This window comes from Nuphar pumila, chromosome 3, assembly GCF_984573655.1.
Source record: "Nuphar pumila chromosome 3, dmNupPumi1.hap1.1, whole genome shotgun sequence".
Taxonomy (NCBI): domain Eukaryota; kingdom Viridiplantae; phylum Streptophyta; class Magnoliopsida; order Nymphaeales; family Nymphaeaceae; genus Nuphar; species Nuphar pumila.
Window position 1 is genome coordinate 116,937,793 of NC_143251.1, and position 72,089 is coordinate 117,009,881.

General features: G+C 38.3%; 2 protein-coding genes across 2 annotated transcripts in view; both read left to right on the forward strand.

The window, feature by feature from the left end:
• The first annotated feature begins 7,397 nt into the window (after positions 1 to 7,397).
• LOC149843415 (3-oxoacyl-[acyl-carrier-protein] synthase I, chloroplastic-like) lies at positions 7,398 to 20,902 on the forward strand. Its single transcript, XM_090001821.1, has 8 exons — positions 7,398 to 7,705; positions 17,073 to 17,431; positions 18,033 to 18,464; positions 18,595 to 18,768; positions 19,031 to 19,144; positions 19,393 to 19,494; positions 19,587 to 19,653; positions 20,526 to 20,902. The coding sequence occupies exons 1-8, from the start codon at positions 7,558 to 7,560 to the stop codon at positions 20,591 to 20,593; spliced, it is 1,464 nt and encodes a 487-aa protein (XP_089857947.1). The 5' UTR covers positions 7,398 to 7,557; the 3' UTR covers positions 20,594 to 20,902.
• A 44,404-nt stretch (positions 20,903 to 65,306) lies between these two features.
• The window catches only part of LOC149843416 (auxin response factor 18-like), a 12,370-nt gene continuing 5,587 nt past the window's right edge, over positions 65,307 to 72,089 (forward strand). Inside the window, exons 1-9 of the mRNA XM_090000908.1 lie at positions 65,307 to 65,578; positions 67,089 to 67,207; positions 67,344 to 67,439; positions 67,530 to 67,586; positions 67,676 to 67,828; positions 68,315 to 68,399; positions 68,636 to 68,726; positions 68,861 to 69,025; positions 69,206 to 69,319. Coding sequence (XP_089857034.1) covers positions 65,422 to 65,578; positions 67,089 to 67,207; positions 67,344 to 67,439; positions 67,530 to 67,586; positions 67,676 to 67,828; positions 68,315 to 68,399; positions 68,636 to 68,726; positions 68,861 to 69,025; positions 69,206 to 69,319 — 1,037 coding nt within the window. The 5' untranslated portion in view covers positions 65,307 to 65,421. The remainder of the gene's footprint in view (positions 65,579 to 67,088; positions 67,208 to 67,343; positions 67,440 to 67,529; positions 67,587 to 67,675; positions 67,829 to 68,314; positions 68,400 to 68,635; positions 68,727 to 68,860; positions 69,026 to 69,205; positions 69,320 to 72,089) is intronic.

A 72,089-nucleotide genomic window follows, 5' to 3' on the forward strand; every position in this document is an offset into this window, starting at 1 on the left:
CTAATTCTGATAATCACTCACAAAACTCTTTCTGCATAGGTGATGTCTAACACCATGAGGTTCTACAAATCGATTATTCTTACACATCGTGTAGAGGCACTTAATCTGACTAGTAGGATCAACTGTACTAACACTTGTTGTTGCAAATTCAATAAAACTATCAACACTATCCATATATTCAAGTGATACCTCATTGTCAACTATCCTATGGTACATCCATTCACGGTTTGCAACCATTTTGTCATATGATGTTACGGATATTATCCTAACTAGTTAAAAGAGAATCATGAAGAAAATACCTAATTTATCATGCATTGATGGTGGATGTAATGATCTGATATATATATCACACACATAATCATATATATATGATGTCATTTATTAACAAGCATTATAATGCAAATATTGATAACTTAATATTTTCATGTGCAAAACCATCACATCATATTTATAGTCATCACAAGGATATTTAGAATGATGAAATCATATTTATCAACACGATACATTCATTTGAAGCATGTTTTCATGATACAATTTTACATGGAAGGCATAATCAAATTGAAAATAATTTCATATAAGCATGGATACACTCACATCAAATATTGCAACACATTCAAATCATTCATATCAAAATAATATCAAACATGTACCTGCAGCAAACACACTTCAATGTCCCGCTAACTACTACCATGACTAGCATAAAATCTGAACTCCAAAAATAAGAGCACTTCTATTTTTATACATTCAAATCATGCTCAGCATGATCTTCGAACTCCATCAAAGCAGTCTTAGATATCTACAACTAAGTGAGTGTGTGAATAGAAAATTATTGCATCCAAGAAATTAAATAACTTGTGATACGCATGCATCACTTACCACATGTATTTACCTGATTTGCATGTTTTTGCCTTTGCATTTTTCTTATTTCTTTTTGCATGGCATTTTTAGCCGTATGCGATGTTTAGCACTAAGCATCGCGCAATTAGCTCAGCTACGCACCTGTAAAGTACAAATATACAAACGGAGGATTGGCCTGCGGTGCCTTTTTTATCGGTGTGTCGTCGACTGAAATGTTGTCTCATGACACGATGTGATGATGCAAGTGGGGGATTACCATAGCCATACACTCTATGTGCGGTGGATTGCCACAGCTCGCATGAAGCGTCAGAAGTTTGCTGAAACTCTAAAGGCGATTACTGAGTTTAAGCATATCAATAAGCGAGGGAAAAGAAACTTACAAGGATTCCCCTAGTAACGGCGAGTGAACCAGGAATAGCTCAACTTGAGAATCAGTAGGCTTCACTTACCGAATTGTAGTCTGTAGAAGCGTCTTCACCGACGGACTGGACCTAAGTCCCCTTGAAGGGGGTGTCATAGAGGGTGAGAGCCCAGTCATGTTCGGACCCTATCACCCCACGAGGTGCTGTCAATGAATCAGGTTGTTTGGGGGTCGTCGGGTCATTGACACATGGCACATGGCAGCGTCAGTGCTTGGGGGTCATCGATGGCGGCACATGACACACGGCGGCGTCGATGCTCAGGGGTCGGCGACGGCGGCACACAACGCTAGAAAGGGTGAGAGCCAAGTCGTGTCCGGACCCTGTTGCACCACGAGGCACTGTCAACGAATCAGGTTGTTTGGGGGTTGTCAGCACACGGCACATGGTGGCATCAATGCTTGGGGGTCGGCGGTGGCGGCACATGGCACATGGCGGCGTCGGTGCTCGGGGGTCATCTACGGTGGCACACAACGGTGAGAGATGAAGTGAGGGAAGAAGGAGAAGGTGAAGGAGAGGGCGGCGGGCAACGGACGACCGACGGACGAGCGGTAGGCAACGGGGACAAAATAAAATAGAAAGAGAAAAGAAAGGGGCTCACATTAGGGTTTTACGGGTTATTTAGCGATAGAAAAAGTTTGTCGCAAACGCCGTCGCAAATTTGTGATAGAGTAGCGACGAAAAAATGGTGCCCCTCATCCGTCACGAAGTTGCGACAGAGTGTGAGATGGAATTTGACTGTCGCCAATCTGTCGCAAATTAGTGACAACATTGGCGATAGAATTTTTCTGTCGTAAATTCCACAACTAATTTAAATTTTAGGGACGGATAGTTTTCTCTCGCTAATTCATCGCAACGTTGCGACAAATTATTTTCGTAGCAAATTTCCATTGCTAAATAACGTTTTTTCTTGTAGTGTTAGCAAATTTATCCTCTCAATTTGTAGGTGCACATGCAAAATAGTGAAAGCCCAAACTAATACCTCAACTCACTAAATGCTCACGCAACACCTTTCAGAGTACAACCACATATGAGGGAGTTTGATCAACTTTATCCCAAACCCTCAAATCCTACCCCAATTCTAGCTCTCAATCAGAATTAAATTCCTTTTGTGTGTGTAGTGCAGGGAAGCTAGAGGTCTAAAAGATTGAAACCATATGTATACTAGAAGAGGATACGAAAGAGAGACCCAACCATTGATGTCATGCTAGCAGACTTGCAATTTGAGTGCCTTCATTTTTTTAGTCTATTCAAAAGTGCATCAAAACTTATGAATGGCTGGCAAATGTCATATTCTTTGCACATAAAAGAGTTGTGTTGGCTGGAATGGTGTTATTACTTTTTTTTCCATCTAAATATTTGTGCCTTTAGAAATGTAATGCACTAGAGGGAGGAAAGAATGAGAGAGAAAGAGGTAGTTCATCCATATATTTTTATGTGATTAAAGAAAAATTAAGGACTTTGGCTCCTCTCTCTTTACTCCATAATTTTATTATTTTACATATTTTTATTATAAATATGGATTTAAATTATGCAAAAGATAGAATTTTTTTAATTCGAGTGAATCAACTATAGTTTGCTTAAGAAAAAAATTAATTAGATGTGAATGATAATGTCTTCAATGATATAAATCCAAACTTTTACTTTTCTTTTTATGCCAGAGAAAAACCACTGATTTTCAGGTCACTAAGAGATGCAACATTGGTTGCACTATATTTTGATATCTTTGATATAAAATTCTACATGCCCTCTTTTTAATCACTAGAAAAGCTTTTCTTGTGCTTTGACTTGCTAACTAGAGGTGGCTTATCAACTCATACCAAAGTGAGCTAGCTGCCCCTAGTCAAGTACAAGGCTTTTAAAGTTAAAGGCACGAGGCATAATAAGCCATTATTGAAGTATAAACAAGGCACGAACCTCAATGTCTTTTGAGATCTAAAGTTTTAAATCATCACAACAAATATTAAATAATATATTTATAAGATAAATAAATAACAATAGATATATGTAATAAATGCTTTGTTCTTTAAGGTTTTACAAAATGAAATATTGGTAAAAACTAAATTACTTGAATTTTAAGTATAAAAAAAGTCTACATTATAATTTAGTTTGGAAAAATGTTTACATGAAAATCTAAACATTATTGGCATTTCTATAAGTTTTATACAAACAACCATGCAAAAAAGAGAATAGTAGTGCAAGCACATGGGGGAAACTTTTTTTTATTGTTTATCAAGTATGCACTTTTGGCATACTAATTCTCTTTTTTTTTATATTTTATATTTTATATTTTTAATTATTTAAGGTCATGAAGCTTTTAATTCATTCTTTGTGAAATGCTAAGAAATAATATCCCTTGCCATTAAATACTACTTAGTATAAAATAACATTGTCCTTTGCTTAATTACTTTTTTGTGCTCTAGTTAATTCGTTGTAGGAGTGTAGCCTAATTTCTTATATAGTGGAGGATATTAATCATTTGAAGAGTTATTTACTAAAATAGATCCAAGATCTAGGTTATTTATACATTTTTATATTTATACAGAAAAATTGCCCATATGATCAAAGACCTAGTCGTGTTGGCTTCGCCTATCGAACTTACGATCATTGTCTCGACAACGTAAAACTCTCTTGGCTTGCCTCTAGGGAGTCGTCGCACTTTGGCTTGCAAAAGGGGTGATGCTTGTGTGATTGGAACCTAGACAGTCTGCCTAGCAGCCTAGGCCCCATCCCACTATGCAAAACCCCTTTGGGGCATATTTACATTTAATTTAATGTATATTTTTTATCAACACAAAAAAATTTGTGATTTTTTTTTAAACAAACACATGTTTTTAAATCATTGCAGAAAGGCAACCCATGGATCTGGGGCACATTACAGATTTCATATCCACCAAACCAACATTCATTCCAAAACATGAATTTATTCAATTCATAAATTTAAACTGAATGTATTCAATATAATAACCCAATTTAAAATGCAATAAGTTCCAAAAACAGCCAACTCCTAGCTGTTATAATCTTGGCCACCAAATCATAAATTGTCATCTTCTTCAGCAAGTTGGTCCTACCATCACGTTGCTCAACTAAGACTTAGCCTTAGTACCTAAAAAAGTTTTTTAAAAATAGGGTAAAAATCGAAGTTCTCGTGCAAGATCTGCTCAAAATCCAACAATAAGAAGAAAAACATACACCAAATCAAATATAAGTTTAAGAAAGCTTTAAAGCACAAATTTCAATTAAAACAGACTGGCAATATACACAAATTAATTTCACCCAACCAAAAATCACATGTTACATAAACCAATGTTGATGCACGAAGCAATGCAACTTTTATGAGTGGCTTTTTAATTTAATTATCAATCATAGTTTTTTAATGCATGTCCATACTTAATGCAATACATTTAAGTTTCATCTTTCATAACACCTACAAATACTAAAAGCTGGTTAAAATCTTGATGTCCAAGGCAGTCCCCAATTATATTTTAAATACATAATTTATATTTTATTATCTGGGTCCCACACATATCCCTCAACCAACATTAGAAATCATCACTCTAAGTCAGAACATGATAAATCATCACATAATGTAGGGATGACAAGGGCATCATCACCCTTCAATGCTACTTTTCTTGGTACCAATAACTGCACTTGAGTCAGACAACCCCACCCTCAAGCAAAGTGGTGAAAGTTTTCTACAATCATGGTTAGGAACACAAAACACGAACCACCTATCGGGTTCTTGGGATAAACAATGTATATGTCGTTCAGTATCCTCACGGCCCTCTATGACCATCATCTAAGGATCCCACCATTTCAAAGGGTAAGTAATGAAGAAAAAAATAATTACATTCTTTAGTTTTTTATACTTTTCCTAAATTATTAGGGTTTCTTCACACAACAACAACATGCATTATTCGATTAAGCATTTACCTCCATTAGTTATATAAGTGAAATATTTGTGCCACATGTGAATTTAAATCGTAAGCATCGTAAACCAACATGCCAATGTGTTTCATAATTTTTATAACTAATAGGGCACAACCCATCGCCTCAAAAGACCCTCAAATGGCTCAATCATAGTTATTACACAATATGCGCCTCTTTACAATTTCACACTAACATTTGATTATCACAAATAAAATATACAAATGTATATTCGCAGCAGATATCCCCAAATGAAGTACATATTCACATCCCTAGACAAACCAAGGTTTTGACAGTTTGGTCATAAATTCAGATTTTAAATAATATATTCCAGATTTAAACCATTAACTTAAAATTTCATATTAAAGTAATAAATCTCAGATTTAAGCCCACTTATTTTTTTAGACCAACCAAGGAGTTAGTTTCATAATGGTGAAGAAAGAACCAGATTTTATCTACCACAAAAATAAAATCAGATTTGACCAGTTACATAAGACTCAAATTTTATTTAATCTAAAGCCAGATTTAGCAATCAATCAAAACTCAGATTTTGTTTAATAAGATCCCAGATTTACATGTTTAATAAAAACTCAGATTGTTTTAATTAAATTCAGACTCAAATCACGTTTAAAGGAAAACTCAAGTTCATTTACTTGGGTCATGAATTAAATTATAATTGAATAAAACTAAGGTTTATATAGTTAAATCCTAACCCAGATTTAACATACAAAGATCCAGATTTATCGAAGCTTAAATAAGGCTTGGTTTTAGAAAACTAAATCCAAATTTAAATAAACTAAAACTAACATACATAAGTCCAGATTTAATAAACTGAAATTAACATGCTCAAATCAAATTCAACCTAAATAATCTAACATAGTGAAACAAGGAAAATCAGCATACATAAAACGTACTTACATAATGAAACAAAAATCCAGATTAAATCACAAATATGTGTGAATCCCAGTTTCAACATATGTCAAATTTACAGCAATAGTACATATGCTGATATACACAACATAAACCAAATTATGCACAACAAAATAATAAAGGGAACCAACCACATACTGTGCGCAGTTTTATAAAAAAATAGACAAACATCATCTAATATAAACCACATGTAAACAAATTCGTATTGAACTCATATCTCAATGTGAACACATGTCCCAAAACTATTTTTTTTTATCAGTCCAAACCCTACGAAAATTTGGGTTTCGATAGATACGTGGGTAACCTTGATGGGTCGGATACCCGTTGACAACCCCACCTAGAGCATGGTGTTGGATACACCTCAGACAAAAACTCAAAAAAAAAGAAAAAAGAAGTGCAAAACACTTGGGACAAAAGCTTGACTTGTCCAAACGACCTAGGATCAACCTATTTTGCTTGGTTTTTCATTCTCCAGTTACTTGTGTGATTACCAACATTGAGTCACCTTTGACATGCACCTTTTTTGACCATCAAAGTATTTAATCTATAGATCAACACTTCATATTCTGCTGTATTAATGGTATATTCAAAGTCCAATTTGAGAGCATATACAATCTTATCTTTTTATGGAGTAATGATCATGAATTTGATCTCGGACCCATTGATGTTTGGAGATCTATTAAAATATAACCCTCAGGTATTCTTTTGTCCTTCTTCCTCCATTGCTAAGATATTTTCATCAGGTCGGCTAGATGGTCTGCTATGACTTGCTCCTTGGTTGACTTATGAGAGACATGCTTGATATCAAACTCCATGAGTTGCCCTTGTCATCTAACAATCCTTTCAGTTAAGGCAGGTTTTTCAAAGATGTCAAGCCTAAATATGACCACCTCACATGCATTTGAGTCTTCCACACCAAAGCTAAGCAACAGTGTCTAAATAAGTCAATTCTATACAATTTCGACTGAGAAATCAAACGCCTCCTAAAAGTAATTAAGTTGTACAATGACTTGTGAATGAACAAGTCGTTCTTGAAGCATAGCCTCTAAAATCCCCTGGTCAAGTGTGCGCAGCCCGCATGGGCTATTTCTAAACATGTTTTTGATGTTTAAAGTTTAATGAGAAAAATGTTAGGAAAGTGGTAGTCGAGAAAGTGGTTATGAACGCGATCAGTGACTGCAAAGTCAGATTTTCTGAACAAAACCTCTCTCTCTCTCTCCGAGTGTTCTTCGGAACTATCGCCACATTTTCCCCTTCATTAGCAACCCATCTCTCAACTCTCAACACTTGTGTGCCGTGGAAGAGAGCTCATTTTCGTGCCGTGGAAAAGAGAGAGAGAGAGAGAGGCCACATTTTCGTCTTCATTAGCAACCCCTCTCTCAACACTTATACGTCCTCTTCTGTGTGTGTGTGTGAGAGAGGGATGGTGGCTTTGATGGGAGTAATCACAGATTTTTTGGGAGTGAAGGGATCTCCATTCTCTTTCTATGAGGGACTCGGGCGAGGAGATTGCTCGAGTAGGAGACCGGCATTTACCGCGAGGAACCAAACGGGGTTCATTGGGTTCAGAGGTCGGTCTGCGTTGAGCGCTTGCTTTCTTTCATTTATACTCTTTGATACATCTCCTGAATGCTTTGTTTTATCATCTTGCGATGTTTTCTTTGTAAACTCACGATATGGACTCTTCTAGTGTCTGATCTATTCTCAAGGAAAGGCTGGTCTCTTTTGAGCATGTAAGAAACAGTGATGTGCTTCTGTGAGGTGATGGAATGGAAATCCGAGACACCATCTTTGAGAAAGCGAATCATTTCTGTTTTTTCTTTGATTTTGGATATGTGGTCCCTAGCGTGATCCCAAAATTGAAGCACCATCTTTCAAAAAGCGAATCATTTCGGTTTTTTCTTTGATTTTGGATCCCAAAATTGAAGCACCATCTTTCAGAAGCACGTCATTTTTTAGTCCGAGATCTGCATTTGGATATATGTCACTAGATCAATATGAAAATTTAGATCTTTAGGATCAATCTGACTCGGGATCTGTCTTTTGATTCGGATCACCCAGCATGCTAGCAAGTGAAAGTACTACCTTTGCTTTCTTGGAAAGTAATTAACAGTACTGCTTTGGAGAGTAAATCCTTCTCTTTCATTTGGATATGTTGGTTGTTGACGTTGTAGAGAGAAGATTTGCTCGTTTTTGTTTGAAGAGCGTCCTGGTTTGGGTGGTTTAGATGAGTTTATGCTTATATATTTATAATTGTTATCTCCGAGGCCATCTGCATTCGACTTTAGTTTTAGAAGATCCCGGGAGAACGTGAATCTCTGACTTCTCACGTAATTCCAATTTATTGGATTTATTTTTTGAACGAGACAATTTATTGTTTTATAAATTCAACAAAGTTCCACATGATTTATTTTGTCTATCTTTTTTAACCTCTTCGCACTTCCATTTGTTACTTTTGAATATGTATGACTAATGTTGCATGCTCTGCATTTCCTCTTTTTTCACATCAGATTGTATGCTTTTCGCATGGAACAAGTATTTGGTGAAAGAAAACTGTTTTTAAGCTGATAATATGCTATACTTTGGGGAGAGATAAAATTTGCTTGTCTACTAAATCATGCACAGGAGCCTGCCAACGCCAAATTTTAATGAAATAGTTTAGGAAAAAAAAAGTAAACATTCTTTTCTTGAAGATGAAAGAATGAAATAGTCTACTTTTTCACAGAAAAAGAGAAATAAAAACTGAAGGAAAATCTCATTTAAATGAAAAGCAAAAGGCTAATCTTTTATTCTGTTTATCTTTGAAAAGCTTTCATTAAAATGGGTGACAAAAAGTCACCCCAAAAGAAAACTATAGATTACAAAGGGAACAAAATAGACGACAAAAGGAAACAGCACAAAATATTGAGAGGACCATGGGGAATAAAAAACTTGTTCACAAACATTCCTAAACTCATTTCATCCATAGTCACAAATATTGGTAAAATTTTTAGAAGTATCTGAATTTTATCACAGTATTTTTTAAAAGTTGATAAAATACCAAACAGAACACAATTTTTAAAATTCAGCTAATTTTAAAATATCACAATCTATCATGATAGTAAATGTTTTAAATTTATCATATATATATATTTGTATTTTATATGTTTTCCTATATTTTTAAGTTTGTATTGCCAATATTTCACAAAGATTTTCTCAAGAAAAATAAATAAATTATGTTTATTTTCCCCTCATCGAAGGAACCCAAATAACATGTTTTGTGATTTCGATTTCATCAGCAGAAAGTAATAAAGTAAAACAGAGAGTCCTGCCACTACATGTAAAAATCAAAGTTGGAAGTCCTGACCAATGAATCCCAGTACCCAATTTAAGCTGATCATGAGTGGTATAGCAAATCGTTCAATGGGGAAGCGCAATTCGTGAATACAAAACTATTGGCATTCTTTTGAAGTGTCGTCAAGGATGGAAATTCACAAATTACAGATTGAATCTGAAGCACTTCATCTCACAAGGAATGTTTCAAGGGATTAGCTGATACTAGGTAACAGCTTGGAAAATATAGGACAAAAACTTGCTGGGCAGGGCAATCAAAGAACAGACCTTGGTGAGATATTACAACAGATGTTATATAGAATGCATTGGCTTCCTGGAAGCAGATTTGAGTATTATGTGGTTCCTCAGAAAGTGTAGAATCAATTATTAGTTCTATCTCCATCAGAGGCTCTAATGCTCCAAATAGAATCACATGCGAAGGGCACCAATTTCGGTCCAAGAAGGTACTTATTTCAAGAGTTGGATGAGTAGGTGCTGGCAGGGGACAAATGCCATATTATAACAGTTACAAAGAGGACAAGGGGTTGGATGAGAGGGGCTCAATTTAGAGGTTCTAGGTACTTTGGGCCCAACTGGACTGGAGGTTCTAATATAAAATGAAACCATGGTAAAGCCTGGGCAAGGAAGGTATTTTATTGTGGAGGACAATCACACTGAATTGGTGAGGCAAGTGATTTGCAAGAATGAAGGCAGAGGGATAAGGTAGTGATATTGTTCTTCAAATGAAGTACAGCTTTTTTCTCTCATTAAACATCCAAGAATGAACAATTTTGATGTTGAGTACATCCAATAGTGGTGACAGGGTATCACCTTCCCAAGTTAGAATTCACTACAATTCTCCCCCCCCCTGCTTTCATATTGATACTGCAATTGTCCCATCGCGATCATCCTTGTTTAGCCTTCTTTATGGGCCTTCCTTGACTAATGAAGGTCACATAATCTCCACATGGTAGAGAGTAGTTTCCTTGGAACCCCATTGATGAGGCCATGAATGTGTTGTTTGCAACATGCCATGATCCTTTTTCATACACATATTTGTCAAATTTGCTCCACAACAAGATCCTGTCTTACCATCTCCAATAGGCTGTTTCTTGGTTCCTTCTCGTGATGCCTTATAGGTGGATGTTTTGTGTTTGAGCTGTGGGTTGTTCTTGATGTTCCTTCCATCAGAACTGCTGAAGCCTGAATCAGGTATTATTTGGTGCATGTGGATAAAGTTGCATGTTGAAATTGTTGCAACATTATTGATTATTGCATCATTTTGTAATTAGGGAAACATGGATGCAACGTATTCAACTTACAACATAGTAGCTATTGTCAGGGAAGTTTCTGGCTGCATTATATGGCATCATGCACCAACATGTCCCATTTTTTACTGGTAAGAAAAATTTGAGACCCTTCGAGACCAGACAATTGTTTTCAGATTATTCCAAGAACTTTGAGGTTCTAAGCCTATAATGATATAGATTAACCTACCGCATTTATCCGAGTGGTCCACAAATGTTGTAAATCTCACTATGGACACGTGCATAACTCTATATGGATATGAATATATGCAATTTTTTTTGGAAACAAGGACAGGAAGACACATTTTTTAATTGATAAAAATATATTTTTGCTGTTTTAACATAGAATAATGTATTTACTATTCACACTATTATTACAAATTAAAATAACATAACATAATGTGGAACTTGTTATGACATATCAAGTGGCATGTCCATGTGTCATATCATGTCACCTTGACACAGGGGCTTAAATAACTTGTCCTTGTGACGTAATGGAAACCAAAGTCCTTATTTTCTGTTGAGCATCAGTTTGACTTTGAACAACTCTTGAATGAACTCCTCGAAAGTTAATAATAATAAACGAATTTGTCTTCAACACAATCATGCAAAGTATTGTAAAGAAATAGCGAAAAATGCAAAAACAATGCCACTAAGGGCTTACAACATCACAATCACAAAAGTGCACAAGCACAAACCAATGCCACTAAAGGCTTACAAGATCACAATCACAATGTGCACAAGCACAAGTCCACTATGCGACAATACAATAACCAACAAAGGGCAACAATAAAAGTACTAAGTGCATATAAAACATTAAAGAACTAAATAAAAAAACACAAAACATAAAACTATTTATCTTTATTGAGCATAAATGTTTAAGAGAAGCATTGGAAAGTGAAAGGGGATAAAAGCCCCTATTTATACACATACAAGAGAGAGGGAGACCTCAATAGAGCTGTTGGACTGTTCTAACAGCTCTATTGACTATTCAACTTTATGTTGATTAGTAAAAAAAAACCTAACAACTATATTTGGTATTTGACCAAATAGTCCCTATAAAATTAGAAAAAGATAAAAAGAAAAGAATAAAATAAAGTACTAGTTTGCCCCTAATGGGCACAGCCTATTACAAGAAGTGAAATGACCAAAATACCCCTAATGGGTATTTACCTATTACATCATTTATAAATAAAATATATACATATGTATGAATATATATATATATATATATATATATATGTATATATGTACAATATGAACCAAAAATATATATATATATATATGTATGAAAATACATTATATATATATATAGCTATATATACATGTACAACTTAACAAGTATCCACGTCTAACTCTTGTCACAGTTTACAATGAAACTTTGTGAGGGTTGATGTAAAGTCACAGAAGAAAATATGATAATAATGGTGTTAAGAAATGCTGTTATAATTTATGGAAGGAAAAACAAAAACTAACAAAACTTACTGTGGGAATCACCTGACTTTGCCATCCTGTGCAAACTGCTCATCAACACTAATCAACGATTGCACTCAACAACCGGTCCTCCTTTTTCAAGTTGCACTAGTTCAGAATAGTTGTTGTTGCTGTTTCAACTGCTAAATTTCTATTGTCTTTGGTTGCACATATTGTAGATTTTTCAGGATTGCTGCTTTTTATTTCTCTCTCTATCTCTCTCAAGGTAGGAAGTTGTTCACTGCCCATATGTTCCTTTTATCTAGTTCAGTGTTGCATATTTATGCTGTTTATGCATATATAATTCTCCACTGTTGATGTATGTTTATGGTGTTAGCTTTTGATTATACCTTCTCAGCTTTTTCGCTAAGATCAAGTGTTAGCTTTTGATTATCATGGTGCATCATCCCATTTTAGTTACGATGCTCCATATTTATCTTGGAACTCCACTACATTACTGTAATAATTGGCAGCTCAAGGAAGTAATCAAATCTTACCTAGATTGAGAAAGGAAATTGATGATATCGCTAATGGATTACTGTGGACTATATTATCACATATACAGTGATAATGGCATGGGTTTGTGAGAAAGGTATATAGATTTGTAGATATTCTTCCAAAAGAAAAAGAAAGAAAAAGATATACAATTTTGTCTGTAAATGCTACTGGAAAAATGAAGTTCAAGCTGAATGCACTGTTGAAGATTAAAGCCTGGCGTATTTTACCTTCTGTAGTACATATATGTGGAGTTGTTGAGGGCATAGTGCATGGTTAGTCTTCATCTCTGTGGGGATACCAACATCGGAAGTTAAAATGTTTGGGTTCCCTCATGGACAGTGAGTTGTACCCTAAATCTTTAAAGTTATATGCAGTTGAGTTATGCAAGAATGACTTGGTCTATTTATCTCATCAGACTGCTTACTGTTTGGATGTCAGTGGCTGCCCCTTTTCAGTTACCAAGTAACTATCACGATGGGTACTTTTCAGTTCTAGTTAGTGACCAAAATTACTGCAATTTGAGTTTGGTTTGCAGGTCCAGATCCAATCCCTTTGTTAGAGTAGATTCTTTGAGGATAGTGTGTCCCTGAGTCTACATATTTGCTGTAAAATGTTAAGTATCTGAGATCATATTTGCTTGTTGCTTCCAATTGTTTCATTGTGAAAAGCATGCATCTAAATTCAGATATGTTGGTTATTCGACATACAATTATATAAATATCAAAGTCTGTTTTATCTAAGAAATACTAAAGTTGATGCAGGGGCAGTTTGCTGCAAAATTCACTTGTATAATAAAGTTATATAAGTGACATCAATTGTGATTTTAGGATGTAGCACACACGATAGAGAGGGAGATTTTAAGGGGAAATAAGAAATAATCGGATTCTTCCATTTATTCTTTTGAGCTTTTCACCATAAAAGCCCTTTTTATGGAAACTCAAACAATTACATCAATTTTGACTTAGCTAAATACAAGTTTAGACAGTAAAGTTTTTTTTTTTCTACATTTTAAGAACACTTATTAACTTCCTATTTTATTTGTACCCCTCCATTTTGAGAGGCATTCTTCCTAATAGTATATGATAAAATCAGGTGTTATAAAATCTCATTTTGCAACATCTGATAATCTGGGAAGCAATTTAAATCCTAGAGAGCTTTTACTAGTGGGATGGATAATAAAACGTTTGCAAGGCTTTTTGTTTATCTGACAAGCTTTTGCAACATCTGAGAGGCATTCTTCCTATAGGAGGATTTCTGTTTATACAGCAGATCAAGCTTGAATGAGAACTATTCAAGCTCACTTTGATGCGGCTACATCAGAATCATTCTTGGCCTGAGCTTTAGCAAAGCCAGAGATCAACCTGGTTGCTCTGGGAAACCTTGTTTTTGTTTTTATGTTCTTTCTTCTTGTTATAGAGTGGAGTTGGATCAGAATACCATGACCTCTGAGATATAAAAACAAGTGGTATTACCATATGGACAAAATTTCCTGTTTCTGTTATCCTAAGGTTGTACAAAAGAGTACAATATACGTGCTCACATGCATGCATATGCACACACACACACACAAGCTGATCCAAGCCTGTATGAACTCATTACTAAGCAAGCTTGAGAGTTGAGACTGACTTTGAGCTCCGTGGACAAGGTTAAAGGAACCATTGCACAAGCCAAGCCCTTGAGTTGTTTGTGAGAGTCTCGGCTAATTGTCTAACTCTCCTTGAATCCATGGTTAAGAAATGAATATATGGCTTAGGTTGTGCTCCCAACTGGCTGGACACAAATCCCAAAGATTAGACTGTTCTTATAATTCCCAAGGTTCTTGCTCTATCAGACTGTGTATTCTAACATAGTATGAGCCATAGCTAATCATTGATTTCATTCTTTAATTAAATGACATTCTTTTGCTATTTTTTAAGCTAAGAAATAGTGTGTGGAAGTAGTTGTTCAAGCCTGTATCCAACCATCAATGTGCACTCTTTTGTGAATGCAATGGCATTCACATTTAACAATTTTGCAAGTTTGTTTATCAGGAAAAACAGTTGCATTTGGCAACAGGTCCAATCTCGCAGTCTTTTATGATTATTTTCCAACACTAAACATTTCCTAGGCTACTCATTGTTTTTTATACCAAAAAGATATGCACTTCCATCTTCAAAAATATCTATGGGATGCTCCATTCTGTTCATAGCAACAGCTCAATGAAGTTAGACAACTGGGACTACTTAATCTCCAATGAGGTCTCCATCCCAAAGGTGGATAAGGGTGGCACTATTACTTCCCCCTCTTTCTTCTTCTAGATTTTTTCATCCCATTGGAAAATAATTCTACATCTTTAAAGTTGTTTAATGACTGTTTTTTTCAACAAAGTTACATTACTTTGTCTGGGAGCATAGTTTATGTATGTCAAAAGATCATAATAGATTATGTTGAATAAATTGTTTCTTCCATGTCAAGAAATTCGTGAAGCCTTACATATGTAAGTCTTTATGGGTGGGGCTTTCTTCCTTTATGTATTCACTTACTTTTTTATGTCAAGAAGCTTGACATGAAAGAAGATGGGTGTCAGGGGTGACATTAAGCAAGGTGGTCCATCAAGGGAGAGCTCGTGAACTTTTCTGTTACATGATGTAACTTATAATATCAAGAGAGTTGATGAATTCAGCTAAGCAGCAAGCAGTCAAGGAAGTCTGATTGGAAGTCTTTGTGATCAGAATATAGCTGCACGTGGAGAGCAAAGCTGTATTCTTACAATGCAATTGAATGAAAAAATTCAGGATGCAAGCAATGAAAAAAAATATTGGAGAAAAATTATAGGAGGAAAATTGGGTGGGTTTGATTCAGGAATGGTCGATTTGATAGATAAAAAAATTGATTAGGATTAGACAAAATCCAAGTAAGGGATGCGTCAAGTTTAAAATTTGACATATGCAAATTTTAAAACTGTACCTAAATAAAAGAACATTAATGGGATTCAATAGTTAGAAAAATGAAAAAGTTTATTGATCAGTTTCTTATTCAGAGATTTAGTTTTTTTTTTTATCTCAACAACAAGGAAATCTTATGAAGATATCACAATTTAAGATTGTAGTATTGAAATTAAAAAATTTCATCAACTTAGGATACAATGGCAAATGGAGGAAAATGGATCAAATGAAAAACTGCAAGATCAATGCTGCTCATATGCGGAAGAGAGGCATATATGCAAAGTTAATGAGGTTTACACCAGAGTTACCGGAAGCTTCTTAGGTAGGTGGGAAGCTCGCTTCCCGGAAACTCGCTTCGGAAGCGCGATACTCCTCGCTTCCGAAACTTCATGGGAAGCTTGATTCCCCCACGCTTCTTCTATGCTTCTCATACACATGGTCTATGCATACTATATACTTTTCTCACGTTTCTTTTCCTCTTTTTCATGTATTTTTTCTCACGCTTTCACTCACTTTCCATGTACTTTCTTTAAATTGGTAACCATCATTGTTAGATTTTAACAAAAATTTAACTCTTTTACAGAAAAATCATGAAATATAAGAATGATCAATTTTATTTTAGTTTTTATTTGTTTCTTGTTTGATTCTATATTGCTTCATTTTTTATTCATATTTCACTTTTAAATTAAAACTTCGTTTCCCGCTTCGTATAAATTTTAAAATGCCTCGCTTCCGCTTCCCGTATCGTTTCCCGCTTTCGCTTCCTAGTTTGGCAACCTTGGTTTACACATGTGGAGGGGGATCAATGTTTGTCAATAACTAAGATAAAGATTAAAGGCACACGAAACAATAAATGTTTATCTATAATTATTTGAATATATAACGCTTAAAAAGATCAGGTTTAATAAACATATGTATGTTTATGATCATTACCATCATGTTTCTTATCACCATTGTTTCCACAATTCCTATCGATTCAAAGTTTATTGAATGCATAGCACTTAAAAGGATCAGGTTCAATAAACATATGTATGGTTATGATCACTGCCACCATGTTTCTTACTGTTACTGTTCCCATAATTACTACCTCTCTGAAGTTTATTCATTCTTGGTGCTTTCACCAGTCAGCATGGTTTCATTTTCGATAGTTACCAAGATTAGGTTTTATAAACATATAAATGCTTATGAATTATGATTATTGCCATCATGTTTCTTGTTAGTGTTTACTTTCATAATTCCCATCACTTTGAATTTGTTCATTTCTTGGTGCTCTCACCACTATCTTGTTTAAGCCATGCTATTGCTGAGGATTTTTACCGTTGTGTATCCCCCTGATCATTTCAATTATTCTGTTAATTGTAGTTTATTTTGGCAACCATTTCCTCTGTTTCCAACACTTGATTGTTGTTTTGGTTTGTCATCAGCTCCAAAATCCAGGGCTGTTAAAGCCATGGCTTCCCCAACTGTTACAGCTCCCAAACGTGAGAAAGACCCCAAGGATCGGATAGTCATAACAGGGATGGGCCTTGTTTCTGTCTTTGGAAATGATGTTGATGTATTTTATGATAAACTCCTAGAAGGAGAAAGTGGAATTAGCCTGATTGATAGATTTGATGCATCCTCATACACTGTTCGGTTTGCGGGCCAGATCCGTGGCTTCTCCTCTGAAGGATATATTGATGGAAAGAATGATCGGCGACTTGATGACTGTTGGAGGTACTGTTTTGTTGCTGGTAAAAGTGCTCTTGAAAATGCAGACCTTGGACCGGAAAACCTAAAAAATGTAAGTTGACTGTGAATCTTGACCTGGTAAATAAGGAGAAACTAAAACACATCCTCACGATGGCGATCTTCAGTTATGTTTAGATGCTATTACTGCAGACACGTGAATAGTCATCATTGGAAGTTAATCAATTGCAGCTGGTTGGTTTACTCTTTTAGCAGTCTTGTAGTTTAGAATGGGGAACTGGGGAAGCCTAGTAACGGTTCCTATTCCACCAAAACATGAACTGACCTTTTATCTAATGTAAAAAAAGAAGCTGAAAGTGAAAGAGATTGCCTTAAAATAATTACTATATACCTGTAAAAAAGAAGCTGAAAATGAAAGTGATTGCCTTAAAATTACTTTATGCATAAACTGCTCAGAATCTTTATACTGGTGTTAACTTCAGTCCTTTCTGTGGAGCTGTTTATGTATTTTTCTCTAAGATTCTCATCAAGTGTTTTACTGTGGCGTTTGCTTAAATCTACCTGTCTGGAAGTGTCTAAACATCATATCAGCTAAATGAAATATGGGGAGCATGAATGTTTCACCTGTGTCATGTACAGGAAAAAATCATACTTTTTTGCAACATATGTAAAACACAGATTGTCTGTTTTTGCAGTTTGACAAAACTAGAATTGGAGTATTGGTGGGATCAGGTATGGGCGGATTGACTGTCTTCAGCAGTGGAGTTGAAAACCTTGTTTTGAAGGGCTACAAGAAAATTACTCCATTCTTCATTCCCTACACAATCACCAACATGGGCTCTGCACTTTTAGCAATAGATCAAGGGTTAATGGGACCAAATTACTCAATTTCTACAGCATGTGCAACTGCAAACTACTGCTTTTATGCTGCTGCTAACCATATTAGGAGAGGTGAAGCAGATATCATGGTTGCTGGTGGGACAGAGGCTGCAATTATGGCCACTGGTGTTGGTGGTTTTATTGCATGCAGGGCACTTTCTCAGAGAAATGATGAGCCGAAGAAAGCCTCGAGACCATGGGATAAAGACCGAGATGGTTTTGTCATGGGGGAAGGTTCTGGTGTGCTGGTAAGCCATTTCTTTGCATAGTTGGCGCTTTCTAGGTAGTTTGGCCATTATCAGAACATCCTCGATTCTTACTTTTTAATTTCTTCAAAATTCCTTATCTTTCTTTTTGGATCATCTTAATTCTTAAAAGATAATGGAAAGCTTGGAGCATGCAACAAAAAGAGGAGCAAACATTATCGCAGAGTACCTTGGTGGTGCCATTACTTGTGATGCACATCACATGACAGATCCTCGTTCTGATGGACTTGGCGTTTCATCCTGTATAATAAAGAGTTTAGAAGATGCAGGAGTTTCACCAGAAGAGGTGAGAAATGTTAGTCATCCATATGAGGCTTATTAGGTTGCACTTGCATGTTTGAGATGAACTTCAGTTACCTGTACCGTTTTACCTGAAATACTAGCAATATATATATGTCTGTGTATGTATATATAGATGTGTGTGTGTGAGAGAGAGAGAGAGAGCACTTTCTCTATCATTTGCTACTGATGGTTAATTTTACATTTTTGTTTCTCATGAAAATCTTTAGATTGTGAAGCAAGGCTTTTCTTCATCATGAAATATGCAGGTGAACTACATAAATGCTCATGCAACCTCAACACTTGCAGGAGATCTGGCAGAGGTTAATGCCATCAAGAAGGTTTTCAAGGATACCTCTGAACTAAAGATGAATGGAACAAAAGTATGATCTTGACCCGAGTCTGTTTTCCACAAATAGAAACAGGATTCAGGACTTCCCAAAATATTATCTGCAGTTCTACAAAGCCTCGTAGAGGGTGGCACCACTTCTGAACATAGCATTTAATGGTGCCTTAAACGTATTAATAATAGAAAATAATGATTTGACTATACCCACAAGAGAGAATGAGAATGAAGAGTTTTGCTTGGTCATATTTTGAAGTTCAATGCCACTAACGTATTTTATTTCAGTCTGTGATTGGCCATGGTCTTGGGGCTGCGGGTGGATTAGAAGCCATAGCAACCATCAAGGCTATCACTACTGGATGGTTGCACCCCACTCTTAATCAAGATGTATTGCTTCTTGACTTTCTTTTTCTTGGTTAGTGCTAGATCTCTTTCTGACCTTTATTTGCTTCTAATATTCCTTGACTTGAATTTTGCAGAACTTGGAACCTGATGTTACAATTGATACAGTACCCAACACTAAGAAGAAGCATGACGTCCATGTTGGTATGCATTAATTAATGCTTTCTTTATTTCCTAATTGTTTGCTTGTTAAACTTGTCAGCTTCTGGCTCTGAGTCCTACATCTGCATATCATGGGCATGTCTTTGCTACAACAATATGCCCATGCAACATTTTCTCGATTGACTAGGAAAGCCCTGCATTTGAAAGCAGTTTTCCTCTAGAGTATGAAACATGATTTTTCCAGGCGACCTTGAATTTCTAAAAGAAAAAGGGAAAAAGATACAGGGAGCTAAGAATGGCCCTTTGGCATCAGTATACCACTCTTTCTTCACATCAAAGATTCCATTGGTTTTGTTTTTCAAATACTCCATTGTGCATTAACTTTGAGAGCTGGCTTCTTCCTGGGCCTTTATGAAAGGCAACATATGCCTAAAAAGGCTAAACAGTAAAAAAGCTACATTTGATTCATAGCATGTTATCCATGCAAGACAAGCTTGTTGAACTTATGAATATTGTTACACGCCATAATGGCTCTCCAGTTGTTGGTGCAACTATCTATTATGCCCATTTTTTTCCTTGTGTAAGTCCATTGTGTGAAACAAATTCAGGTCCACATTATACTTGAATATTTCAAATTATGAGTGCTGTAGGAGAAATTAAAAAATTAGCAGGCAACATGTGCACTGAGGAGGCAACAACAAGAGAACTTTGTTTTTCTTACTAAAAAGAGTTTTGTGATGTGAGAAAATGAAGTCAGTTCTTTGTCTGTCTGGTTATCTATATGTGGATTGGAAAACATGGGAGTCCTGTTTCTTACAGTAAAGATACATGAGTGCATGGCTGTGCTGCTGTGAGTGCACATGCTGTGTATAGCATCATTGACTTATCTTTGTACAAAATGGTCTTAATGGCAGCTATCTCAAACTCATTTGGCTTCGGCGGACACAATGCAGTGGTGGTTTTTGCTCCATTCACACCATAGGTGCTCTGTAGCCCACACAATTTTTCCGGGAAGTTGCTTCGAGCTGGTTGAGTTAGAGAAAGGTGATGAAGCAAAGAAGACCTTTTTAAAGCATTCTTGATCAGCTTTCCTTCTATGTTATTTTATTATTAAAGAGTTCTCAATTAGTTTTTCACATCTATTTAGAACAAGGTTTTTCCCTACATTTTTCTTGTAATGATTCAATTTTCTTTGTTTGATTTTGTTAGCTAACCTTATCAACCTTGTATAACATTGTTAAGATGTTCTTTCGTGTGCAAACATATTTCCACTTTGATGGCATCTATTGCAAAATTGGGGCCTACCAAATGTTGTCTTCAACATAAATGTTCAAACGATATAGCTAAGCAGGTTGAAGCAACATTTTCCATTCGCTCTAGTCATTGAATGTTCTGATCTGCAGTTTCCAGTACTTTTGTTATGCATGTGGACCTTTATGAGGGGCTTGTTCAGCTCCCTTTCATACGAAATGGGCCCCTTTCGTATGAAAATACTCTTTCCTGCAGGTGCTGAAATGAACCACCCCCGCAGGAAAGCAACAGCAGGGCCCACAGGCTTTCACATGTTTCAATAACTTTCCTATGAACGCACTGTCGCTCCCTGCCCCACCCTTCCCACTCCCCCACTCAGTGTCTTTCGCTGGAGAGAGACGTTTTCCACCCATGCGGGTGTGTTTGAATCGTGGGACACACGCGAGTGGGGACAGACCGGGTGCTGTCGCATCCCAGACAGGACAGAGGCCCAACAGTTTGTTTTCAACCGGGCATGGTGGAACCTGAGTCACACCACTAAGGGTGTGACTTACTGGTCCTGGACAAACACTGCCTGGCATGTCCATGCGGCCCCTAAAAGAAACAAAGAAGGCGTTAGTGAGAGACTTCTCCTAATCTTGTTGCAATGTGTTTTTTTCTTTGGTTGATGCTAAGGGAAAAGCCAGTTCTCATCGGCCATGATTAGGATGGGTGTGAACCCAGCTGACCCTAGTGCAAACCTCCACTGATAAAAAACTTCATAAGCCTGTCACTCCCATCAACAGTACTCTCAGTTTCCACAACTCAAGTCCTATCGAATCGGGTCAGTTATAGCCGGTATCTTACCACCATGTTTATTACTCCATATCATCATTCTCCATCAACTTTAAGTGCATCATCATCATCAATAACATATCATCGACCATCATGCTCATAATCATCATCATGGTTCATCACTCTGGGCATTGTTGTTATCACCAGCAACCCCATGTAGCAATATAATAGTGAAAATTATCATAAGCAGCAAATAGTCCCTAAGAACAGTGCCATTACAGCATTGCACTAGAAATAACCAACAGTGCCTAAATTTTGAACGGGGGTATATTCAGAGTTTGGGGCCAAACACTTATAAAGTGTACGGCCCAACCGACTGGTGCCATGTAATTGTAACAATGCCAACTCATGCCCGTTAAAAGTGGCGATTTTTTTTTTTAAAACGCTGCAGAATATTTCCAGAAACACGAGGTCCTTTACCGTCGTAACTACACCAAAACCACAAAGGATCGTGCACTACCATCTCTAAAAACAAAGCATTTTTATTCAAACAATTTCATAAGGTCTAAAGGCTAAGAACATGAATAACAATAATAAAAAAACAATGTGTCCCAAAAAGTAAAGCCCTTTGTCCAAACAAAACATTGTCCAACAGTCGTGTAGTCCCCGTAATCTCTCCGAAGTAGCAAGTCTCATCACTAGGTCTCCGAGACTGTGAAACAACACTAGAAATAGGGTGTCAAAATATGAAATCCTGCATATGAATTCTTTTATCAATTCAAATAAGTAGAAAGAACCTAAATTAGATTCAAGCAATATTTTTAAAGAAAACATACAACTATTTCATGCTTCAGTACATCATTTATGTATTCTAAAAATTAGCAGTTATAAAACAAGACATACCATATTCCAAAAAGCAACATATATGCATAATCTAATGTGAAACAGTAAATTGCATGGATTCAATGCACATGCATGGATAACTTATTAAGTTATTATCATGATTCTCTTCTTACATGTATGTCCCTATTAATGCACATCTTTTTGTGTTTCTTTTTTTTATTAGCATAACCCGTAGATACTCAAAACGGGTACAAAATTCTTGAGTTCAAGTTGAATCTTCAGTTGTCATTTATCACACAGTTGTATTTTCATATTGGCTTTCCCACTTGACCCTCGACCGACTTCAGGATTCAACACCCTTTATCGGAACATTAGAATTCAACATCTAATATCGATACATTAGAAAAATCAGCATCCACTAATGCCACTTTCTTGGTATACCAATAACAACAACTATGTTCTACACACCACCCCCAGGCAAAGTAGTAGAATCTCCTTAAAACTGTGGCTGGGATGTGAACCACCTAGTTGGGTTTAGGGACACAAACGCACATAGAGTTGTTGTATCCTCATGGTTCTCCAAAATCGTAGTTCAGGACTCTCACACAAAAGAAGAAACATCCAAGAAAGCATTAATTACACAATTTTCATGTTTATCTTTCCATTTAAGGTTATGAATTATTTCATTTCTTTGTTTTGCAATTCAGCATGAAAAACTAAACATTTGTTTTGCAAGCCAACATGCGAGAGCTCATCGCGGTACCATGGTCTACTTCCCTATACAACAATGTAATTTATCATAAGCCATTAAGTCAATGGATATTTTTTTTTTATGCATATAGACAATTAGTAAGAAGCAGCTCTACTCAAGGCTCTTATAACCTTTGATGATCCACGTTTGATCATTGTACGTATTCAAGCACAAAAATCATAACCAGGATGTCACATATGCAACCACTAAGAGTTATCTCAACTCACTATGCAAACACGCATACCAATATGCACATGAGAAAGTATACCACTGTCAAGTTCTACATGTCTTTGCTATATGATAAAGGCTTCGAATGGTCAATCATACATTAAAATTTCAACATAAGCATAACACGAGCAACTATGTAAATAATTTTTCCTTCCTATGTAATTCCACGCTTATGTGAAATTCTGCATGTCATGTACCATTCTACATTCATATGTAAACATTTTATTCATAAGAACTATGCAGTCAAGTGAACTTCTGCATTCACAAGTAAACTTTGTATTCAGACGAAAACATACGGTTAAGTGAAATTCTGCATTCATATGTAAACTTGTATTCATATGAAAACATACAATTAAGTGAAATTTTGCATTCATATGTAAACTTGGCATTCACATGAAAACATGCAGTTAGGTGAAAATGCTGCATTCATATGTAAACTTATACTCAGATGAAAACATGCAGTTAGATAAAAACGTTGCATTCATATGTAAACTTATACTCAGATGAAAACATGCAGTTAGGTAAAAATGCTGCATTCATATGTAAACTTATACTCAGATGAAAACATGCAGTTAGATGAAAATGCTGCAATGTAACTATGGGTGAAGTAAAATTCTGCATTTATGAATAGAACAGTTAGGTAGGTGGCCACCTGTCCAACAGAATCGGTTGGACTTGGTAGCCAACCTTGACGGGTGGCTACCTGTCTAGCCGACTGTCCATATTACACATTCTCCTTTTTTTTTTCTGGTAGCAAGCTGGCCCCGACCGACAATCTACTGGAGTGCCACATGCTATCACATCTATATATATGTATATATATATACTAATATATGTATGTATATATGTAAATCCATATGCATGTAAACCTATATATATACCCAAAATCTTCTTCTTTCTTAAGAATAGTTGTCCAGCCCTATACTGGACCGTTGTCTAGGACTGGACAAAGGACTATCCTATCCTACAAATTTATATGTATAAACAAGAGATTTGGGATTAGAGTCGAAATTTTTTCTCATGACAGACCTATACAGATCTGTCCACCCCTGCAGGGGACAAATCCGTCCAGACCTATCGACAGGTGTACTGGGATAGATCTGTCATGTCCATCCTGTCTGTCCGAGAAAGACAACTCAACCACCCAAGTATGTCCAGATTTGTCCACTCCGACAGTGGACAAATCTATTCGGACTTGACGATAGGTACACTGGGACAGGTTTGTCTCATCTGTCCTGACTGTTCGATTTGTCCCGAACCACAGAGCACACAAATAAAATCAGAGTTTTTTTTTCCAGCATATAATATTTCTTTAGATCTTACCAGATCCAGTCCACCTTCGCGGTGGACAGATCTATCCAAAATGGACAGCATGTATTGGGGTTTTGATCAGTCCCCAATTGTTTCGATCTATCTAGGATTGGAATGGATCGAATCGGTCCATATAGGGTCGACAATTCGCTGAACAGATTTGTCCAGGTACAAGTACCTTTGTGTATGTGTTCACATACGTGTACTCTCCTGTTTATGACTCAAATGCATGTCTTTCGTGTATCTATATGCACATGGGTCAAAAATCCAAAATCACACATAATAGTTTACAAAAATTAGAGCATAAATCTAGAATAAACAAGATCAATATACATATGCATTTTTTTTCTTATTTGAGCAATGAGAAACAGATCAGATTTGTTATCCTCTCAAAAAATATCACCTAAATAGAATTTAGGGCTTTTTTTTCCTAGATGAAATGAAAGAGAAACCTCATACATTTTTCGAGATTTGGAGAGAACCAAAAAATGCTTTGCTTTCATGGAGAGGAAGAGGTCTTCTTCCTCTTCTCTCTCTCTCTCTCTCTCTCTCTCTCTCTCTCTCTCTCTCTCTCTCTCTCTCTCTCTCTCTCTCTATTTTCTTTAAAATATGAGAGGCCCTCAAGGGTTTCTCTCTTTAGGGTCTGGAGATAGAGTTTACACTCTATCTCTACCTTTTTCTACTTTCCCCATTTTCACTCTAACCTTCCTTCTTTTTTGGTAAATTTTCAAACTTCAAATCTTTTCCCTACTCTTTTACCATGACTTACCTTTTTCTCTCCTTACTTTAAGGTCAAGGTAGATTCTAGCCAAAAGGTAAGTTTTGAAATCTAGAATTGATATTTATTTAATGATAATTTAATGTTTTATTAATTATTTATTAATAAATAATTATCCAGAAGCTTTCAGAGGTTGCCTTATCCCTCTAAAAGTCTTTCTACTTTACATTTACTTTATTTTTAACCTAAAATTTTGAATTTAAAGCTATATCAACATTGGATCTAGATTTGAATCCAGATCTGAATTCGAGATCCAAGTCTTTATTAAAAAATCCAGTTGGATCCTGGACTGGGGTCAATTTCTAATTAACATGGATCTTGGACTAAGTCTAGATCCATATTAATTTGGATCACATGGATTCAGATCCAATCCAATCCATATCCGAACCCTGGCACGTCGAGGTGATCCTTTTCTTTGAAAATTGATTTTTGGGCCAATCGTAGCTCGGATTGGGACAAATAAAATATTGTTAGACTCAAGATTCTGAGGCACATCCAACGACATCTATTTTAAATCCCATTTTTGAAATTTACCTGATTTTAACTTGAATTTTGCTTGAATTTAAAGGTCAAAAAATAAACTCCTTAGTACCTTTTTGTTGGCTCATATCGACTTTGTCGATTGGATCTAGGCCAAGCCCAAACTCCATTATCCCTTTCCTAATATGGGATATCCATCAATTTTCCCTATACTTAACCAAATTTTCCAAAAAAATTAAATTGACTAAGTATGAAAATGCATGACTTTATATCCCTAACCCTTAAAAGAATTTTGTCCTCAAAATTTGAACACACCGAATAAGTGTGGGTAGTGTTGACACATGTCTGCCTTGAGCTCCTAGGTGCACTCGTCCAGCCCGTAATGCTACCAATGCACTTTCACGAATGGGATCGTCCTACTGCACAATGCCCTCTTCTGGTGGTCCACAATCTCCACCGGTCTCTCCTCTGTTGTCAGGTCAGGACGTACCTCAATCGCCTCATAGTGAATCACATGCGAGGGGTTAGGCACGTACTTTCTTAACATCAAGATATGGAAGACGTTGTGGATCTGCGAGAACTGAGGAGGAAGTGCCACTCGGTATGTGGTCTCCCCAACACGCTCTAGAATCTCAAAGGGTCCCACATACTGAGGACTCAACTTTCCCTTCTTTCCGAATATGATGATCCTCTTCATAGGAGAGATCCGTATGAATACATGATCACCAACATTAAAGCTAAGCTTCCTACGTTGTTGATCAACATAGCTCTTCTGTCTGTTTTGTGTTGCGACCAACTTCTACTGGATCAAACACACTTGATCAACGTAGTGTTTGATGACTTCTGAAGACTCCATCGCTCTTGCTCCAACCTCATCCCAGCACACGGGGGATTTGTACGGTCTGCCATACAAAGTTTCATGTGGGGCCATGCCGATAGTGGCATGATAACTATTGTTATACGAGAACTCTGCATGCTTCACATGTTTGTCCCAATCTCCATCCCAATCCAACGCACACGCTCTTAACATATCTTTGAGTGTCTGTATTGTATGCTCTAACTGTCCGTCAGTCTATGGATGGAACACTCTACTGAACTTCAACGTTGAACCCATGGCCTTCTACAATTGGTGCCAGAATCGAGATGTAAAATGGGGGTCTTGATCTGACACTATCGATCGAGATACCCCGTGAAGTCTAACTGTCTCCTCCACATAAAGGTCAGCTAAGCTCTCTAGGCTCTGACTGATCCTGATCAGCATAAAGTGGGCACTCTTGGTCAATCTGTTCACTATCACCCAGATGGCATCGTGCTATTGTTGGGTCCTCAGCAATCCCACGACAAAGTCCATCAAAATATCATCCCATTTTCATTCTAGAATGTCTAGTGGCTATAGAAGTTCACCCGGTCTCTGGTGCTTGAGCTCCACCTGCTGACAGGTGAGACACCAGGATACAAATTTGACGATGTCTCGCTTCATCCCATTCTACCAATATATCCTCTAAAGATCTTTGAACATCTTAGTGGAGCTAGGGTGAACCAAATATCGAGACTAATGGGCTTCTGTCATCAAATTCTCCTGCAGTACCTTCAGGACCCACCATCTGTCTTTAAACATGATTATACCATTCTCCACATGACGAAATTGTGCATCTGGCTTCTGGGCACTCACACATAGTTTCTCAAAATCTGGATCAGCAAGCTAAAGCTCCTCAATGCGATCTATGATTTCTGGCTATGCCTGTATCTCAGCGCAAAGGATGTGACCAAAATCATCTATAAACAGCTGCCATCTGACAAATTCTTCGACTAAGTTCCAATTGTGTCCTATCAGGCTGGCCACCGTACCTGATGCCCTCTAGTGGGACCATAGTTTTAGGATCCATTTTTTAAGGAGGAAGACCTTGATCGAGGTCTCTAAAATCCTTTAGCGCAGAAGTTTGGACTTATTATTGAGCTATTTTTCTAAGCGCTTCTCTCTTCTTTGATCGTGTATGTGGAGCCACTTGTGAAGTGTGTGCTTGTGATTGTGCTTCACTATGTCACTACACTATTACAAGTTTGGAAGGGGTTTCGTCTAGCCTATAGCTAGGATACAAGCTCTCAAAATAAAGTAGAGTTGAACACTACTCACATGCTCTTTATAAGGGAGGTTGCTGCCTATTAGGCCACACTCAGCCTTAACATAATCCTCTACCTCACACAGGCAGGTCATAAAGAATGCAGACTAAGGGAGGTTCACAAACTCAATACACTGTGATATGACTGCAGGAGTGCTTGCTGCGACAGTGGCAGAATACAGTCAAGTCCTGGTAATGCGCACACTGGATGCAGTGCGGTGAATGGCGCATAGCAAGAGGCTGCACAAAAGTAGGCACGTGCTGCAGGATTTGGCGTAGAGTCTGGCGCAGTATGCGGCATGAGTGCACATCGCAGGAGGTGGTGCACGTGGTTGAGGTCGCGTGCATTATGTTGCATTGATGTGCATCGCAGGAGGAGGTGCACGCGTGATCAAGCATAGTGCAACGCATATGGCACATTATTGTGCAACGACGTGCGCATCACAAAGAATGAGGCATGCATTGAGTGACGTTGCGTAGAATTGCACGAGCGTGTGGAGGTAGACGTGCGTGATCACTGTGCTGCACTGCACAAAAGAGTTGCACACTAGCAGTATGCGCAAGGTCTTAGATGTCGATCCTGGGCCTGTGTTGGCCCTGACTGTGCGTTTCTCAAAAGAAATAATGAGTTCGGTAGAAGACGTCTCTGCGAGGCGTTCTGAACCAGAAAACCTTCCTTCACCTTAGCAAAACTAGGAAGGCCTCTACGGTGAGCAGAGTGAGTTCTTCCGAGCGGCAGTCATCAACGATTGCCCTCCTTAAGAGACAACACATGCAAGTATGTTGCATTAGTGTATGTGCTGAACTTGAAGATCTCTAAAAAAGCTAGAGGCGTCAAGTACTCACATTTGCATGAAGGTTAGCACTGCAATCTTGACGTCTTCGCTGCAATGTAAGCTCTAAATGAATCCACAATTCGCCGGATGTGCGATAGACCTGATCTAGGCACGAAGTGCTTGATCAAGGCTGAATCCAACTCAGTTAGCTTGAAACTAACTGTAATTGGCCCAAGGATGATTGCTGAGCATCAATCCTAAATTTTCCTGATTGAGGGAACCAAATACACAAGGCACCAAAGAGACTTCGCTCTTCCAAAAGACTGAAGTTCAATTCTATTAAAATGATTTCAATAAGATACAATTCGATGGACATGAGGCCTTATTTATAGGTTGAACAAAACCACAAACCAGACTGTCTAAACCATAACTGTTTTTTAACTGTCACAAGTGGTCCCAGCTAACCAAGGTGCACATTCATTGAATCTGATATGCTGAAGTGGTGCCCAAGGCTCCCAACAATGAATCTGGTCTGCTGAAGTGGTGCCCAAGGCTCCCATTCGATGAACCTAGACACTCTGATGTGGTGCACAAACAACTGACTAGCCATTGACTACTATCTGATGTGGCATCCGGTGTTGGTTGCATGCTATGTACAAGCCAAAAAACCCATGCTGGCAAGTATGGCCTTCAGCTGCATTGCTGCGCTGACCGATACAATCAATCATCCCAAACCTGCACGGTTTCACTGTGGGTCACATCACCTCCTACTGAGCGCATCTGCCACCACATTCGCCTTACCGAGATGGTAGGTGATAGAGAAGTCACAGTCCTTCAAGAACTCTAACCATCTACGCTACCTCAAATTCAGATCACGTTGGGTGAATATATACTTGATACTGTTGTGATCTGAGAGAACTTCAAATTGCTCTCCATAGAGGTAATAACGTCAGATCTTCAGTGCGAAGACCACTGCAGCTAACTCTAAGTCATGTGGGACAATTCTTTCTGTGCACCTTCAGTTGCCGATACATGTACGTGATGACCTTTTTGTGCTGCACAAGAACACAACCCAGTCTGGTACCTGAAGCATCGTTGTATACCACGAATCCGCCCATCCTAGAAGGCAATGTCAATACTGGGGCCGTGGTCAACCTCATCTTTAGCTCCTGAAAGTTTTCTTCACACCGGGTTGACCAATCAAACTTTATCCCCTTCTACAAGAGTCGAGTTATCGGGGTAGGAATATGTGAGAAGTCCTGGATAAAGCAACGGTAGTAACCCACCAATCCCAAGAAACTTCTGATGTTTGTCATAGTCTTCAACTGCTCTTATGATAATACAACCTCTACCATGGCTGGATCGACCTCAACGCCCTTCACAGAGATCGCGTGGTCAAGAAACATCACCCTGTCGAGTCAAAACTCGCACTTCGAGAACTTAGCAAAAAGTTGATATTCTCTCAGTGTCTGCAATATGATTCACAGATGCTCTCAATGCTCCTCCATGCTTTTCGAGTATATGAGGATATCATCAATGAATACAATGACAAAGGAGTCCAGCCATAAACTAAAGACCCGATCCATAAGGTCCATAAATACTGCCGAGACATTCGTGAGTCTAAAAGACATCACCATAAATTCATAATGCCCATATATGAACCTGAATGTAGTCTTCGAAATATCCTTCACCATGATCTGCAACTGATGGTACCCTGAGCGAAGGTCTATCTTTGAGAATACCTTTGCCTTCCTCAGCTGATCGAACAAGTCATCGATCCTAGGCAGAGGATACTTGTTTTTCACCGTTACTTGGTTCAACATGTGATAATCAATACAAAGCTGCATTGAACCATCATTTTTCTTGACAAAGAGGATCGGTGCACCCCAAGGAGATACACTTGGTCTGATAAAGTCTTTGTAAATAAGCTTCTGCAGCTGCTTCTTCAGCTCTACTAGTTCTGCAGGTGCCATGTGGTACGATGCTCGAGAAACTGGTGTTGTGCCAGGCACTAACTCGATCGAGAACTCGACCTCTCTGTGAGGTGGTAGACCTGACAGGTTCTCTAGAAACACCTCTCGAAACTCACGAACCACATCAATCTGTTCCCAAGGGTGTCTCCTGACTGTCCTTTGCAGATACATTGGCCAAGAACACCATACATCCTGCTTGTGGTATTTGGAGATCTTGAGTGCCGAAATGATCTTCACCTTTCATATTGGTCAAGTTGTTGGGAATACCAACGCGGATAGATTGGGGCGCTTCAACCAAACTCTCTTTCTCCGGCATTAGAGGTTAGCATTGTGTTTAGACAACCAGTCTATACCGAGAATGACATCATAAAAAGTCATATATAGGATGATCAGGTCGGCCGACAACTCATGCCCCTCGATCACCACACAAACTGCAAGAAAGTATTTTCTGCAAGATGTACCCATTGGTGACATCACATCAAGGGCCTTCTCGAGGCTAGATGGCACAATATCAAGCAAACTTGCAAACGAAGCAAAAATAAAATTGTGGGTTGCCCCCGAATCAAACATCACATGTTCCAAATGATCAACAACTAGAAATATACTTTCAATCAGATCAGTCTGATCACCCTCTGTGACAGCTGTAGCGACATAAACTCTCTCATTGGTCCTCCATTGTCCCTACTGCTATTGAGGTCTCTGTTGCTGTTATGGTTGCTGCTGTCCTCCTTGAGCCATCGGCTCGTTCGGACAGTGGGCAGCGATATGGTCAGGCTGCTGACACTGGTAGCATACTTTCTTGAACAACAGACAAGAGCTTTGAGGGTGGCTCTTGTTGCACCTCCGACATACAAATAGAACCTTCTCCTCCTACTGTCTCTGTTGGAGTTGACCCTGCTGGCGCCCTTGGTGAGTCCTCTGCCTCTTGCTGCCCATGGGTGGGTTCTTCCTTGCTCCGACAGTAAAGCCACCTCTGTTACCTCCCTCATTCTGTGGTCCACCCTTGTACCTTTCACATTCTTCGTTCAAGACTGATGCCGACTCTATAGCATCAATAAGGGTAGTGGGGTGACTCATCATCATGCAAACTCGAAGTCCGTCTTTGAGTCCACAAACATACTTTGTCGCCCTAGCCTTGTCATCGGCAAAGAGATTTGGGCAATAATGTTCCCAGCTCCTGAATCTGGTGGTATAGTCCACCAAACTCATGTTCTCCTGTGTCAACTCAAGGAATTGTTGTTGTATATGTTCTCATGCATAGGCAAAAAAGTACGCATCCAAAAACTCTTCTCTTAATACCTCCTAGGGAATAACAGCCACACCGCCATACTTCATCCGTCGCAGGGTGTCCCACTACTTCTTGGCATCGCCCTTAAGCCGGTACGTGCCAAAGTCTGTCTTCTTGTCATCGGGCACATGTAAGACATGGAAAACCTGCTCTGTCTCCTCGACCCAGCTCTCTGCGTCCTCTGGGTTGGCCTTCCCAGTAAAAGTTGGTAGGTCCAACTTCAGAAATTTCTCATATGTGACATGACCGTCGTTTGGAACGACCTCGGTAGGGTGGACACACGTAGGTGTCTGTGCCGCCTGCGCGATCATGGTCGCGATCAATGTATGGAGAGCATCCATCATGAAGTCCCTCTGCTCCTGCCAGTCCGCAAGAGTAGTAACGGCCAAAGTTGAGGCTCCTTTACGACGATACATCTAAAATCACAAAAGATTTTGAAGGTCATACTCTGATCAATCCTACCCTCTTAAGATTGATCTTAAATACAATATATTGATGTAACTATATTACCATTCAGAATATACATCAAAAGGAGTTTACATTCAATTACACTAACATGTCACCACAAGACTTTAACTATTCTTAACAATACCAAATAGCCTTACCAGTGATGGAGACTCCTCCAGAGCACAAGGCTTGACTTGCTACAATTTGGACATAGCTCACTTACCAAAAGAAATTTGGTACAAAAAAATGGTAAAATGTACAATTTTGTGGTGCGCTTTGATGCCAAAGTTGTAACGACCCCAACTCATGTCATAAGAATGAGATTCTTATCACGAGAATTCACGATTCTCACATTGGTACTGATGCTGTTTCTTAAGAATTGTGATTCCATTGTAGTGTAAGCGAGATTTCAACAACTATGGTTCAAAACTAAAGCACACCTCTACGTGGAAGAGAGTTTTTTTACTTCACCTCATGGCTTTAGCTGCAACTTTCCATAACAGCGTATGGTGATCATGAATTATTGGGTAATTCATTCCACATAGTAGTCTTATCTAACTTGACCTCATGGAGTAATGTCACTGCTGATCATTGTTTTGGGCTATTGCTTGGATGTGTCCTTTTTTGATGACTAGGAACCCTCGCTGAGAGCTGGGTTATTTAATGGGCCTGCCTCCGTGCAAGGTAAACCCCGGGTCGGGTCACAGACCAGTTAAAGGCATCTGCGCACCTACTGAGAGTCGAACTTTGGGACAAAAGAGTCAACACCTTCTCCCCAAGACCGCTGCCAGTTGGGCGACCCTGGTGGGTGCATTTGCTTTGACCTTTCATGCTTGTATCATATGAGCATGACCAACTGCAGTGTGACAGCGACTGATTGTTTCTGTTGGTCCTTCTAGGCCTTTTTTTTTCTAAACTTGTATGAATGCTATGGACACTTCTTTTTAGTGTTTGGACCTTCTAAGCTTTCTGCTTGCAGTGGTTCTGATGCTCAATTTTGCTTTCTGGCTGCACTACATGTGCCTCTGTTCTCAACTGCCCATCATGAATCCTTTGCAGAAAGGTTTTCTCATGAGTCTAGTTGTGCCAGAGGGCAGAGAGATTCAGGTGGGTCTGCAGGCTTTCAGTATGTAGGAATCAACTAGGTTCAGTGCTTGTTTCAAGCCTTCTTGCTGCCCTGGTTGTGCCTTATGGAGCATCTGGAAATTTGATCTTCTCAAAATTTGATCTTTGTAATAAAGGTGTTTTGTGATAAGAAACTTGGTTTATTTGTATGGAATTATTCAGTCAAATTTAAATCTGGTCCACTCAAAAACACACTGCTCATGGGAACCTACCAACTGGGCACGGTGCTAAATGAAATATGCTATTGGATTTTGTGATCGTTGAAAAAATTTGGGGTGTTTATAGATTTCTAGTGTTTTTTTTTTTTTTAATTTGGACAGTACAAATGTAATATATATTCTTGTTTTTATGGAAATCACTTCTTGGAGCATTTGATTTTCATGCATGGATAGATTTTATTAGGTTTCAAAAATTAACAGCCTACAGTTTTCATAAATCTTTTAGGCTCCAAATATCACTTTTTTCATCCAAAATGCATGATCCAAATGTTGATTTCTAGTAAATCAATCATGTTGAACAATGAACATATTTATGGCATCAGAATTAAAAAAAAACACCAAAGTTCTAATAGCATGTTTCATTTGACACCATGCCCATTTAGCATGTTTCCATCTCTCTCTCTCTGTCATATGTGTCCAGATTGATTTGGATGGTCTGGGCAGTCCCCCTGCTCTATATACAATAAACAGAACATCTCTGCACTTACCAATTGTTAATAGCCCTAGTTGGTCAACAAGTCTCTTTCTAAAAGATGTGCATGAAGCAACACGGCTCGCTCTAGAAGAAGTTTCTGTGTTCAGCTGTTTCAACTCTATTTTCTCCATCATTTTGTTGTCCTCTTGCCACTTTTATGCTTGTTTTTTCAGGAGCAAATTTTGCTATTGAGAAGCCCATGAGGGCTATGTTCATTTGGTAGGGGTGACTTGTGGACATCACTAAATGGCTGGGATATAGCGGGTTCAAAAAAAATATATAGGTGTGCATCCTTTGCCATGAAGCTGAAGCTGGTGTGTACTCCCAGTGGGATAAGCTAAATCTGGTGTTTTATGCTAATAAACTCGATAACCAAGCCTGTTTTTCCTAGGCATCCCAAATAACAAAATGTTAGTGAAAAACCTCCCAAATCTTGTTATTCCAATTGAAAAATAGATTTCAGAAAAGAGATTTCAAACCTAGAGGCACGTTCTTAAGATCGCTATCTTTAGAACTTCAATCGCCCCACTCCGGGAATTCCGAAGATGCGAAAAAGGGTTTTGTTACGACTGAGTTTCCAGGATACAACTAGGCTTGAACCTCAAGAGAGTCACTGCTTCGCAAGGACAGATGATCTCTACCACACTTTTACTCAGCAAGCCAAATCGAGAAGAAGGAAGAAGAAGATTGGAGAGTCAGAAAATTCTTGTATTCTCAAAAGACGAAAATAGAAGATATTTATAGACTTTAAGAGAGGCCAAAACATTTTGCGATAAATGAGATTAATGGCCATAAATCCGACGGTTTGAAAATAAGACGAAAAGGTACCTGAACGGTCACCCACCTTTGGCTGTCAATCAAAGGCCTTTAAAACCGTCCAACAGTCACAAAGCGCCATGAACTCAATATAAATGCTATTAAAACCTTTCAACCGGCAAAATTTCTCAAAACCAAAAATCCAAAACAGACATTTGCGCCTCATAAGCACCTCGCACCGCTGCGAAGTGCAAAGTGCGCCATCAAAACGCCACATTGCGCCTCAAGCGCCCTTGTGCACACACGCGTGCGTGCGCATGAACGGCGCATCCGTTGTTGCACGATGTGCAACAACGTCCGCAAGCCACCCCAAGACACAAGGCTTACCAAAGTAAAAAATAGAGAACAAAACCTGTATTTAAACCACTCGAAAAACTGATTTCTCTTAGATATGGGACTAAACCTTTTAAAGCACTTTTGGTGGAAAGAAATCACCAATTTTAAAACTTTCCTAACAAATCTAACAGTTGGTTTTGGGTTTACATCCGTCTTCATTGTGAGATCACATATGTTCAACCAACCTGACCATATGTGATTCAATGTAATGACTATCCAAGAAATTCAATGTATTTTTTTTCGATAGAGAAAGTTGGGGTTAGGCAGACCCCTACCAGTTATACAACTATACCATTGGGATTCGAACTTGCAACGTCCCACCACAAGGTGACGTGCACTAACCGCTCCTGCCAGACAAGGGGAGCCCCCCGTTGGTTGTGTGCCACATGTATTTGATAATGAATCCTTTTGCTAATCAAACCGTAAGGATGCACTAAATCTAATAATTTTAGTATCCACTTTATGTAAAGGTGAGGATAAACCCTGCATTTCATGGATTGATTAAGGTACATAAGTGTTGTTATGTTGACTACTATTGCTGCATGCATGTTCACCACATATGCTTTTATCTTGTGATTAAACAGCTAAAGAAAAGGACTTACAAAACGATGTGAAATCTCTCTCTCATGCATGCTGAAATAATCAAATTTCTTTTTTTTTTATGAAGAAGAACCCTTGCCAAAGCCAAGAAAAACACCGAGTAAGGCTCCCCCATGACCACCAGACTTACTTGGCCCACCTCAGAAAGCTAAACACACCCGTGTGTCAACCGAGTTTGATCTGGGGGTCTTCAACTAAACATTCACAATCACCCCTGTTGGCGGCGCAGGCGACCTCGCGGGTCTTCACAACCACCCAGCAGCAATAGTCAAAAATCAAGTACGTCAAAGTATTGCTTCCTTTTTACTTGTGCCTGATTCCATAGGTTGCTTGCCAACTAGCCAAAAAGAGCGAATCTTAAATGAGGCACATTCAATGCACACACACACACACACTCTCCCTCTCTCAACGGATGTAAACAGTGGATATACTTTTGGATATAAATCAAATGTTACAGTGCCACGATTGAAGCACCCACACACACGATTGGGCGTAATCATGGTTGCCAGTTGAGAAAGCGGGAGCGAGAAGCGATACAGGAAGCATGAGCGGGAAGCGAGGCATTTTTAAAATTTTAAAAAGCGGGAAGCATGTGACCACTTAGGAGCAAACCAGGAATCGTCTTGAAAGCGACCTATGAAGCGAGGGGGAAGAAAAAAAATAAAAATAAAAAATACAAAAAAAATTATAAAATGAGAAAAGCGAGGGGAAAGCGTGTGGGGGAAGCGCAGGAGAAGCGAGGGGGAAGCGTGATGAGAAACGTGCTTCCCATTAAAGGGAAGCATGTTTCCCATTAAAGGGAAGTGTACATGTTTCTCATAAAAGGGAAGCACGCTTTCCCATGCATTTTGAAAGTGCGACGTTTCACGCTTTCGAAGCGTGCTTCAATAAAGCACGTTTCTCCACTTACTTAGGTACTTTCAGTGACTCTGGGCGTAATAATGGATGACCAATCATCGGACGGTAGCTGAGCGTTCAATTTTTTAGCATAAAAACAATAAAAAAGAAAAAATGAAAACAAGTGTTTTTAGCGGCAGTATTGACCACCGCTAAAATCATTGAACGAAAATCTGCTTTTAGTGGCAGTTGAGAACTACGGCTATATAAAATGTTTTTTTTGTTTAAATCAGCACCTGCCACTCATTATGCATGCGTACACTAACAGTGGACAATACACCCTATTCTCTCTAGAAGTGGACATCAAGGCGGGCTGGCCCAGGCCCATTTAGAGCTCGATCTGTCGGGCTTTAAGTGCAACCTAGTTCTTAAAGGACTCGGGTTTGAAGATCAGCACATGACGCGGCCCATTGGCCCAATGGGCCAATGTGAAGTGACCCAGGCTGCACCCGGCCTGGTCCAAACCCAACTAATTAATGTAACTAATAAATAATTAACAAGTTCTCATGTACTCAACTAAATATTTTTCTAGTTTTCATAAAATTAATGAAACTAATTAGGTAAATAATAATAGTTATCAAGTTACTATGAAATTAATTATTTTTTAATTTTTTTAATATTAATAATTAATTAATAGTTCAGGTCCATCGGGCCGACCCGGTAGCCCGCGAGCTTACTCAAACCCGGCCAACATATATAATGGGCTGGGTTTAAGCTCGGTAGATAACGAGCTCATGCCTAAAACCTTGACCCAAACCGGGCCCATGGCAGACCAGGTTGGCTTGGCCCATCAGGCCACCCGACTCATTGCCCACCTCTCTCTCTCTCTCTCTCTCTCTCTCTCTCTATATATATATATATATATATATATATATATATATATATATATATGTATATATATATATGGGTAGGTGCCTAACACTCTTTTATACCTACTGCATGCCTACTGAGCTTTGGAAAGATTGTTTTTATATTTTCTAAAATCTGACCATACATATGTGATCTACATGCTTGATATTGTGGGAACCCACTTTGTGATCGTCTTGTTCTAACACCAAGTTAGGTTTTTATAAGATTAAAAAATCAATGGTTTATAATTTTAAAAAATCATTTTTCTCAAAAAATATGATCAAAGTGTGATTTTCTAGCAAATCGATCATGCTGTAGGGTCAGATTTTTGAAAAACAACCTAGAGACCCTTATCTAACCTGGTAGGCACAAAAAGCAGGTTAGAGATTTTCATATATAAGTGAAATATGTAAACCAACCAAATATGTAAACTGGTATACTTTTGAGATTTTCATAGGATTTTAATTTTTTCTAAAATTTTACCATAAGAATGCAATCTAGATGCTTGGTTTTATAGAAACAAACTCTTAGATAATCCGATTATGATGTATAAAATTCGATTATGATGTATAAGAAAGACTTTTTAAGGCTTGAAAATCAATGGGTAAATTTTTTTGTAAATATTCAACCATTTCACATTTCTTAATCCGATTATGATCATCCAATAATCGATTTCAAGCAAATGGACCAAGTGGAATGCATCAGTAGGGTTAGATTTGCAAAAAACCGTATGAAAGTCTTAGTCCACACTAGTTTACATGTTCTAGTTTCCCATCTCTCTCTCTCTCTATATATATATATATATGTATATATATATATATATATATATATATAGAGAGAGAGAGAGAGAGAGTAATGGGTAAGTGCTAAATGATACAAGCTAAATAGTTTTTTTTTGCTCGTCTGTTATTTTTGTAGTAATTTTAAGCCCATAAATGTGTTGGACATGGTCAATTTATGAAGAATCCACATTGGATCATGTATTTCGATGAAAAAAATGATATTTAGTGCTTCAAAATTTTAAAGATTTTGGACAGTTGATTTTTTTAACCTTATAAAAACCCACCCATGTGTTGGAGTTGAACACTTCAAGAGTTGATCCCTATAAAATCAAATACGTGGATCACTTTAGTACGATCATAATTTAAAAATAAAATAAAAAAACCTGAAAAATCCGTTTAGCACGTATCATATAGCATTTTTCATTTAGCACCTATCCATTACTCTCTCTTTAGATAGATATATATATATATATATATATAGAGAGAGAGAGAGAGTAACGCTTTCCTGCTTGTTTTTTCATTCTGCCCTGTTAGGCTCCTTAAAAAATCATCATTTTGGTGGTTTTTCTCACATCTAACACCATAATTGTGATCTATAGGTTTTGTTTAGTGAGAACCACTGTAATATGACCTGTATATAGGTTTTGTTGGTGATCCAAAATCAATAGCTATGAAGGCTTTAATTTTTCTCGGCTCATAAAAATATATTTTTTCATCGAGAAAACATGATCCAAGAGTCAATTCCCTCTAAACGGTTCAGATCTATCATAAAATACTTCAAACTATGGGCCCTATCAGGGTAGAACGAGAAAATAAAGCCTATTATGTTCAGCTCTCTCTCTCTCTCTCTCTCTCTCTATATATATATATATATATATATATATAAACTAGAATATGTAAAGTAACAAATACGTAAACTAGTATGAATCAAGATTTTTGTAGGGTTTTTTTGCAAATCTAACCCTTCAAATGCATTCGGCTTGGTCCATTTGCTTGAAATCGACTATTGGATCATCGTAATTGGATCAAGAAATGTGATTTTTATGCTTGCATATTTACAAAAATTCTAAACTATTGATTTTAAGACTTAAAAGCCGGTGCATATATATATATATATGCCATTGAATCCATTAAGAATAGAAGAATGCATCGTAAGGTAACGATATTCAAGAGGTTGTTTGGATGAGTGCACCCAAAGTCTTAAACACCCACTTTAAACAGCATATCCAAACTCATGCAAATGAGTGCATCCATTGAATCAATGATCATTACCATGCTCTGCGAGTGCTAGTGCTAGTGCGAGTGCGTGCGCATTTATGCTACGGCCTTATGAGACAACATACGGTCCATTAGATTTTTAAGCCATCATTATTTTCGACCCACTTGCTCAGCATGCGTATCTGTATTTTATAAGAAAATATGTGTCTAGAGATGAGGTAGTCAATCATTTTCGTTGCCTTTATGGAGAACTTGAAATGATTAAGACTTCATCGTTCATTTGGAGGGGTTTTTAAGCTATGTGATAAATATCGGCGATATTTTGAAAATTATCGCAAAAGGATGTGGCATTTTAGGTCATCATTTTTAGATGCAAGATACTGCGATATTTTCAAAAATATCACAAAACTTTTGTTGAAATTAATGCAAATATTGAGATTTTATCATAATATTTATGTTTTTATCGGATATTTGTTGCAGAAAAGGTATTTTATTTGTTATATTTTTATTTTAAATTTATTTGTATTGCTGATGTTTTGCCGATAATAGTGTGTGAAACTTCAATTTCTCGCGAGAATTTGACAGCTTGTCACAGTGTCTCTAGGTCAAGAGTAGGCGAAAGGTTTTTTTTTTTTTCTTGATGCTTAATGTGAGGTTGGAGCTTATTGGTGAACCTTTTATCAATCCACAATCCACAAAAATCTTATTATCTAACAAAAAAAAAGTTGAGGACTCCATGATCCTCAAAAATTTTGAGTGCCCATGAGTGTCTGCCCATGTAATAACTTGGATGCCCTATCCAATAATGCACTCTTAAACATATCCTCATCATATATTTTACAAGTTAGGCAGCTAAAAGCAATAGAAAAATTAGTTTGTCAAATTATTTGCTTGCATAGTGCTATCTAAAAATGAATGTTTGTGTATTTGGTATCACTAACACAAACACTAATTGGTCACCAACCAATCATTTTGCTCCCCTCCAAAAATGTTTAATAAGTCAATCACCTTGCATGCATGGAGGTCAGTTTTCTCAACACCCATTGGGTTGCCTGGCTTGACATGCCTCTTGTGGGATAAAAGAAAGCCTTTAACTATTCAAAAGCAATTGGGAGAGTTCTTCTATTCATGTGGTTGCAATGTGAGTCCACTTGAGTGATTTTTACGAGAGGGAGAGAGTAAAATGTAATTTTTTTTAATGCTATTAGCACATTCTTAGTAAGATATAAAGTAATAGTTTTTTTTTCGCCTGGGCTTAGGCAAACCCCTACCAGTTATACAACTATATCATAGGGATTCGAATTGACAACGTCCCAACACAAGGTGGCATGCACTAACTGCTGCCACACAAGCCGAGCCCCTATTGGTCTGAACTCTCTTTAGTTGATCTTCAAGAAACCAAAAACTTAGTTAAGCCCAAGGTTTTATTAAAACAAACAACATCGCATCACTTAATGATTTGCTTGCAACCAAGATGCTGGAGGAGTATGAAGCCTGATTTCTACCTTAATATAAATCTCTAATTTAGGGTAATTTGTCTTTTGTAAGATGTGTGTATCTCAATCTTACCGTGACCGCATCTTTGAAAGATTCCAAAGCTAAGTTGTTTAATGTGCAAGGAGCAAAACCATCCAATAGACCTAGAAAAGCATGGATTGTTTTATGGATTATTCCACGCCTTAAGGATTAAACAAACAGTTTCTCTAAAAGAAAAAGGCTCCAATCCAGACAAGATGTACCAAGCATGAATTTTCTCACTAACTTCTTCTTGGTCTTCCAACCATCTAATGTTTAATTGTGTTTAATTATCAATTAATGTGGCAAACAAGGTCCATTGCTTTCTTCAAAAAGACAAACTTTGCAATATCTAACAATATCACATCTTACCAAGAAAAAAACGAAGACTAATTTGCCCCTTTTTAAACTTCATTAACATATCTAAACATTATTAAGAAAATTTATACGACATTGGTCGACCACCTAATTCTACACCACATCTTGTTAAAAAAACCACAAGCAAGAAACAACCGAAAGAAACAATAAACAAGAATGATCAAACCAAACATAGGGATGACACTAGACCAGGGCGGGGGACAAGGTCTCCACCCCCGCCCCGTCTCAAAAACTTAACCTTCATCCTCAGTCCATCCCCGTGGCGGGGGGGGGGACTTTGGACCCCCACCCCCGCCCCGTCTCAACATAATTATCCCCATCCCCATCCCCGCCCCGCCCCACTCCCGCCAAAATACCATCCCATACAAAAATCAAAACCCTAAAACCCCCTCAAAATAACCCGATTCATCTCAAAACCTCAATCCATACACCAAATCAGAAATTCACAAAACAAATAACCAAAAAATACACAAAATATATATAATAACAATCACAAGAAGAAGAAAAAGAAAAACCGTACCTATAAAAGAAGTCCAAAACCTAGCTCGATCGGTCATCGTCGACGATGAAAACTTCACAAAGAAAAAAGGAGAAAACTCCTTTTCCTCGGCAGGAAGAGGGGCGATCCATCACGAGAAGCGAACACCTCTCTTTCTTCTTTTTCGCAGAGAGGAGAAGGCGAATGCGGCAAAGGGAGACTCTCTCTCTCTCTCTCTGGGCGGCGAGTCGGCGACTGACTCCATTTTTTTATTAATACGATTTAGGGTTAGTTAGTATATATAAGTGTATTTTTTTTTGTAATTTTATTACTTATGTTAGGGTATTTTAGTAATAATATTAATGGGGATGGGGCGGGGGGGAGAGGGGCTGAGGCGGGGTGGGGGAAAGTGTAAGTTCATCCCCGCCTTCAACCCCACGCGAGGATGAATTTTAACCTTCATCCCCGCCTCCATCCCCGTTTCATGCCCTTCATCCTCGGTCCAAATGGGGCGAAGCGGGGCCCCGTTTTCCCCCGGTCCACTGCCATCCCTAACCAAACACAGCAAAGACACAAAGATTTACGTGAAAAAACCTTTCCTCAAATTCGAGAGAGTAAAAAACCATGGCCGCCCAGAGAAAAACTTTATTGCTCTTCTTCGACTGTTACAAGAGAGAAAGAAAAGAATGAATTTATACAAGGCAAGGGCGACAACCCTAACCCTAAACGAATCAGGTCTGATCCATACGAAACCAGGTCTCAAACATAAGCCCAAATTTTTTTTCCTTCCAAGGGGCGCTGCCCCTCTACGACCCCCTGCCAGGAGCGCCCCCTCCTCGAACCCCTGCCCGCACAGCAGGACCCGTGCCAGGGGAGGAGCCCCCAGACCCCCCTTACAACAAGGGCAAAACTCTGAATCAGGCTCCACAACTCATCACATATGACTCAAACATGAAAATGATCGGCATGCAATCTCAAAAATCGACATTACGGTGAAATTCACTCTCAAGGACATCATACTAACATGATCCAGTGCTAACCCTCCGCTCAAAATTTCAAAATGAACCAAATCTAGTTCACTAAAATTGATTACAACATTTTACTTTTCTTTGGATTTATAACCTGAAGAAACCGCACTCTGCACAAAGACTTGGTCGTGCTGGCTCAGCCTGCCATACCTACGGTCATCGTGCTGACAACATAAAACTCTGAGGCTATGACCCTTGCCCCCCCAAGCCTATTGCTACGCATTGGATTGCACAGAGGGGGACACCCATGAGCTGCACGTCTAGCAGCCAAGGCCCTACCCCCACTACGTTAACCCCCCCTTGGGGCAATTATTGCATTTTACATGCATAAAGAAAGCTGCAATCAAGTAAAGGTTCAATGTACATGAATCTAATAGTACACTATGCTAGCATAAAGTCTGAACAAAGAGAAAGAGACATGAGACACTAAATTTTCCCAAACATGGTGCAAAATCTTTATTCCCATAAAAAATATTTTAGGTGTAGTGATAAAGTGTATGTTTCTTACCCAATTCAAGTGAAAACAATGGGCAGAATGGCATCATACTCTTGACACAATAGTGAGCTTAATTACAGGGTCATTATTACAGTATGTGGATAATGAAAGTCAGTATCCTTTACACATGCTCCCTCTAATATGGCAATTTATAAAATCCATCATCATCATCAAGTCTTATCTCTTAACTGCATGGGATCCACCTTGAGGTTTTCTCGCTTGGGCAAGGGTTCCTCATCATCAAAAACAAAAATGGGGGCTCGCGTGTTTGGTATTAGCTGTCAGTGCACGAATCTCCTTGTGGTGGGATGTTGCAAGTTCAAAACCCAGTGGTACATTGAATAACTGGTTGGGGTCTGCCCAATCCCAGCTTGCCTTAAAAAAAAACAAAAATAAATGAATTAGTTTTATGAATTTTAATTCTGTATTAAAGCTCTAAAGCCCCTTGACAATGGGTCTGCATCAGGTTAAATATTTTATATAACACATGTAACACAAAAATGATACGTCCTATGTTGTGGCACCTACTTTTCAATAAAAAAATGTCACGATTTGTATTGGCGTTTTAAGCTAATCACAACCCACCATTTTACGTAATCTAATCTCTCCACAAGGCATTACCAAGAGTAAGAGTTTGAAGCCCACAAGGGCTCTACTCATTTGTAGGGATGGCAGTGGACCGGGGTGGAGGCGAGGGACAAGGTCTTCACCCCTGTCCCGTTTCAAAGTTTTGCTCTCCATACCCGCACGGGTTTTGACTTTAACTTCTGGGTTCATTCCTTGTTTCATATTCATCATCCCTGGTCTAAATGGGGTGACGCGGGGCAGGGTCCCATTTTTTCGATCATTCTGTCGTTGCCACCTTCCATCGTTAAAATGAGGGGAAGGAGATGAGAAAAATGAGAACTCACACGGTTCCTTAGAGAAAGGAGAGAAGAGAGAACGGATTTGAGAAATAGTTTTATGTTAGGGTTAGGAATGTATATATATATATATAAAAGATTTTATAATATATATGTAATACCCATAAATTTTTTTGTAATTATTTAAATAAATAAAGATGATTTATGCCTTGAATATGAATTTTTATATGCATATGAGCTGCAATTAATTGTGTACATTAATTCAAAATTTAATTTGAAGTGAATTGGAATTTTAACCAAAGTTAAAATGAAATTCGAATTTAACTTAGGGTTAATTTCATGTAAAATAGAATTTAAATAGATATTATCATGAATTTGGGTTTAGATTTAATTTCAATATGATTTGGATTTTGATACGTGGGTTTGGATCCAAATTAAGTTTGGATTAAGTATGAAATTCAATACCTAAAATGGATCTAAGATCCAAATTAAATTTTTTAGAATTTATCAAAAATTAATAAAACTTATTAATTTAATTAATATGAAAGGTTGATCCAAGAGGGTGGGACGTCCCCTAGGTGGGCCCACACCGCTTGGTTAGAACGAGGTTTCCTAAAACCAAATCCACTTGGAAAAGAAAAAGAAAAAAAGGCAAGAAAGTCAAAACTTATCAATTTGGAATCAAGGCTTAGGAAAGGAAGCCTTGAGTCCAAATTTGATGCCAAGTGGCAACCAAGGCAAGGAGGAAACCCATATGAGACGTCCCTACCTTATGAATTAAAGAAAAAAAATATCAAGCAAAGAAAGAAGAAAAAAGAAAAAAAGAAAAACTTTTGAAATTCTAACTTATGTTGAATTTTTGGAAAGAGGAAAAGATCAAGGAAGGTGGGGGGTCGACCAACTCTCTTTTCCTTTGCTCATTGGGCTGCTAAGGCAAGCCCAAGACCTTGCCTTAGTTAGATCCAAACCCTATCATAAGAGGGGAGAGCCCAAGGGGGGCGTCTCACCCTATTCTTCTCCCTCCCTCTCTCTTCTTCTTCAAGCATTAGAGGAAAGTCTAATAGCCATTAGAGTTGCTACAAGGTGCTACAATGGGAGTCAAAGGCTTGCAAATTGATCAAATACCATTTTGAAGCTAGATATATCTATCGTATAGGCTCGAAAAGAGATTTTGGATACGTAGATAATGCAATATTGAGTTTTAAGGTGATCGATGGTGGATTAGCCATAGAACCAGCATAAGGGAGATTCTAAATGTCTATAATGGATATTACTCATACATAATAGTTTCAAAAATATGATTTTTTTGAAAACCAAGGTTTGTTTCAAGGATTTACCAAAACGGTTTTTAAAAAAAATCATGTAGTATTGTAGAATAGCTGCAAATCGATTTCAAAAATATATATTTACTGATTTGTGTACATGTTTAGATGATTGAATGATGTTGAAATGATGCAAATAAGGGTTTAAATATATCTGAAAAATTGGTTATATTAAATCCTATGTTCGTGAATGAAAAACATGTTTTTTTCAAAGACATAGTTTGAAATCTTGGCAAAAAATGTGTATTGAGTTATGATTTAATGTATGTATATATTTCTTTTTCATGTTACAACATGATGTTTGCCTTGTTATGAGTATATCATGCTTAGAAATCCAAGATAGATGTGTTTGTATGAGTGTTTTCATGTATAGAATGATTGTATTTTTCCTAACTGAATGATATTATAATGTTCAAATGATTCAATTTTTGACAAAACCCTTTTACGTGAGTTGTGTAAACATGTACACAATGTTCTAGTAAATAGGTCTTGATCAGAAAGTCATTCGTTTGAGGGTTGTAGCTTCTGCAACATGAGCGAGGGAATCTAACCCATGAGCAAAACTAAATTTGGTAGTGGTTGCCGCAGAAAATCCAGTAAATCAGTTTTATGAAATTTTCAACTTGTTTTTGGATATGTGTTGTGAGACAACTTGTAGTACCCATAAAAAATAATTTAAAAATTATAACTCTTGCTTGTAAGTACCAAAACTTTATCTAATATAATAAAATTTTGTTACATGCAGAAAATCAGAATGTCACCGGCCGAGCCCCGTTTCCCTCCCCTCCACTGCCATCCTTAAGTATTTGGTAGAGGTGACTCATGAATGTCACCAAGTTGACAGAAGATCACAAAAACCCATGAGTGGCAACCCTTTCCTTAAGGTTGAAGCTTACTGCACTGTGGGTAGGGGAGACCTCAAGGATTTTACCAACTAAATGCCAGCCAATGTACGGTCGATGATTGAAGGGGGGTATGGGTTTTTCTTAGATTATCCAAAAAAGATTGGAGCTTCTTGGAAACAATCTCGAGTCCTTTTCATCTCTATATTCAATTACACTTTGTCTGGTAAGAGCATCCAGTGCAAGTTACCTTGTGTTGGGATATTGCCGGTTCAAAACCCAATGATATATAGTTGTATAACTGGTAGGGGTCTGCCTAACCCCAACTTGCCTTTAAAAAAGGAAGCGATATCACCGTAACACAGGAATTTGTGTCCTTGTGTTAAAGGATAGCGGATACTGTCGGGTATATAAAGGAGAAAATCGATACCCTTCACCCCTTAATCGGCTATTTTTTAATAAATAAAAAAATACTAAGAATTAAATTTTTAATGGTTTTAACATGCGGCACATTATTATTGATACATAATATTTTTTTATTATTTTCTGGCTGATACCATTCACTTGAGTATCGGTATGGGCCCGATACAGCTGAATCGGTGGCCAAACAATTCATGGCCGATACCGATACTGACAACATTGGATTCAATAGAGAATCCTATATCACATTACCTAAACTGATGGAACTAATTTTTAGAATTTTACATCCAAATAAGAGTACATACAAAAAGCATACATGATCAACTTAAATAGCAGATTGGATGCAGAGATTAGGTAGCGGTTTGTCATCCGAATCCAAACCCAGTTATGTCATATCTCATTATGTCGAATTCCATAATGCTTACATCCTATCCGAATCCAACCCGTTTACATCCTACCCAACCGTAACCTAGCTCGAGGCCATTTTGGTCATTAAAAAAGCAGGTCAATCAAGTAATATAGTAGAAGCCCATGTCTAGGGTTGTAAGTAGGGGTATCAATGGGTCGGGTTTGGTTCGGACCAAGGTGAAATCAGACTTGGACTAGATATTTAGGTATAGTACTGGGTCCAGATCTGGGTCTAACCGGGTCTACTATAAGAAAAAACATACCCAATCCCAATAAGAACTACGTGAATCGATCCCGAAACATACCCGATAAAACCATATTTTTTTTATCATTTTTACATTGAAAAATTGCGGGTCTTAATGGAAACTCGGGTGGGGTCTGGATTTAGTATAAAATTTCACAAACCATACTCAGGTCGATGTATTAAATGGACCTTCGGGTCTTAATCGGGTCTTCTTATTTATCAACATACCCAGACTCTATAGGGTTTGATTTGGGTAGGGCCTGGGTAAACCTGACTCATTGACACCCCTAGTTGTAATTAAGCCCCTCCATCATTTTTCCTGCCTACAAGCTCATGGGCATTGCCTTGTCTAGGGATGGCAGTGGACCGGGGCAGGGGACAAGGTCTCCACCCCCGCTCCGTCTCAAAATTCTACCCTCCATCCCCACTTTCATTCTTGCACGGATTTTGATTTTAACCTCCATTTCTGTTTCATGTCCTTCATCCTCGATCTAAATGGGGCAAGACGGGGTGGGGCTCCATTTCCCCTCAGTCCACTGCCATACTTAACGAAAGAGAAAGGTGTACTAACGAGGATCGGGACGAAGCGGAGGAGAGGAAGGTGGGGCAGGGGAAAGCATAAGTCCATCCCCCACACAGGTTTTGATTTTAACCTTCATCCCTACCTCTATTCTCGTTTCATGTCCTCCATCGCCAGATCAAACGAGACGAGGAGGGGCAGGACCCCCATTTACCGGCGGTCCACTGCCATCCCTAGCCTTGTCTCTGTCTTGTGTAAGGCAATCCAAACAGCTTACTCTGTAAGAGACATGCTCCACTGCCTTTTTATTTTTTATTTTTTGACCTAATAAGATTGATTAGGATTCCACCACACTTCCTACTTATTTTACTAATATCCTTTTAATTATATATAATAAGAGTATTAGACTTACCATTAAACTAATCGATAAATTAATGCACTCATCTCCATTGTGTTCAGAAGCCCGTTATTCGAAACCACCAATCAACGGCTGTTCATACGGTGAAATTTAAATGACCAAACTACCCCTATATGGTGCGCATTTGGTGGTGACAAGTTACCAAACTACCTACCTAGGGTTTCGGGTCTCAGGGTCCAGATCGGAATTTGACTTTTGCTCGGAGTGGACTGGACTTTAGTCGGACACCACGTGCTGATCTCCCCTGCCGTTTGTCCTCAAATAGATGGACAACTTGGCCCTCCATCACGAGACATTTGGTCAGTGGGGAGAGATTTCCTGAATGCCCCTTGACTCAAAGTCAAGGACATACTGGGGTTCTAAGGTTGACCATGTAGGGAGGCGTTTGGATTCATCTGCCACGGAAATGGAATCGGACCCCCCCACGGAAACCGTTTCTGCGGAAAATTCACATCCAGCGTGTAAAATGGCACGCTTGTCTGGGGTTTTCTGTGAAAACAACACTTTTCACCGTTTGTGTTGTCACTGTGATCCCCGCAAAAAAATGCACGTCCGTCGATGAGTTTTCGTAAAATGCAAACACCCGGTAAAAGCCTTTTTTTTCTATGTTGTGAGAATCGATTTTCTAAACGATATAGAGAATCGGCTGAATCAGATTATGAACCTAATCGAGCTGAATCAGCTAATTTTTTACCAGGAGGTGATTACGTGTTAATAAAATATTAAAATATTGCTAAAAACACTAAAAATTATTTTAAACCCTTCTAAAAAATATTAAAATAATCAGTCAAATCAGCTCAATGTGAATCGAATCGGAGCTGATACGACACAAATCGGCCGATTCACAAGACAACGACAACAATGATCTCGACGCATGAATTACTAAAACTTTTTGAAAAATAGAAACGTGGATGCATATTCTTTAAAAATTTTAATCTAACAACAACTATTTGGTGTTTGAATGTGATTATTTGTGGGATACAACAGGCCTGCCTAGGCCCGTTTTTGAATTTGATAAATGCATTGCTTGTGAAGTATGTGTTAGCTTGTGTATGCATTGCTTGTGAAGTATGTGTTAGCTTGTGTCTGATACATCTACTGGCGGAACCAGGGGTGGGCATGGGTGGGTGGGCGGCCGCCCACCCTAAAATTTGAAACTGAGTCGACTCATGACTCGGGAAACTGAGTTGAATCGGGACTCGTGAAACCGAGTCGACCCGGGACCCGGGCTCTCGATGAGTCTAGAGCCTGCCAAAAGGGACGAGGGGTAAAACCTTCGCCAGTTTTCCTTTCTCCTCTGTGCTCTGCCCCTCCGTTCCGACGTTCCCCATCTGTCACCGGCAACCCCATTCGTCGGCTCTCCTCCCCTGTGCTCTGCAGTGCCGCCGACCTCCCTTCAGTGAACCCGCGGTGCCCCCCTCCGAGCTTCTCCCTCTCTGCTGCAATCTCCGGCGACGCGAGGCACCGATGTCACAGTCAGTCGAACCTTCGTCATATTCCTTTCGCCGGCGACCATCGCTAGCCGCCGGCCGTCGCACTGTCGCAGGTAACCTCCCTAGTCCCTACCCCCTCTCTCTTGCTTTCTAGTCGATCGGCAAACACGATAACTCTGTTTGCGGTTTATGAGAAACTGAAGCCTTCAGTTTCTCAGAAACCGCAAAGCATCAGACGACCCATGTCGCCCATGTCGCCGATCGAAAGACCTGTCGGCGACGACTGCCAACACGACGCCCAGTCATGCCCACCCCTGGCTCCGCCACTGCGCCCAACGGACTTTGGCGACGTCTGATCCCCTGTACTTCCCGGCGATGGCAGCTGGATGGCCAGCCAGAGCTTAAAAGTTAAAATCCCCTTGACCTTACAGAGGAGAAGCCATTAAATCTCCGGTGAAAACGGCGACGCCCAACGATAGAAATCATTGTTGGCTCCCTGACGACGATCCACAGAATTGTTTGATGATTATAAGGATTGTACATACTGAAGAGCCCAAAGGCACATTATATGGCCCCACAAAATTGTTTCTCCTTCACGCTCTTGTTTCTTTTTCAGTGCATTTTTTGATAGTGGTGGTTCTTTCAGTTTATGGTTTGTATGAATTTCTTCAATTAAAATGGGGGAAAAGGTGGGTGTCACAAGTGGAAGCATCCTCCTTTTAGAGAAAACTAATTCAAACTTCAGAATTACCTTTGATATTGGAAATACATAATCCTAGAAAGTCCTACCCCAGGCTACTTGTCTACTGCTCGATATTTTCCAATGGTTTTGGTATTGGCATGGTGCTTTGCTTTGATTTATCAGTCATTGGAGATGCACAATTTTTTCTAGTATGAGTTCATTTTCTGTCTTCATGAAATGGATCTTAAATTGGTATAATATATGTTATCTGGATTTAGGAGTCATATTCATCTAAATTTCAGGATACACTAGCATGCATTTGATCAGCAGACTTTCTCACTTCATGTTGATTCGAGATTTTATATGTTAGTTATTAAGCATTTTTTATATCATAAGTGAATGATGGCTTTCTTATTTCTTCTCTGCTTTGCAGTATGGAAAAAATATTGCAGAATGCTTATGACAATCTATGGCCAGAGTAGGACTGCATATGCGTATTGATGCATTAGTATGATTGGGCGTTGTTGTTTGTGGCTTTACTTTTTGTATGTTTATGTGACTTCTGCCAAAAATGCTTTTTAGATATAATGAACTGTTATGTCTTGCTATGTTGTCAAATTAGGACAAATATAACATGCATGTTAAGCTCATTGTTTTTCCTTTTTGTTGGTATGATTCATCAAACCTTTGTAGCTAACTTTTGGTAGATGATTTAGGGTCAAAAGTTTGCCTGGCCTTAGGATGTTCTAGGATCTTAACAATAGAATATTGGGTTAAATATATAAATCCTTGGTTTGAACCATGTGACATCTTGTTTCTTCTTTGTGTTTTATGACTAATTTGATGTTCATAATTTCCAAAAAAGGGTTTCCATGTTTGGTTGGTGATACCAAGTCTACCACTAGAAATAACTAAGACTGGTTAAAAAGAATCCAATATTTTGTAGAGATCTCATATCTATCACGAAAAACAACCAATAGTATTCAGAGAAAAGTCTTTTAATTAAGTAAACAAGTATTGGCTAGCAAGCTTATGTACCTAATATTTCATTATTTAGTTTCTCTAGTTTTAGGCTCAGCCTTATTTACTTTTATGAAAAGAAGTTATTAAAAGTTAAGAATTTGATTGAGTTCTACTGTAGGCTATGTCGCATGGGTACTCCATTTTGACTGTTGTTCCATATCCCGTTATATACAAGTCATACTGAAAACTTCATAAAAATAGTTGTATTCCTGTATTCGCAATCGTATCCATGTGACATAGGTTGTAGGCATTCTGACAACTTGTTATGAAAGAAGGTTAAACCTATTTATCTTGATTTCAATGGCCAATTTTATGTGTTATGAGTTGGCTAAATGAATTATCATTCATCAAGAACTTGATTTTTTGGACTGATACTGGACTTTGCTTCCATTGCCTCCTCTGACTGCCAACAGGAAGCTTCGCCCCCTGCCTTGTTCTTGTTGTCATTTCATTTTACTCGATCCTTTTTTGCAATGAGATTTGGCTTATATAACATTGTCATATTTTTTTTTTTTGCGTAAGAATGGATAAGTTTATAACGAAAAGGTCAATCTTTGATAAATCTTTTGTAACTCGAGAAGGAGAACCAAGTCAGAAAATATGCAAAACAGAAAATGATGAATCAGAGTTACCTGCAGACCCTGCACTTCGTCCTTCTATTTCTAGTTATCATCCTAATATCCAAGATAATGTTCGTAGAGCATATATGATCTGAGATCCTTGTCAACCTCGAGATTGTATGTTTCAACTAAACCACCAAAAATAAAGGTTCATTCCAGCTTGGTATGATGAGTATAAGGATTGGTTGGAGTATAGTACAAGTAAGCATAAAGCATATTGTTTGCAGTGTTATCTTTTCAGGCAAAAAAGCATAGAGAAGATTAGTGTAGAGGCATTCGTATCTGAAGGATTTGATAATTGGAAAGACAAGAAGAGGTTTGATAAACATGTTGGAAGCTTTGGCAGTTTTCATAATTCAGCACGAATGAAGTGTCAAAATTTGATGCAACAAAAACAACATATTGATTCTATACATTATCAACAAAGTGTTCAACAGAAAGATGAATATAGACTTCGCCTTTAGGCAACTGTTAATGCAATCAGATACTTGTTAAGTCAAAGATTGGCATTTTGAGGGTATGATGAAGCTGAAGAATCTCTTAATAGAGGAAATTTTATTGAGTTGTTGAAGATATTTGCAAAGATCAATGATGACATAAATAAAGTTGTATTGAAAAGTGCTCTAGAAAATAATAAATTGATATTTTCTGATATACAAAAGGATATTGTCAAGGCTGCTTCTATACAAACCACAAATGCTATTATCATGGAACTTGGAGATATTTTTTTTCTATTTTACTTGATGATTCTCGTGATGTATCAACTAAAGAACAAATGGCTATTGTTTTATGGTTTGTTAATGAAAAAGGTTGAGTGGTTGAGCGATTTCTTACTCTTGTGCATGTTCTTGAAACAAGTTCTCTCTCACTCAAACAAGCAGTTCAAGAAGCATTCTGTAAGAATAAATTAAGCATATCAAGTTTGTGTGGACAGGGTTATGATGGAGCAAGTAATATGAGAGGGAAGTTTAATGGATTGAAAAGTCTTATATTACATAAAAATGCATCTGCATATTATATTCATTGTTTTGCACATCAACTTCAATTGGCATTAGTTGGTGTTGCTAAAAAAAATTCATTGCTTGATGTGTTTTTCAATATATTAGGTAGGTTGTCAACTTTTTTCTCCACTTCATGCAAAAGATCTGAGCTTATTTGAGAAGCAAAATTTATGTGAATTACTGAAGCACTTGCATTGGGTGAACTTGAAACATGACAAGGATTAAATCAAGAAATAAGTTCCAAACGACTTGGTGATACTCAGTGGGGTTCTCATTATGATGCTTTGGTTAATTTACTCAGTATGTATTCTTATCTTATTCAAGTGTTAGATTTCATTGCAGAACATACATATTTAGGAAAAAGTTCAGATGCAATTATTTTATATCATCAGTTGCAAGATTTTGAATTTGTGTTTTGTTTACATTTGATGTGTAAAGTTTTGGGAATAACTGATGATCTTTCACAAGCACTTCAGCGAAAAGATCAAGACATTGTAAATGCTATGAGTTTAGTCACTATATCAAAACAATGCCTTCAAGGTCTTAGAGACAATGGATGTGACTCTCTCATAAACAAAGTGTTCATATTTTGTAAGAGATTTGATATTCTGATTCTTGATCTAGGGGACTCATATATACCTCAAGGACGACCAAGATGTAAGGTTGAAAAGATCACCACATTTCATCATTATCATATTGATGTGTTTTATGTTATTATTGATTTGCAACTTCAAGAGTTGAATGATCGTTTCACTGAAGCAAATACAGAGCTCCTCCTTTCAATGGCATGCTTGAGTCTAAAGAATTCTTTTTCTGCATTTGATAAAGATAAGTTCATTCGTCTTGCTGAGCTTTACCCTAAGGACTTTTCTAAAGTAAACATAATTAGATTGAAAAATCAATTGGATATATATATTGCAGACATGCGAAACAGTGATCAATTTTCAAGTTGAAAATCTTTAGTAGAGCTAGCAGAGATGATGGTAGCAACTCAAAAGCACATTGTATTTTCTCATGTGTATCTATTGATTAAGTTGGCATTAACTTTGACAGTTGCAACAACAAGTGTTGAAAGAGCATTTTCAGCTATGAACAATATCAAAAGTCATCTACGTAATAGAATGGGAGATGAATGGATCAATGATGCTTTGGTTACTTACATAGAGAATGAGACATTTGATACCATCAGTGATGATGCAATTATGAATTGTTTTCAAAATATGAAAAATAGAAGATGCCAATTGTAAAATTTTCATAAATTTAGTTGTTTGTATTTCTTAAGTGAACAATTTTTATTTTAGTTTAAAAGTACAATTTAAGGTTTTATCTTATTATATTCATAAATTTAGTTGTTTGTGTTTGTAACAATTGTTATTTTAATTCAAAGGCTTATTTGAGTTTTATCTCTCCACGAACGACTGTTCCTCCAACAAAATTTTTTTGGCTACGCCACTGGTCTGAATAAATGGATCGTCCTTCAAAACCATAGCATTATCCCCGGCACCCGAAGTCTGCCCACCCAAGGAAAAACTTCTGGCTCCGCCACTGACCTGTTGTTGATTGGCGATTAGAAACAGATATTAGAAAGAAACCATTGATTAATTTAGTATTGATTTCAAAATTTATATATTTTATGGTAATTGCGTGGAGTATTGCCCCACAAACTGTTTATCAATGACTGAAGAATATGAACTTTCTACCTACTATCGTCACAAATTAAATTATAATCAAACAACTCGGCCCATTTAGTAATGGTCAGGGTTTAGGTTGGGTTCTTAACAAGCTCGGGTTTGAAAAGCAACCAGGCCCATTAGGCCTGAGTCGCCTGACACAAACCTATTTGTTCTAGATGGATGCATGCATGCATGCTAATGCATCATCATATTAAACTCTCTATATTTTATGCAAAATCTTGATGATGATAAATTTAATTATTTTTTTAATTCTCACAAAATTAGTGCAGGTAAATAGTAATAGTTAGCAGCTTGTTATGCACTCAACTAATTATGTTTTTAGTTTTAATAAAGTTAATACAACTAATTAGGTAAATAATAATAGCAACTAAACTTACTTCCTAAACAATTAATTAGGTAGCACAAACCCATCACATCGGATCGGCCTGATAGCTAGTGGATCGACTCGGGCGCAACTTGTATATAAACAAGCCAGGTTTTGGTCCATAACTAACAGGTCAGGGCTTAAAAGCCAAACCCAGACCCGGCCCATGGTGATCCGGGTCGGCTTGGCCCACCAGGCAGCCCGACCTGTTGTCCACCCTAGGCGGAACAGTCAGCATACCCTCGTGAGGGACCCTTGAATGAGAAGAAATATTCGATGGTTTTCACGTGGGTGTGAATTGTAGTGGCCCACCCATGGGCCTGTGGGTCCGGAGATGCCACGTTGCTATGGACCACTGGAAAAGCGAACCGGACGTGGGGGCCTACCTTGCGAGTCGAAGATTCCCACGTATGGACACGTGTTTAGTGCTTTGTGTCCTGCGGGGCCTACTGACGTCACAGTGGGAATCCTTTTATGGTATGAGTGGGGGAAAAGGAAGCAACGGGATAAGATCATATTTGACGATTTCATCCCTAACTTTATCAAAATGACGCATGGGTGGCCGTTCTCTGTTTGAAAACTAGTAGCTGCCAAATCCTGCGGTGGTAGCTGTCAATTCCATGCTTTAGTTTATTTAGGGGTGTGGACTCGGTTGAAGTATGGTATTGGGTCTGAACTCGGGTCTAATCGGGTTTATTATAAAAAACCATACCCCAACCCAATAAAAATCACATGAACCAGACTCCGACCATACCCGATAAAACCATATTTTTTATCATTTTTATATTAAAAATTTTGGGTTTTAATCATAACTGAGGTCGGGTCTGTATCTAATATAAAACTTTACAAACTATACCCGGGTAATCATGTATTAATCGTTCTTTTAGGTTCAGACCCAAGTAATAATAGGGTCTTCTTATTTATCACCATACCCGAACCCTATAAGGTTTAGTTCGGGTCTGGGTAAACCTGACCCGTTCTCGCCCATAGTGTAAATACAATGCCACTTTCCATCCCAAATGCATTAACTCCCATCCGAGAGCTACCAGCTTCCAAACAGCCACCAGGTGGTCGCTTGACTAACTTTTTGCTAAATACATTAACTCCTATTCCAGTTTTTAGATTCCAAACATGCCCTAAGTCCCTCCCTGTGAAAAATGGTCTGAGATTGATGGACTTTTTAGTCACTTTGATAACAGGTGGCAATGTTCGGTCAGGATCCATCGAATCGGTTTTACCGATTTTCTAGAAATCGTCTGAATCGGTTTTCATTTTCATTTTCATTTAGTGGTTATGATAATTTTGATATTTATTGGCTGTTTGATTGTTTAGGGATTAGATGCATATTTTTAAAATTTTGATTGGAGTCTATAAAATCATGATTTTACTTTATTTATGTATTTTCGCAAGTTTTTTCTTTCTTGATGATTGTTTGAAGTTTTCTTTTTTCTTTTTACTTGAAGAAACCATCTCAGGATCATAGATCTGGTTGCGCTGGTTCTGCCTGCCCTACTTATGATCGCTGTCCTAGCAGCCTAAAAACCAGGAGAGCAATGGGGGAAACTAGGGGTGGCAAAACCTGACATGACCCGCCAACCCGTCTCTTAGGCGGGTTCGGGTTGGGCAAAAACGAACCCGTTTAATAAACGGGTTGACCTGCCTAACCCGTTTATTAAACGGGTTGGGTTCGTGTTAGGGGTATGCCAACCCGGCTGACCCGTTTAATAAATGGGTTAGGCGGGCAGGTCAACCCGCCAACCCGCTAATCTGCCAACCCGTTTACCCGACCCAACCAGTTTATTAAGCGGGTTGGCGGGTCGTGTCGGGTTACCCGTTTAATAAACAGGTCGGGTACCTGTTTGCCACAGTCGACCCGTTTAATAAATGGGTTGGGTTCGGGTTGAGGTATGCTAACCCGCCAACCGGACCCGATTGCGACCACAAACACACCTCTGATTCAAGGCTTCTAAAGGGAGCTCAAAAAAAGTTGCTTTTAGAAGCATTTCTTCTATACAAATTCTGTGGCCATCGGTATTTCTGGATTCACCTCATGTTCATTCCAACTCTATTTGGGACAAATAAAATAAGAGCCTATTCTTTTATGCATTGGCTCTTAGCATTCAGCAACACTAGTGCTGAGTGCTGACCATCCATCTCAATATTTCTCGAGATAGACACCGCATCCATCTCAAAAAATTGCCAAGATGGATGGTTGTCAGGCAGGCCGCTTTGTAAAGGGCACTTGCCCACAAGGACTCCACCTTCTAGTTAAGGATCACAGTTCAAAACCCACAAGGAGCATCCTTTGCCATAAGGGCAAAGTTAGGTGTGAGCCTCAATGATCAGGCAAGATGTCAAGGATTGTACCAAGTATCAATAGGCAGCCTGCAAATGTGTGAAAAGATCAGGTGCAATATGCGCACAAATATTTGTGCATTAAGCACCTGTCAGTTGTGGGGCCCAAGGCCCGATGGAGGTCTATCAGGTGTGCTTAATGCACAAATTTTGTACAACGAGATTGCACCCGATCCGAACTGAATACCTCTACCCAATGTTTTGGGTTCAACCCAATGTTGCCAGTATCGGAATCAGACCTCCTATATCGTTTGATCAACGATTCAGGTGAATTGGGTTCGATACCGATTCTCAAATGAATCATTCTGAATCGATAAAAAATAATTAAAAAATATTACGTGTCAATCAGAATGTAACACATGTTAAATGTATTTAAATATTATTAAAAAATTATTTTTTAAGCTACTTTTTGCATTTATTAAAAAATAGCTGATTCAGGTCAGTATCGTATCGATTTTTTGGCAATACGATACACGTCGTTCGAATTCAGGCTGACATGGCGACACTGGTTCAACCTAAAAAACAGAGTCCCCGATTGACTTCTTAATCTATTTGGATCAATTTCTTGCCTCGTATAAATCATTGTCTTTGATTAAATTGGTCAAGTATTATGTGATAATCAAAAGGTTTTCAATGGATTTGTGTCCTGTCATTAAATTTAGCCAGTGTTAATGAGACCCCTTAGGCATAGGGTTGGGAAACAAGATGAGCCACTCGTGGCTCAGCTTGTGTTTGGCTCGTAAAGAACTCGTGAACTAGGCTCGGTAAGCCAAACACTAAATAAGTGTTCAACTTAGCTCAACTGAAGTAGGTTCTTTAACTATAATAATATATATTTTATATCATTGGAAAATGTAAACCTACCCACTAGAAAACCTACCAAACCTACTGTAACATCTCGACTTTTCCTGATTTTTATAAATGATGAATTTCAATTATATACGTGCATTTTTGAGTTATAAATGCTTTACTATCAATAAATATTTGTTTCTTATGGATTTTGGTCTCAAACCGGTTGAATTCGGGTTTGGATCGATTTCATTTGTATTCAGCGACATAATCATCATTTTTTAAATGGGCTTTTGGGGCCAGTGACATACTTGGTATTCTTAAGAAAGAATTACGTTATTTTTGTCCTAGAGACAAAAGAAAATTCTGAAATAGATATTGACTTTATTTGCAATGGCAGTCTTGTAGTTAAGTTTGCTAAAAAGGGAAAAATTGAAAACTTGATTTTTATTTGGGTATATGGTTAATTTCATTAAGATCATCTATCATTAACCTAGCATCGAGTGTGTGTGTTTAAGCTATATAAAGGGTTCGTTAAGGTTAATCTAAGAACCCATTAAGCTTAAAACTTAATTCTCTTCTTTACCATTTTGCAAACATATTCATCGTTACTTCCTCTCACTCACCTCCATCTTCTTCTTTTCTCAAACCTGATTGAGATTGTGTCAAGAGGAGGGGCTGAGCTAGTTGAAATCTTTTTTGAAGGAGCATTAGTGCCTTGGAGAGTTCTAGTGAATTGGAGCTTAATTTGAATAGTTTTTAGATTTCTATTTTTGGGTGTTCTTCTAGGTTTCAATAAGGTACAGTGCCCTACCCCGATGACTTCTAAAAAGTATGCAACATGTAGAGGTTTTGTAAGCTTGTGTTCTTGAGAAACCATAAGATTTTTTTTGGAAAACTTTATTTTATGCTTAATATATATCTTGAAATTTTGGTTTAGCATATGTTTCTAAAATTTTATGTTGTGCAGTTTTGATTTTCTTGTGTAAACGATGGAATCTGAGCATGAACCCATGCTTGAACCATTGTTTTTCTTTAGTTTTCAAATTGTTTTCAATTCTGTCCAAACACAGGAGTCGATCGCTATTATTTCTCACCTTCAGTTGGTCTGTTTTGTAGCATAGGAGTTGACTCTTGTGTTCAAAGAGTCAACCCTGTCCAATATGTAAAGCCAACCGATGGTCGACCCTCATGTTCAAAAAGCCGATCCTTTATGAAAAAGAGTAGACTCCTGAATGTGGAGAGTCCACCCTTTCTGAAAAAGAGTCAACCCCCGTGAGCCAAGAGGACTCTAGAGTTTTCAAAATGGGTTTTCATGGTATTTTGAGTTCAGGTTTGGGCTGGAACATCGCGAGAAAAAAATGAGAGGCTTATATTTATGGTATTTTTAGATTTATTGCATAAAATTATATTCTATACTCTAATGAGAGACTCAAGTTAAATGTGTGGGGTACATGAGCATGCATGCATGATATAATGCATATGTTTGTGCATACTTTTCTTTTTAGTATTTTTGCTTAAAAGAGTATTGTTTTGTTAGTGTGTAAGTGTGAAACTATGTGATTTGTACGTTTACAACTTTGCATGTGTGTATTTGCAAGTGTTGCAATACGTGTTATAGTACATATGTGAGTATGGGATTTTAGTTTTTGTATTGCAAGAATATGCAATTCGTGACTGAATGCATGACATAAGAATGATGTCAGTTGAGTGTGGCATGCGTGGTCATTGGCTTGAGGTACCGATAGGGTATAGTATTATGCATAAAAAATTAATTAAAAATAAGTTACACTAAAGGATTGATTTGTGCTCGCCAAAGTATGTGGCTAAAGCAAACTTGTCAAATTTGTACAAGCATTAACATTAACCTTGTGGCAAAGCATATAACGCTAGTTGGTCAATTATGGACCGTCCCTAACCACATGAATTAGGAGACCAAGACTCTGATACTTGAGGCAGAGGTAGAGTTGGTGCAATATGCTTAGTAGTGCACTACATTGAATTTAGAAAGGGATAAGGTCTCATATTTTGGGTTTCATAGAGATGAACACCTTGACTAGTGCAAGTGTCTCAGTATTTTTCAAAGGTTAAAAAACATAAGAAAATGGTTGAATAAACATCCTAGAACATATTGAAGATGCCCACAAAGGATAAGGGAATGATGCTCCTTAGATAAAAAACATGATTGTAACAAAAAGATGTATGTTAAGCATCACATATAAAACAAAAGAAATTAAATGAATGATTTAATAAAATATTCATATATATAAAAGTAAGCATGACAAGAGTTAGTGAGTTAGTGTCTTGGAAAGAGGGTCGACCCTTGTTTTTTTAGAATTTAGGTTATGTTACAGTTAAGGGTTGACCTTTATGTTTGGGGAGTCATCTCCTTTTGAATATAGTTATGACTTTTTGTTCTAAGAGTCTGTTCGTGTGTTTGAAGAGCGACTCTTCTTGTATAGTTAATGTAATGTGTTGCAAGGGTTGATCTCTGTGTATGAAGGGTAGACTCCTTTGTGAGGTCTATTGATGTTATGCTTGTTTCAGAGGGTTGACTCTTGGGATTGTAGGATCGACTCTTTTTTAGTGTGTACTTTTTGGCCTGTGAGTTGATTCTAGTTATGGTGTGTCATCTTTTTTGAGTTTTTTTCTTGTGTTAAACTAGAAGGTCAACTCCTATGAGAGTGGTCAACTTTTCATATTTAAGAATTAAGAATCTTTGATAAATGAACTTTTTGTTTAACTCATACTGACTGATGATCATGTGAGTTATGGGACATATGACGACAAGTTATTCTCTTCGTCATTATTAAAAATTTCAAGGACTAAAGCAAAGGCAGAATAAAACACAACAGACACTAGAGACTCGTGGATCTTTGCAAATAGACTCTTGGACTTCCTTTAAGAAAACCTTTTGAGATTTTAGGTGTTTTTGTAATTATATAATGTGAAATATAAACTTCACTTTTTATTGTAAATGTATATAGATATTTATATCAAAATATCGGAACCCATTTTCCTTCTTGATCTCAAATGATGATTTAATTAGTATTTCATCAAGGTTTTTCTTAAATCTGTTTAGAAAAAAAACTTGGTATATGCTTGGGGTGTCACATCTTCCCATTAAGAAGCATTCTATTTGATTTTCAGTGTTTTTTTGAAATTCTGACCTTACATGTATTCAGTATGATTGATTTACTAAAAATTGACACGTGGATCATGCATTTTGGATGAAAACTAGTATTTGAAACCCAAAAAAATTATGAAAATTATAGGTCTTTGAATTTTGAAACCTTATAAAAACCTATCCACGCATCTGAATCAAATATTCCAAGAACTTATTCCTATAAAAACAAGCACATGGATCACATCTGTAAGGTCAAAATTTCAAAAAAAATGCTGAAATCCAATAAAATGTTTCTTAGTGGGTAAGCTTGGTAGGTTTTCTAGTCCGTGAGTTTTCATTCCCCTTCTATCATAAGTGTAAATGCTTGAAGTGTTTGTGAAGCCAAGAAAGAACCCTTTCATCCCCAACTATGCATTGACAAGCTTTTGGTTGGTAAAATCGTAGTTATTGGAAGCTTCTTGCTACGTAAGGAAGCTTGCCTTAAAAGTGGCAAGCTCCTCGCTTCCCCAAAAGGAAGGAAAGCTTTAGTTCCAAAATATACGAAACTTATTTCCTTTTAATGGGAAGCATGCTTCCTCCTAGTTCCCCAAATCTATTCTATTTTGCTTTTTTAATGTTTCTCTCACACTTCTTCTCAATTCTCACTCGCTTTCCTCGCATTTATGTTTTTTATATTACAAAATAATATTTCTTATAACAAGCTTGCATATTGGTTTTATATTATTTTTATATTTATCTTCATGTCATTTCTTATTTGCTTTTAATGGCGCATTATATCGCTTTCTGTGTTTCCTTTTCATTTTTCATAAGCTTACACAATTGCTTCCCAACCATATCTTTTCCTTGCTTCATATTGTTCTTTTAGCACTCGCTTCCGGTTCAAGTATTGCGGTTTGTATCCATTTTGTTTCTTGATAACTATGGGTAAAATCCTTGAGGGTTCTTCAGTCTACCCAGAAGTACACCGAACTTCAACCTTGCATCGAGGCAAGGGTTGCCTCCTGTGCACGTCTCCTTTGTGTTTTGTTAGGATGCAAGTTCAAATCCCAATGGTATCGTTGTATAACTGACAGGATCTGCCTAACCTAGGGATGGTAGTGGGACGGGGCGGGGCGGGGCTGGGCGGGGGACAAGGTCTCCACCCCCGCCCCACCTCGCCTCAAGATTTTATCCTCCACCCCCGCCTCCACCCTGCCTTCATCCCTGTTTCATGTCCTCCATCCCCAGTTCAAACGGGGATGAGGCGAGGCGGGGTGGGGATATTGCGGGGAAAAGTGGTCGGGGCGGGGATGAGGCGGGGATCGTGGCGGGGGCGGGGCAGGGAAAAGTGCACGTCCATCCCCGCCTCCACCCCCGGACGGGGATGGATTTTAACCTTCGTCCCCGCCTCCATCCCCGTTTCATTCTCTTCATCCCCGGTCCAAATGGGGCGAGGCGGGGCCCCGCTTTCCACGGTCCACTGCCATCCCTAGCCTAACCCAGCTTGCCTTTTAAAAAAAAAAAGGTTGACTCCTGTGAAAAACTATGAAGTATGCAATGCTTGAAAAGTATATATATTATCTAAAAAGACATAAGATTAATAATGAAACTAAAGAATCTCCATGCTCCTTTGGTCTGTATGTACATAAAATACAATGGGAGGAGGTGTTTCTGTGTCATGAAATAAGACTATGCATCCAACCGGGGGCTCCGCTTGTCTGGCAGTAGCAGTCAGTACACGTCACCTTGTGTTGGAACGTTGCAAGTTCGAAACCCCAAATGGTATGGTTGTGTAACTGGTACGGGTCGGCCTAACCCCAGCTTTCTCCCTCAAAAAAAAAAAAAAGACTGCATGAAACAGAATTGCAGAAACCAGGGCGGGGGGCAGCTTTTCACGAGAAAAGCAGTTCTCGGGCTTTTAGCAACGGTCGTGGTGCCTGCACAAATGCATGACGTGCTTGGGTAACGTGAAAGCAAGCTCGTGCGGAATTCCGCAATAGCGAAAGGGGAGGAAAGCGGATGGCGTGTTTGTATTGAGACTACGGAGCCCACGGAAATGCTATCGTTTTGCTATGGTTTCCGTGGAAAGGCCACGTTTCCCTTCGCACGCAAACAGGCGCTGTACGAGAAGCAGGGAAAATCAAACGGGTAGAGAGGTAATTAAGAAAGATACGGAGGGCAGTAAAGGCCATCCATCATTCCCAACGAATTTTAGGCCACACCGTCGAACGCAACAAGGGCTGCCGGACGTTCCGCTGGCAATATGGGGGGCACGAACGTCAATTAATTACCCAACCGTAACCCCCGAGGGAAACAAAGAAAAAAGAAGAAGCCCAGAACCACGCCACCGACGCTCTCGTAAGACTCATCCTCTTCCGTCCATCGGAAAGATCCGACGTAAGAGATTCATTCGATGTGGGCCCACAACAGATCGACGGCAGTGAAGGGCCGTGATTTCACCGGCTGACCACGCGATCACTGCTATGTGGTGAGGAGGGAGGCGCAAACGGTAACGGAATCCGTTACGGTTTCCCTCCGATCGTGGAGTGCATTAAAAGCGTGCCGCCTCCGACAGCGATAAGTTTGAAGTTCAAATCCTGCTGCTTATGAGTTTGAAACGATTATTTATTTTGTAAATAAATCGATACAAACTAAGTTCGATAAACTTTAAATTTTATTATTTTGTAAGTTAAAAAAATGCATTTTTTTGAAAGAACTAGCTTAGCTTTGCTGGTTTTGCTCAGGCTTGTCATGAGCTCAAAGCTGGGTTCGAATTCACACAAGAAACTAGCGAAGTTTGAACACTCGCTGTTTGGTTTGTTCAGTTTGTTTATCAGAGTCGTGGCCCGTGGGACTTGAATGGTATTTATCCCTTTTCTTTTAGCACAACCCATTTGTTGCTTTTTTTATTAAACAAATCATGGGAGCGTATTTTAAGTCATTTTGAAACGTAAATACTGAAAAAGAAAAAGCAAGGAGTTGAATGTAATAAAATAAAAATTAAGGTGGTTTCATGTAAATGTTATGCGCTTTTGTTTTTTTTTGTAAATTACAACCTCGGGTGCAGTATGATTGCACAAAAAATTTATGCATTAAGCAGCCCCATCACCCTCCATCAGATCTTGGGTCCACACCTGACAGGCCCTGTCCTCAAGATGGAGGGTGATCAGGTGCTTAATGCACAAATATTTGTGCAATCATATTGCACGTGATCTTTGCTATTTGCAACGTGTTATTCCGTCAAATTTTCTCCCGACTCCTGCCTGGTACTTCAGAGAGAGAGAGAGAGAGAGAGAGAGAGAGAGAAACTCGGGAGTGGAGATTGGCGATTTTCCGGCGATAGAGATCGGTTTCCGGGGAAGAGTAAGCGAACGGGATCAACATTTAAGCGGGCATTTACTGCGGTGGCGGTAACGCTAGGGGTCGGAAATCGGAGGGACGCGAGAGAGGGAGAGAGTATAAAAAGGAGGGGCATATGCAGACGGAGGAGGTCAGAGGGAGCCGGGAAATGTCCTGCCCCGAGAGCTTTGGCCCTAGTTCGGCGACGCCGGCGCTGGCGAAGTCGCTTGCCGGCGGCAAAAGTCAAGGTCAACAGCCCACGTCGGGCGTTTCTAGACGGAGCGTCTCGAGCGGTAAGCCTTCTGCGTCTCTCTCTGGCCAGTTTTTCGACGAGAGGCCGCCGGAACACGGCCGTCCGGCCGGAGATCATGCGGTTGAAAGCTGAGGTTAGCTCCGGTTTGCCGGCGGTTTGGCCGGACGATAGGCGTGGTTGATGAGCTAAATCCGCTCTTAGTGTATGCGTCGTCTGGTGTTTTTCTATCATGCAGGAGTGGGTCCGGAAGGACGTCGATTTCTTTGTTTTCCTGAAATTTAGCTTGGAAATGATGCTCGTGTCTCGTGATCGAGGAGGAGAATTTGCCAGTAGTTGGATTTGTAGCGATAGGATCACTTAGTTTCACGGTTTTCCGGCCGCAACCCTTCCAAAAATCCGGCATTGATTTTCCAGTGGGAAAATCGCTTCAAGATAGAGCTCTCCTCGTATTCTCTGGCATGCAAGTAAAAAAATGGAGTATTATTTTCGTAGATTGTAGTTATGAAGCTTGAGATTAGTTCATTCATCGTTGAATTGATGTTTTTTGGTATTTTTTGGACATAATTAGAATGGAAACCGACGGTTTCTTCTCTTGTTGGGTGAGGAATGCTCCTAACAGATGGTTTTCTGTGGTTTTTGGAAATTATAACCAGAAATATGGGTGTCTTGTATGTACTCTTTCCTCGAAGCGGTATCTTCGGTTTCTTTTCCGGAAGTCTAGCGTGTTGAACCGAGTTCCACGTTTCTGGATGGAGTTATGGAGGAAGATTCACGTTTTCTTGTTATTCAGAATGTGGTTTTACGTTTTTTTTCTTTTTCCTAAGACGGAACGCTTTTGTATTTAAGTGCTTTTGTTATTTTTAATCTAATAATTTCTTCCTTTTTAGAGTTTGGAGTTTCTGGGCGAGTTCATATTTATTTTAGTCCATCTTCTAGCTAGATGGAGCCCTCTCTCTCATGAAAAATATGGGTAGATTTCTGGGTTAGTTTTTTCGATTAAAAAAACACCTTGATCATGTTTCTTTTGATCGAGATAATCTCTTTACTAGAAATGGAGATTTTCTTTTTCATTTAAATATTTTCATCCTGTCGTCGATCCACTAATAATTACGGGCCCCTTCTTGTTGCTGGTCACTCTGGCTATTATTTCTTCATTTGGTGCACTTCATTTCTTCAAATGTTGGCGCGTCTTCTGTTCGAACGAAAAATCCATTATCGGTTCCCCATTATGTTTCGTAGCTAGACGTGTCCCGTTCATTTCCCTCAAACTTTTGTTATTTTGCGTTTCATATGTTAATTTGGTTTATATGGTCTCTAGCGATGTCTTTAGTGTGCTTTACGAGACTTCTTTTTTTATTTTTATTTTTGGAGGTTAAAAGTTTTCTTAGTTAACTGCCCGTGATTGGCATTATATCTTCAAAACAAGGGCTTCCATTGTGTGTCCTGTTTTTTGCCTGATTCTTCTTGTGCAAATGCTTAGACGTCTTTTTTATTTTTCTTCCTGTTTTCTGAGTGTTTGCTTTGGCTGTTCATTGTTTTTTGATGTTCAGGCAATTCTACCGGTGATTTGCTTTATAAAGAATTGTGGCATGCTTGTGCTGGTCCGCTTGTTACGGTTCCACAGGAGGCAGAGAGGGTCTACTACTTTCCCCAAGGCCACATGGAGCAGGTCTATTGAGCACGTAGCCTTTCAGGATGCCAACATATTTTACGTCTAAATTTGATATCTGAAATCATTTAGAAAGCATACTTATGAATCTAAATTGTCTTATGCTCTTCCTCAGCTATATTTCTCGTTTTTGTAGCTCGAGGCTTCGATGAACCAAGGTCTAGATCAGCAGATTCCACTATTTGATCTCCCTTGGAAGATACTTTGCCGTGTTGTGAATGTTCAGCTTCAGGTGATCTATCTGGAAATTGGTGTCTCCCTCCTTGGTGCATTGTAATTCTCTGTCGTTTTCCTCAGGGCTTATGAATATGTGTTTGTGAAGGCCGAGCCTGAAACAGATGAGGTGTATGCACAAATAACTTTGTTGCCCGAGGCAGAGGTAGTTTTCTTTGCTTTCCATTTAAAAATTTTCTTGTGTCCTCCTTTCACGGGCTGTTTGATGATTTGAACTCTTCCCATTGTTTGCAGCAAGCTGAACTCTCTAGCCCTGATCCTTGCCCCCCTGAGATTCCCAAACCTAATATCCGTTCCTTCTGCAAGATTCTTACGGCTTCTGATACTAGCACTCATGGAGGGTTCTCTGTTCTTAGAAGGCATGCCAACGATTGTCTGCCTCCGCTGGTTTGTTTTTATTAGTTACAAATATTCTCTCTCTTTTTTCCTTTTGTTTTAATTCCTTTTTTGGGCGAGAAGCTTGGATGTGGCTTTTCCTGCACAATGTGTATATTTTCCCTCTTAATTCTGAAAGGGTGTTAATATGATGTATAATAGTTGAGGTTCAATTATTTTTTCATAAAAATTCTATAAAGCCATGTTTTATAGATAAATAACAACCATGTTTTGGCTCATAATTCCGAATAACTTTACCCTGTATTCTGGATGTAGCAAGTACAAAATAATTGTATATCCATTTGCTTAAGAATTATTTCATATGGGGATTTTTTATTAGTTTTGGGACGATTACTTATAATTTATTTATTTTGTATGATGCACATTTTTTTTCCTTTTTCTCTAGTAATAACAAAACAAAAGTGAACACTGTTTCAATAATTTCTATCTGTTTGTTTTCTGGATGATGACATAAGATTACTCCTCCCTTTTGTCTAGGACATGTCTCAACTAACACCTACTCAGGAATTGGTTGCAAAGGATCTGCATGGTTATGAGTGGCGCTTTAAGCATATATTTAGAGGTACTAATTTGTACATCCCTTGCTTATCTATGTTGGTTGGATAAATCTTCAATTAAAGTAAACTACATGGAGTAAGGTTAGTTACCTGGATTGCAAGTGTAAATCTTAATCAGCTTTGTGGGAATGTTGTGTTTGATTCTCTATTGTCGGTACTGTTGTGATAATCTGAAGAAATGGTTAGATATCTGCTCTAAAATGTCATTTTGTGGATGATTTATTTCCAATAATTTCAACAGGCCAACCACGTAGGCATCTTTTGACCACCGGTTGGAGCACCTTTGTCACATCTAAGAGGCTTGTTTCTGGAGATGCGTTTATATTTCTTAGGTATTTAGACTTTTATGCCCCTTTTCTGTTGTTCAAATTCGCATCTCCGCTGTTGGATTATAATTATGATGTGGAAATGTGCAGCTCATGCTAAATGTCGACTAATAAATCTAATATAATCTTTAAACATTCAGGAGTGAAAATGGAGAGCTCCGTGTTGGAATTAGGCGGCTTGTGAAACAATCGAGTTCGATGCCTACCTCTGTAATCTCCAGCCACAGCATGCATCTCGGTGTCCTTGCGACTGCATCCCATGCTGTTGTTTCTCAATCGCTCTTTACAGTTTCTTACAAACAAAGGTAATGTTTCTTGTTTGTGAATGTTGCTTTCGGTTTCACAAATGTAAAATTTTGATTGAATTTTCAGTTAGTGTTTCATTGAGCTGCTTCAAAGTTCAGGCTTAATCTAGTCGTTTTCAAATTTAATCATATTGAATTTCGTCAGGACTTCAGTGTCTTCTTGATTATGCTGCAATGCAGGACTAGTCAATTCATTATAAGTGTGAACAAGTATTTGGAATCAATGAACCGTGGATTTTCAGTGGGGAATAGATTCAAGATGATATTTGAAGGGGAAGAAGCTCCTGAACGAAGGTATGTGGTGTATAGTATTTTTGTGGGGTAATTTTCCCAATAATATGCTATCTTGATTTAAGTTGCACTTTCTCCTTGTTAAAATGTAAAACTGTACATATATGTATATATAATAATATTATATTATTATATATATATATAAATACATTTTTAATTTCTTTCTTTTCTGTATTTTTTTTCCTTTATTTTTATTTTTTGTCTTTATGTCATCTAGTTCAGTTTGAACTAGAATGACTGTTGCTAGTCAAGTCCTGTCCAGACTTGACTAGCAATAGAGCTGTTGGACTGACACATTCCAACAGCTCTAAATAGAGCTGTTGGACTGTGCCCAACAGCTCTATTGAGTCCTCTTTCAGCTGTGTATATAAAGGGGTGCAGCCCCTCTTGTATTTCACTCCAATGCTTCTTAAGCAATTGGTTATACCCTTTTTAAGGGTTATGCTTTAGTGTCATTCTTGACACTTGCTCTTGTTAATCAAAGCTCGTGTTTCGAAGATCCCCATTTCATTTCATGGTATCAGAGCCGCGGAAGTACTAAATCTTGAGGAAAAGCTACCTCGGTTTCCGTGCCCGTTTGCAAAAGTGTTCGCCACTTGAAGAGAAGTGTTTTATCACTTCATTGGAGAAGATTTCACATCTTGTTGTATTGTTTTTTTTTTCTTTCTTTCTCATTTTCCTTCTTGTTTCTCTTCTATCCCTATTCTTTCTCTCCTTGTAATCGATGGATGACAATGATAAAGTCACCATCATGCCTATGAAACTAAGCGATATGAACTATGTAACATGGGCTTCAATCATGAAGCACCATATATGGGGAAAAGGCTTATGGGGGATTGTGGATGGTTCCGATTCGGAACCTAAGCTATCTCTTACTAAAAAGGAGGGAGATAAAGACGTCCCTCTATCGGAAGAAGAGAAAATCAAGGCTATTGCCTCATACGAGAAATGGAAAGAATGGAGAATATCTCATGCGAAGATAATGTCATGGCTTATCAATAGCGTTAACATTAAAAAATGCTCAAGTCTTGCCAAATTTGATCATGCCGATAAGGCATGGGAATACCTTAAGAATATGTATTCCCTTAAAGATATTGCACACGTGTGCAACCTCCAAGAAAAAGTTCGAATGATGACACAAGGAGACAAAACTATTCGTGAATATTACAATGGGTTGTCCGAACTTTGGGAAGAACTTTCCCTTTTAGAACCAAAGTGGCATTGTGCCGAAGACATCGAGCTTCGTCAGAAACAACTCGATGTTGAACATTTTTACCAGTTTATCACTGGATTAAGGCTGGAATTTGAAACCACTAAATCGGCCCTACTTCACTGGGGAAAAATTCCTTCTATTGTTGAAACTATTGAAGAGTTAACAATGGAAGAAAATCGTCTCCGGAAAGGTTCTTTAAAAATTGAAGATGATTCCGTTTTAGTCGTGTCTAGACCAGGGAATCATGTTCGATCATATAGGCCTCCTCACTTTAACCGACAAAATGGTGACTATGATAAGAAGAAAGTTATTTGTCATCACTGTCATGAACCGGGACACTACAGGCCACAATGTCCCAAACTTAAGGAGCTGAGAGAAAAAAAAGCTGCAATTGCTGGATCGGAGCCTAAAGATCAGGATGCACCAGTTTCCCTGGCCCAACTAATGGAGATCCTTCAGCCTCTCATCAAAGGTGCCTCTTCCTCATCTGAAGCTTCAACCGGCGCAGCAGCCTCATCTTTTTCTGATTTAGGTAAAATTTCTTGGCTTCTTGACTCTGGTGCATCTTTTCATATGACCCCAAATAATCAAAGTCTATCCAAATGTGTTAAAAATAAAACAAGTGTGTCAAAGGTCTTTACTGCTGATGGGACTTCTCTTGAAATAGAAGGAATAGGAGATTTTGAAAAAATTTATAAAACAAAAAATTTTTTTATTCCAGAAATTAGACATGTTCCCAAATTAAATTTAAATCTTTTATCTGTATCTCAAATTTCTGATTATGGGTGTAATATTTCTTTTTCTTCTCATGGTTGTTGGGTACAGGATCGTCAGTCAGGCAAGCTGATTGGGGAAGGCCATAGAGAAGGAGGACTCTATTACATGGATTTTTTGGAAATGCCGAAGAAAGTTTTTTGTTATAATATTCAAAAAATAGAGTTGGAACTGTGGCATAAGAGACTTGGTCACCCACATATAGCCAAAATCCAACATTTTCCAAATCTAGGGAAATTTTGTAACTCTGAATCATTTGATTGTAAAGATTGTATTCTCGGCAAAATGAAAAGATTACCATTTCAGAACAGAACCTTTTTCTCTTCAAGACCACTTGAATTAATACACTCGGATGTTTGGGGTCCTGCACCAGTAATTTCTAAAGGAGGATTTGTTTACTATGTTATTTTTGTCGATGATTTCTCCCGACATACGTGGATGTACTTTCTCAAACATAAGTCTGAAGTATTTTCATACTTTCAAACTTTTCATAATATGGTTAAAAACAAATTTCAAAATGATATTACTATTTTTCGCACAGATTCAGGGGGAGAGTTTTTATCCACAGATTTTCAAAATTATCTTAAATTGCATGGCATCACACATCAAAGATCTTGTCCTTATACACCTCAACAAAATGGACTGGCAGAACGAAAACATCGCCATATTATAGAAACCACTAGAACTTTATTAATAGCAAATCAAGTCCCTAAAGACTTTTGGGCAGAAGCTGCCTTAACTGCCACCTATCTCATTAATAGGATGCCATCTTCTTCGTTACAAAAT

Bases quoted from the DNA above. Each gene is read 5' to 3' on its own strand.
- LOC149843415 (XM_090001821.1), top strand. From the start codon at position 7,558: ATGGTGGCTTTGATGGGAGTAATCACAGATTTTTTGGGAGTGAAGGGA. The intron at 18,769-19,030 runs GTGAGAAATGTT...TGAAATATGCAG, and splicing joins CAGGAGTTTCACCAGAAGAG to GTGAACTACATAAATGCTCA. The intron at 19,654-20,525 runs GTATGCATTAAT...TCTTAATGGCAG, and splicing joins GAAGCATGACGTCCATGTTG to CTATCTCAAACTCATTTGGC.